The 72,089-nt window shown below is 41.5% G+C and overlaps 3 protein-coding genes across 5 annotated transcripts in view; all 3 read left to right on the top strand.

Annotated features, from left to right (window-relative positions):
- LOC138976599 (thioredoxin reductase 2, mitochondrial-like) overlaps nt 1-17,614 on the top strand; it is a 58,688-nt gene extending 41,074 nt beyond the window's left edge. Inside the window, exons 14-17 of the mRNA XM_070349461.1 lie at nt 11,556-11,648; nt 13,012-13,083; nt 13,968-14,065; nt 17,347-17,614. Coding sequence (XP_070205562.1) covers nt 11,556-11,648; nt 13,012-13,083; nt 13,968-14,065; nt 17,347-17,470 — 387 coding nt within the window. The 3' untranslated portion in view covers nt 17,471-17,614. The remainder of the gene's footprint in view (nt 1-11,555; nt 11,649-13,011; nt 13,084-13,967; nt 14,066-17,346) is intronic.
- A 17,536-nt stretch (nt 17,615-35,150) lies between these two features.
- LOC138976598 (chitinase-3-like protein 2) lies at nt 35,151-62,197 on the top strand. Of its 2 annotated transcripts, none has more exons than XM_070349459.1 (11): nt 35,151-35,612; nt 37,740-37,925; nt 40,209-40,450; nt 41,460-41,584; nt 42,983-43,106; nt 44,945-45,136; nt 48,014-48,145; nt 54,143-54,548; nt 55,706-55,894; nt 58,365-58,465; nt 59,151-62,197. In XM_070349459.1, exons 1-10 carry the CDS (start codon nt 35,561-35,563, stop codon nt 58,427-58,429), a joined length of 1,713 nt encoding a protein of 570 aa, XP_070205560.1. In that variant the 5' UTR covers nt 35,151-35,560; the 3' UTR covers nt 58,430-58,465; nt 59,151-62,197. The 2 variants fall into 2 exon arrangements, with proteins under 2 accessions (XP_070205560.1, XP_070205559.1); XM_070349458.1 differs by having other exon boundaries at nt 35,154-35,612; nt 58,365-58,469.
- Nucleotides 62,198-71,530: 9,333 nt separating this feature from the next.
- Nucleotides 71,531-72,089, top strand: part of LOC138976597 (sulfotransferase 1B1-like) — a 12,194-nt gene continuing 11,635 nt past the window's right edge. The window contains exon 1 of one of the 2 annotated variants that reach the window (XM_070349456.1): nt 71,531-72,089. This exon is cut by the window's right edge and continues 115 nt beyond it. The gene's annotated coding sequence lies outside the window, so the exon portion shown is untranslated. The other variant, XM_070349457.1, reaches the window with a different exon arrangement.

Raw genomic sequence — 72,089 nt, 5'->3', positions numbered from 1 at the left:
CCAGCCGCTTGGAAAGGGTGAAGAACTGAATTCAGAAATCAGAACGATGTTACAGCCATATCACAATGAACAGAAACAAAGCGTGACAAGTGAAGATCACGCTGCAGGTGAAGATCATTCTGTCACTAGTGATGATCAAGCTGTTAGTATTAGTGATGATCATGAATCGCAGAAGACTGCTCTAGTAATTGGTGGAGTGGGTGTCGGCTTACTTTTGCTTTATTCTCGTTAGCAGAACACCTGCAATTAAAACTATTAGAGTCCAGAGATGTTCAGCCATGAAACCAACAACTTTACCTGCAAAAGATAACAGCCAGCTAACAATTGAACCAATGATTCCTGGAAGTGCATCCAAAGCTTTTGCTGCTAGTTTCTTTAATAGTTCTGCAATGTGTTTGAGTTGTTTCTTTACCCATCCCGGATCAGATGGAGATGAAGGTGAAGGTGGAGGTGGAGGTGTGACAGTGCCACCTGTGAGTGTTAACACTAATGTGCTTATTGCAAATCCTAACGCAGTTAGTATACTAGCTATTGTGATTCCCTGCTCTCTGAAAAGCGTTCTAATTCTTTCAGCAAGAGTTGTGTCTTCGTAAAGGATTCTTTGAATTGTATTTTTTATTCTGCTGACCTGTGTTCTCAGTTGTTCTCTATTGTTACTTAGAACTTCTAACCTTATGGCTTTCTCCTCCTGCAAATCTTTTAAACGCTTAGAAATTCTTGTTCTAGGTTCAAATCATCAGCATCAGCAAGTTTTTGTTTCTCTTTGTTTATATCTTCATCCAGCTGACCTAGTTTTGACAGATTATTTGCTATTTCACCTCTGATGGTTTGTAGTGATTGATTAAGGGCTTCTATTTCTCTCATAGGTAATAGTTCATGTGGAGTCTTCAGTGAAGTTTCCTCAGAAAAAGAAGTCTCTATCTCTTGTATAAGTTGATCAGCCTCATCTGCAAGTTTATTAAGATCTTGCAATGGAACAGATTCTATTTGAGTAGCAGTTGGTAGTCCTAGTTCTGCTTGTTGAAGTAAGGAAACAACATGGGAAGATGATGACCGTGTGCTAGGCACAATATCTAATTGCCTAAGTCGATTAGCAGTAAGTTTTTGTTTTAGTGAAACTTTTGATAGAAACTTAGCAGGATTAGATTTATATGTAAGTTGGACTTTTTCTCCTTTATCGCTAGTTGTATATAAATGATTTGCTTCCATTTTGAACTGGTTTGGATCTAAAACATCAGGTTCTTCTCCTAAACTTTTGTAGAAATCTCTAACTTTACCTTCCAGAAGTTCATGTCGTGCCACCTCATAATGCAGTGAATGATGGTAGGGAACCAAAGGGATTGCTTCGCTCATGTCGTCCGCTGGCTCAAATAAATCTTCAAATCCACCTTCTGCCATTTGTAACTTATTTTTTATTTTGAAAATAAAAAAAGATGGCACAATCGTTCGGTTCTGTTCTTGATCCTTACAGAAGGCTGAAAGAACCTCTCGGGGTAAAAGGAATAAGGCAAACAGTTATAGTTACAAATAATCCTTCTACTATTGATCAGAATGAAATACTTACTGTTAGGTTTCCTAATCTAGGTAAGAACGATGTTATTGTACCAGGCACTGTAAGACTATCATTCAAATTAGAATTAGAATCTGGCTCAGATGCAAATAGGACTTTGGCTTATAATGTAGGAAGAGCAATTGTGAGGAAGATTACTGTCAAACTGGAAGGGCGGGAAGTGATGTCATTGAATAATGCAGATGTATTTTTAGTTTACGCAGATAATTGGTTGACCGACAATGAAAAGAAAAACAGAGTGTTTCAAGGGATTCAGTCAGACAATGGGATAAAAGTTAGAATAGGAGCAGGAGATAAAGCTGACAACAAAAAAGATAACGCTGTCAATGTTGCTTTTGGAAACAAATTTTGTATTCCACTTGACTTTGAACTCATAAATTCACATCCTCCCTTCTATCAAGGAGCATTGCGTGACAGGCTGTCATACGACCTGACTTTCAATAGTTATGATCGTGTTATGCTTTCAGAAGACCCGGAAGCAAAGTATAAGGTGTCTGGAATTTCTTTAGAGTTTGATGTTGTAAACCATCCTGAACTGGCTAGACTTATAGAAAATCAGTACAGTTCTAAGCTGCCTATCTATTATGAAAGAGTGTTGAATCACAGTACACTTTCAAAAAGCCAGGCCGATCCAATCTGGAACATTAACTTGAATACACCAGCTAGGTCAATGAAGGGAATACTTATGTTGTTTGAGGAACCAAAAGATTCATATGAAAGGCAAATAGAAAAGTTTTACAATCCACTAATCAATAGAGTATATTGCACAATTGAAGGGCAGCCAAACCAAATATTTGCATCTGGCATGCTGCCATACCAACACTATGATGAAGCAAGAAAGTACTTTACTGGAGGAAGATTGAAAGACCCAACATCTGATCTTGTGGCTAAAGATCTGCATTTACACGGTGTTGGCGTAGAAGATTTCTTGACAAATAAATATGCGTTATGGCTGGATCTCAGAACAACTGACGACAACAAACTGCATGGAAGTGGAAGGCGAATTGAAAACGGATCAGAAGGAATCACAATACAAATTGAAAAGGAAGTAGGGAGTAGTAGTAAATCAGTTAAGATCTACGTGTTTGTTGTGTCAGATGCGCAGTTAAACATCTCTGAAAGCAGATTACAGGATATTGTTTATTGAACGTGTTAAAATGAAGTATCTAGATTTTCTTCCAAAAGATCCACACTGTTCTTTGATTTGTGGGGCAACAGGTTGCGGCAAAACAAGATATGTTTTGGATTTATTACAGACTGTTTACATAAATCACTTTGAACACATAGTCATATTCTGTCCAACCATAAAGCATAACAGAACATACAAGGAGAGAAAATTCATATGGTCTGATCAAAATATATTTATTGTAAATCCTTCTGATCGTCTAAATGTTTGCTTGGAGCATTATTTCGATCTTTTTCAGAACACACCAACACTGTTTATTATTGATGACTGTGCAGCAGAACGTGACATTGTTAGAAAGAAAAGTGCACTAGCAAAGCTTGCATTCAGTGGACGACATGCATTAATATCAGTTTGGATATTAACACAAAAATACAATGCAGTTCTGAAAGACTTTAGAGAGCAACTCAAAACAATAACATTGTTCTATTCAAAGGACCGTGACAGTTTTGAAGAGTGCCTTCGAGAAAATGATGTCATTGAAAACAAACAGGAGAGAGAAAGAATAAAGAATAATCTGAAATCTTCTAAGCACTCGAAACTGGTTTTAAAAACTGATCAACCAGTTCAGTATGTATGTTTGTAGAAATCCTTGCTAAGTTCTTACTCAAGTTTTTACTAAGTTCTTGTCAAGTTCTTACTCAAGTTCTTACTCAAGTTTTTACTCAAGTTCTTACCAAGTTCTTACTCAAGTTCTTGTCAAGTTCTTACACAAGTTCTTGTCAAGTTCTTGTCAAGTTCTTACTCAAGTTCTTGTTAAGTTCTTGTCAAGTTCTTGTCAAGTTCTTGTTAAGTTCCTACCTAAGTTCTTACTCAAGTTCCTACCTAAGTTCTTGTTAAGTTCCTACCTAAGTTCTTACTCAAGTTTAATTTCTAGATTTTAATTTTATTCTGCATCAAAATAAAATGAACTGTGATGAATTGCTGATGCAGACTGCTACAGATATTGAAATCTGTGACAGTAGGACTATACCTGATAAAAAAGAAAGATTGTATTCACTTGCTGTTTGTGGAAAAACAAAACACTACCTTGGGCAGCAGTTAACTGTGGAAGAAGTACAACATCTTTCCTCAGAAGATATAGAAAAGTATCATGGACGGTATGAATCAGTGCTTGGTTCTAAGATGGTTAGAAGTATTGGACAGACTGTTATAGGTTTGTACACAAAGATTTTTGGACATTTTACACCTCTCGACTCGGAGGAAGACTTAACACATGATCTAACTCATGACCCTGTTGTTTCCAAGTCCCTCGAATCTCTTGCCTGTGGCCTGTATTATCGATTTGGTTCTTTATTAGTACCATTTGTTGCTGGATTAATTACTTTCAAACACATTAATTTTCAGAATAAAAAAGATGACCGATCAGTTGAAGCAGACAGTGGAGCAGACGAAAATACCAGAAGTGAACACAGTGACAAAGAAACCTGGTAGAGTAGAAGCAGGAAAAAAACTAGCCGAATGGAACAGACAAAAAAAGTTAAATCAAAAGGCAAAGCAGAACATTATGTCTGAGGTTGAGCAGACACCAAACATTCCTGAAGTGACTAAGGTCACACAAACTGATCAAGAATTAAAATCTTCATTTCTATCATACAGAAAAGTAGCTGTAGCAGCTGTTGTTGGAGGAGGTGGATACTTGCTTTACAAACTTTGGCAAGGCAAATATAAAGTGTCAGAAAGACCAAAATCAGAAACACCAAAATCAGAAACACCAAAACCAACAAACAAAGCAGTACAAACAATAACAAAGCCCACAGTAGTACCTGCAGTGGATTCATTTCATATGGAATAATTTTAATATTTTAATTTTGATAACATAAAAATGAGTTCTGAAAAGACAATAGTTAATCTAGTTTATCACGCTGCAGTGATTGGAGGCTTGAGTGTAGGTTACACAATGCTGGGTAAAAGTCTCCTCAGAATGAAACCAGCCGACTTGGGAAAGTTAGACTTCGAAGACGGTGCTAAACTAATTGGTGTTGTGACAGCTTCCTTTGCAACAAAAGACTTTTTGGTGAAGCAAGGAATTATTCCAGAAAATATAAACATGTAAGACAATAAAATGGCTAGCTTGGTTATGATGGTGGGAGGTGCGATTGTAAATGCGCTTGCATTTTCTGGCAGCAACTATTTGTTTTCTAAACTGCAAAATGGTGAAGAGAGGGAAAGGCACAACAAAGCCATGGAACAACTGGCGAAAGCACAGGATGAATACGAGAAGAAACGAATTGCGCAGTTAGACTTTATGAATGATAAACTCAGGCAGCAAGGACATGCAAACAAAACCTTTGCCAATGTTGATGCAGCCATTCAAGAATACTATCTCGTAACTGGAAAGAAAATGAAGACAAGTGCTCCTCCAAAACTGGGTGACTTTTATCAGCCTTCAGAAGAGCAGAAAATGGGCGAGATTGTTTTCATTGTTATTGGTATGGCTGTTGTTTACTTTATTGCGCGTGCTGTCAAATCTTAATATTCTGTCATTTAAAAAACCATGAGTGATGCTTTGTTATCTAAAATATATTATTCCCCAAAAGGATACTGGAAAGGAAGAACTGCTATTGACAAGCTCAGTGACGCAGCAGGTGTTTCTCAAGATATAGCAAAGAAATGGTTGTCAAAGCAGGCAGTTTGGCAGATCTATTTACCTGCACCAAGAAAAATTACACGACCACACTTTGTTAACATTAAACCGAATGACACTCATCAAATAGACCTGCTGTATTTACCGCATGACACAGTCAGAAGGAAGAAATATAAGTATGCACTGACTGTAGTTGATGTTGCAACAAGATACAAAGATGCTGAACCGTTGACAGAGAAAAGTGCTATAGCTACAGCTGTTGCCCTGCAAGAAATTTACAGACGTGGACCACTAAAGTATCCCAGAATGATTCAGTGCGATGATGGTAAGGAGTTTAAAGGAGCTGTCAACCAGCTTCTGTTAAAACATCATGTTACAGTGAAGAGAGGTATTCCAGGAAACCACAGGTCACAGGCTATTGTTGAGAGCTTTAACAAACAGTTGGCAGAAAAACTGTTTTCATATCAGTACCATCAGGAATTTTTGGACACAGAAAGTAAATTGCGTAACACTGAATGGGTCAAAAGATTACCATCAGTACTTAGAGCAATGAATCTGGAGGTATTTAAAGCTACAGGGTTAAGACCAGTTGATGCAATCAAACAGAAAACAATACCTGTTGCTCCAAAGTCAACAACACCAGTGGCATTACTACCTTTCAATCAGAAAGTCAGATATTTATATGCACCCGGTGAAGCTGAGGGTGACAGCAGGAAGCGTGCAACGGATCCAATCTGGAGTATTGACATTCATGAAATCAAGAGAGTAGTAGAGACAAATCCACCTATATATTACTTGAGAGAACCAGCACCGCAAAGAGCCTTTGTAAAAGAGGAATTACAATTAGTTCCACGTGGTACAAATGTTAAATGATTTTTTATTTCAGATTTTATAGTGTTAACAAAAATGGAAGCTCTGAGAAAGAATTCTAAGCAACTTCATTTTTTTAATTTATATTTTTATTTTGAGTTATAAAATCAAACTCACAGCGATGGAAGACTCTGTATTAGAATCTTTATCGACAGTATTTGACACCGTTGAATTACAAGTAACGGATCCTCAAAATGTGCAGTCCAGTGTGCAAGACGCCATTGAACAAATTCCAAACAATTTGTTGATTGAACCTCCAGTAAAAGTGCAGATAGTCAGTTTAATAAAATACAAAACAGTCAGTGATGAGGTGCTAGAAGTTCATGTTTCAACCAGACAACTAGCACTTAATTCTATGGCAGAATTGAATGGAAACTGGGCAGATGAAATGATGAAACGGTTTGAGCAAGCTGCAGAGGATGCAAAGATGAAAGGATCCGGATGGTCAGAAGGTGAAATTCTAAAAATAGAATTGAAGCTAAGTAAATTTGCCCCCATCAGAGGTAGAAGTTACATACCTTTACCTCCTGCTCTTGTCAAAAAACGTGCTGTGCTGAACATAAAGAATGATGATGACAAATGTTTTATGTGGTGTGTTCTGGCAAGACTGTACAGTGTAAAGAAAAATGCAGAAAGAGTGTCTAACTATCATGCATACAGAAATAAACTAAACTTTACTGGTATTGAATTTCCTGTCAGCATTACAAGCATTGACAAATTTGAACAGCAAAACAAACCCATCACCGTAAATGTTTACACGTGGGATGAGGAAGATGAACTGAAACCAGTCAGAATATCAAAGAACTCACCAACGATTGGTGATTGTGATACTAACCATGTTGACATGTTACTAATGACTGATGGTGTAAAATATCATTACACTTTGATTCGTACAATGAGTAGACTGATGGCGAGCACAAGCAATCACAATAGTAAACAAGACTTTTGTAGGCGATGTCTCTTGCGTATTCCATCAATTCATGCAGCACTTATACACAAGCAACATTGTAAGAGCGTTGATGATGCGGTTGTGAAGTTAACAACACCACCGCCAGACAGCAAAGTGTATTTTAAGAATGTATGCAAACTACAGAAAAGTCCTTATGTTGTTTATGCTGACTTTGAATCTATCATTGTGCCATATGAAGGACCTTTACCAAAAGACCTACCTAAAACAGTAACTCTAAGTAATCATCAAGTCTGTTCATATGCATTTATTGTTGTTAGTTCAGATGGTAAACATTCTAAACCGCAATTGTACAGAGGACCTAATGCAGCAAAGAACTTCTTACAGCAAATGAACCAAGTGCGAAATGACTGCTCCAAACAACTGAATCTTTCAGACATTGTTATGAAACCTGAAGACCAAGAACAGTTTAACTCTACCACACAGTGTTGGATATGCGAACAAAGTCTAACACCAAACACAGACAATCCAATAGTAAGAGATCATGATCATGTAAGTGGGCAGTTCCGAGGAGCAGCACACAGCAAATGTAATCTACAATTAAAGTTTGATCCTAAGACTTGGAAGCTTCCAATCTTCTTCCATAACTTGCGCGGTTATGATTCACATCTGATCATGCAGGCAGTAACTGATGAATACAAAGCAAGATGCATTGCGCAGTCTTCAGAAAAGTACATGGCCTTTACTCTGAATAGTTTATACTTCTACGATTCTGCTCAACATCTGATGGGAACACTTGAGTCTTTATCTTCATCACTAACTGCTTTCCCAATCACATGTAAGTACTTTGACAGTGACTTAGTTAGAAAGGGAGTCTATCCATATGAATACATGGATTCGTGGGAGAGGTTTGATGAAGATGAGTTACCACCAAAGGATGCTTACTTCTCACGGCTGAAGGGTAAAGGTATAAGTGACGAAGACTATGAACACGCTAAGACTGCATGGAATAAATTAGGATGTAATACAATGGGTGATTATCATGATCAATATTTGTTGGCTGATGTTTGTTTACTTGCAGATATATTTGAGAATTACAGAAGAACATGTATGAAGCACTACAATCTAGATCCTTCACATTACATATCTGCACCAGGCATGAGCTGGGATGCATTTCTTAGATTTACAGGAGTAAAGATTGACTTGCTATCAGATCTTCCTACACTTCAGATGATTGAAAATGGACTACGTGGAGGAATCAGTATGGCTTCACACAATTACTGCAAAGCCAACAACAAATACTTGGACGACTTTGATCCTATGAAACCTTCTAATTACATCATGTATCTAGATGCAAACAATTTGTATGGTTGGGCAATGTGTCAGACGCTTCCACTTCGGAACTTTAAGATCTATTCAGGACCATTTTCACAATGTGTTGTGCTGACAATATTAAAAGCAGGCCCAGACAGTCGAAAGGGATGGATACTAGAAGTTGACTTAGACTATCCACTATCACTTCATGATCTACATAATGATTATCCTTTAGCGGCTGAGAGGTTAAAAGTAAACCCAAGAGAACCTCCAAAGCTGGTGCCCAATCTGTTTCACAAAAAGAAGTATGTGTGTCACTACAGACTGTTACAGTTTTACATTAGACATGGATTAATTTTGAAGGCTGTTCATCGTATAATTTTATTTGATCAAGAACAGTTTATGAAACCTTACATCATGAAAAACACAGAACTGAGAACCAAAGCCGCTGATGCATCAGAGAAAGACTTTTTTAAACTGATGAACAACAGTTGCTTTGGTAAGACAATGGAAAACCCACACAAGAGAAAGGATGTTAGACTTGTTACAAGAGAAAATGAGGCCATCAAGCTGACATCCAAACCACAGTATCAAGACTTTAAATACTTTCATGAACAGCTGTATGGTATCTTAATGAAAAAACTTGTAGTCAAGCTTGACAAACCAGTATTCATAGGCTTTACTGTGCTAGAGTTGTCAAAACTGTTGATGCTTGAGTTTTTGTATGATTATTTGAAACCAAGATATCCCAAATCGAGAGTACTTTACACAGACACAGATTCATTCTTACTTGACATTCCAGCGGATGACATTTACAAAGATCTAGAAGCTGAAAGTCCTGCAGTAAAAGGAAAAGATTCTTTTTATGACACTTGCGACTACCCTAAAGAATCACCATTGCACTCAAATGTTAACAAGAAGGTTATTGGAAAGATGAAAGATGAAATGAATGGGAAGATAATTAAGGAGTATGTTGGATTGCGTGCAAAGATGTACAGTGTTGCAAGTGAGAAAGGGGTGGTTAAAAAAGCAAAGGGTGTAAGCAAACAGGTTGTAAAGTCGAGCATATCGCATGATAACTACAAGGAAGCACTGTTTCAGAAGCGAGTGTTTCACCATGACAACCCTAAGATCAGTTCCGCGCTTCATCAGATCAACACAACTATTGTAAACAAGAAATCTTTAGATGCTAATGACACAAAGCGCGTTTATTCATCACCAGAATATTCTTATGCAATTGGCCACTGGAGAACAAACGCAAATAGTCCGAGTGTGTAATAAGAATTTTTGTCAATCGGGAAAACCCGCTATGACAGCTTTGTTTTGACTGCAGCGGGGAAAAGGACGTTGCTTGTGAAAGGGGAGTGTTTGTGAAAGGGGAGTTAGTAGGCTTTGTTGAGTTTCAAAGCAGCCACCAAGTACACTTATCAAAAGCTTGAATAAAATAAACAAGTCAATTGAATAAGTTAACACTCGGCGGCCGCCCGAAGGCAGCCTTTGAAGCGAAGTGAAGCGTAGTGAAGCGTAGTGAAGCGAAGCGTTGAAACAGAGTGAAGCAAAAACAATAACACAGCTGAAGCAGGGTGTTGAAGCAGGATGATTAAGAAGACAGCCAAAGCAGGGCAGGCGCAGCAAACCGTACATGCATGATCGTTACTATATTTAGAATCACGTCATTACTATTTTTGAAACCGTACATGCATGATCGTTACTATATTTAGAATCACGTCATTACTATTTTTGAAACCGTACATGCATGATCGTTACTATATTTAGAATCACGTCATTACTATTTTTGAAACCGTACATGCATGATCGTTACTATATTTAAACACTTGTCTAACAGTGCAGGCGCAGTGTGATACTTCTGTTGTTGCGCACAAACAAGCACTGTAAGTCTAAGACTGGGACTGTTGGAGCTCTGATGTGACAGGAATATGCGGCGTTTCTGACCAGTACTCTCTGTACTCTTCGATCTGGAGCATCTCTTCGATTTGTTTAAGTTTGCCCATGATAAAACTGATTGGCAAACCAACAGTGGTAAATCGCGGAAATGCATAAAGCGATCTAGCAACGGCGCGTAGTCTACGCGCATGAACATCGGAATAGCCAGTTTTTGCTTTCAACCAGTCAGCCCACGTTTCTTTCATTCTCCCTTCTTTTCTTTGCTTCTCCTGCCATTGTTTGCACATAATCAAAAACTGTCCAAACTGAATGTAAATTAAGATTTGTTGTGCGTCCTGTCTTTTGAGATTTCTTATCCCTTTTTGCAGTCTTTCCACAATATCTTTTTCATTTTCTGCTTGAGCAAAATAAGCATTTGTGAAAGCTTCTGTGGATATAGCATGGCTAACATCTGCTTGGTTTGAAACGAGATAGTGATGTAAATCACTTGGCGTTGTTGGTTCTACTCTCTTTTTCTTTCCGTCTTTTTCTTTGAACAAATCTTCTATCTTCCTTTTTGGTTTTTTGGGCAGTCTCATTAATCCTTCTGTTTTAGCCTTAACTGCTATTAAGGCCATCTGCTCAAAATATTTTCTATTCTCTTCTAGTACATGCTGTTCTTCTTCTGTCCAAAATTCTGATGGTGTTGGCGCTGGTAGTGGGACATTACAAGCTTGTTCCATGTCAGGTAGAATTAAAGTTGTTGGCCGCCTAGAATAATCTAACAATTCTTGATGTCCTGAGCTAACCCTATAGATTCTTGAGACAGGCAAAACACTTTTCTCACAGAAAACACGTCTTCACACCACCACAGCACCAGGAAAAATGACAAACACACGCTGGCTCTTTGGAGAGCGTCTAAAAATAAAGTGGCTTAACCAGGTTGCAGGCCTGGCAAACACACGCTGGCTGTTTGGAGAGCGTCTAAAAATAAAGTGGCTTAACCAGGTTCTGGGTTACTGATTCCGACAGACCCGGCATTGGTTCAAAACAACCTTACTTTACTGTATTTTTTTTTTTGGTATGGATTTATGCAGTATTTTTCTGATTTTGTCGCATGTTTCATTTTAGTAAAAGTTTAGTCCAGAAGCCTATTTTGCGTTAATATTTAGGGTCTGTCGGAATCGGTGAGCCAGAACGTACATTCCCCCTTTCTCTGAACCGTTTTGTTTTTTTGCAGATTGCTACAACAGTGTTCACTCCACTTGAGTTTGCCAGCATAGGATTATCTGAAGATGACGCTCTGATTAAGTACGGCGAAGATATTTTGGAGGTATGTGTAAACATGCTTCCCCACTGCGTAAGATACCGTAATGGTGTAGTGGTGGTACTGGGACATGTCTACTTATCCTGAATATCCTGAATGTTCAACACAGAGTAGAAGACCACAATGATTTTGATGATTTATTTATTTGTTATTGTTGCCTTGTGTTGCCTTGTAATGATATATATATGAAAAGAATATTTTCCTTAGTTTTTTCTGTCTGTCTGTATCGCTCTTTCAATTTTTGGTTTGTTTGTTTGCTTAACGCCCAGCCGACCACGAAGGGCCATATCAGGGCGGTGCTGCTTTGACATTTAACGTGCGCCACACACAAGACAGAAGTCGCAGCACACTGGCTTCATGTCTCACCCAGTCACATTATTCTGACACCGGACCAACCAGTCCTAGCACTAACCCCATAATGCCAGACGCCAGGCGGAGCAGCCACTAGATTGCCAATTTTAAAGTCTTAGGTATGACCCGGCCGGGGTTCGAACCCACGACCTCCCGATCACGGGGCGGACGCCTTACCACTAGGCCAACCGTGCCGGTCGCTCTTTCAATATATATATATATAGTTTCAAATGGCGCCTCTGTGGATGATGGCTGAGAGTAAACAAAAGAAACCCATGCACTTTGTGTTGTGCATTCCCCCGAAAAAACAGATTGATGGTTATCTGTCGTCTTTTGTCCATGTGTCAGTAAGGTTGTCCATGTGTCAGTAAGGTTGTCCATGTGTCAGTAAGGTTGTCCATGTGTCAGTGAGGTTGTCCATGTGTCAGTGAGGTTGTCCACTTATATACCTACCTGCTTGCCTGTCTGCTTGCCTGTGTGTCTCTCTCCTGTTTTTTTCACCCTGGCTATCTGCTGTAGACTGCTAGCTGTTGTTGTTTGTTTCATGTATATTTAACGAGAATGAAAATCACTTGTTCATTTCAATGCTTGTTATTCTCTTGGGTGCCAGGATATTGGTTCAGCATATCTCACTCTGTTGCACGTGTCGTATACATTACAGCGCTTACTTCCCTTTGTTTTGCAGATCATGTACATGTATTTTTCTGTTACGAACTGTTCATATGTGACCCTCCACCACGGAATGAGTCGCATGTCACCTTTGCATGATTTTCATGTTTTTACATTTTCCTAAAGAGTTTTTTATGCTCTATCCAGTGGTGAAAACCGTTTTAGAAAAGAGCGAAAACTGTTTGAGTTATAAGCCTGTGACTAAGGTGACCCTCACACTGTTACCAGACACTCCCCGGACTTATATTAAGCCTAGCGCAGAACCGCGCGAGGTGACATGCGACTCATTTCGTGGTGGAGGGTCACATATAAGCTTCTGTGAAGTAAAGTACGACCCATTTGTTGTCAGGTTTACCATGCGTTCTACAAACCCTTAGAGTTCACAGTGCCAGGAAGGGATGTCTCTCAGTGCTACATTAAGGTAAGGCGTAGACATTATAGCCAGTAGCTAAATCAAACATCACGCTAACTGGATATTTCCAGTATTTTACTGGTAAAAATCTCAAATCTCTCGGGTTCTGGGAAAGTTAGGAATGCTGGCTTTTGAAAATATTTTGACGTGTGCAAAGGCCTATTGGAAGAAGAAAGAAGAAAATAGTTAGCGTTTTCACAATAAGTATATGACTGTTACAGTGCCTGTTTTGTTTTGAAGATCAGAGAATGGGTACAGAAATTGCAAAATTTGAAACTCTCCCAGGACAGAATGGAACAAGCACAGGAATTATGGGGACATTTCTTGTAATATAAAGACAAAAAAATACTATACTCACGTGTTTAACGAAGACGATACGAACAACAAATTGTTTTTCCTTAATTTGTTGTTTGTATCGTCTTTGTGAAACAAGTCAGAACAGTATTTTTCGGTCTTTATATTTCTCATTCTCACGCGCTGTCACCATTGTTGTGCTTTCATTTCTTGTAACGTGAACCACTGGAAAGCTCCCAAAGACTTAAGAGTTTGTACAATCCAACTCAATACTAAATTGCTCATTTTCAGGGGAAATAATTAGCTAATATTCAAACAGTCTTGATCAGTCACTATTTGCTATGGCTCTGTGTGTGTGTGTGTGTGTGTGTGTGTGTGTGTGTGTGTGTGTGTGTGTGTGTGTGTGTGAGAGAGAGAGAGAGAGAGGAGAGAGAGTGTGTGTCATAGATTGTATCAAAGTGTGTCTCAATGTGTGTGTGTGTGTGTGTGTGTGTGTGTGTGTGTGTGTTTGATTGTGCCAGTATATGTGTGTGTGAGTGTCAGCTGGCAGATTCGCATCCCTCTTTTTCAACTTTACCTCTTGTTTTGACTTGACACAGGTGGTGTGTCACAGAGAGAAACCACAGAAAATCGATGGCATTCATCTAACTGGGCCAAACGCTGGGGAAATTCTGCAGGGACTGGCTGTAGCAATGCAGTGAGTGAACGATAAGTGAATGTTGGTTTCTGGAGATTTTGTAAAGAAAAACAGTAGAACCCCCTTTTACGACCTCCAAAAAATCTGAGAAAATCAGGTCTTAAAAAAAAGGCGGGGATGTAGCTCAGTACAGTCGGTAGCGCGCTCGATTTGTATCCAGTTGGCCGCTGTCAGCGTGAGTTCGTCCCCACGTTCGGCGAGAGATTTATTTCTCAGAGTCAACTTTGTGTGCAGACTCTCCTCGGTGTCCGAACACCTCCGTGTGTACACGCAAGCACAAGACCAAGTGCGCACGAAAAAGATCCTGTAATCCATGTCAGAGTTCGGTGGGTTATAGAAACACGAAAATACCCAGCATGCTTCCTCCGAAAGCGGCGTATGGCTGCCTAAATGGCTGGGTAAAAACGGTCATACACGTACAATTCCACTCGTGCAAAACACGAGTGTATGTGGGAGTTTCAGCCCACGAACGCAGAAGAAGAAGAAGAAGGTCTTAAAAAGGAGGGGGTCTTAGCATGGAGGTAAATTTACAGAAGTTATGAACAGAAAATCTGAGAACATAAGCTCTTAAAAGGGAGGAACAGACCTGAGCACATCTACGGTTTCTCCGTAATTTCTCCGATTTTTATATGCAGAATACGGTGCTACGGATTTTTAATTAATATTCCGAAATTCCGATGTTTTACTCAAAAAGAAATTTTGTTACTTTTTTCTGTTTGATTGTGATAGAAGTGAAACATGAAAAAGAAAAAAAGAGTGCGAGATTCAGATAGTGAAGAGGAGACACCAGCTCCGTCACCAAAGAAGAAGAAAACGGCACGACAGTGCTGGAAGTCCAGTTATTCTAAAGACAACCTGGAGATCGTAAAATTCAGCAAAGGAGACCAATACAAATGATGTCTTGAACTGTCGTTACAGCTTACTACTGAAACATTTTAAAGGGGCGGGGATGTAGCTCAGTCGGTAGCACGCTCGATTTGTATCCAGTTGGCCGCTGTCAGCGTGAGTTCGTCCCCACGTTCGGCGAGAGATTTATTTCTCAGAGTCAATTTTGTGCGCAGACTCTCCTCGGTGTCCGAACAACCCCATGTGTACATGCAAGCACAAGACCAAGTGCGCACGAAAAAGATCCTGTAATCCATGTCAGAGTTCGGTGGGTTATAGAAACACGAAAATACCCAGCATGCTTCCTCCGAAAGCGGCGTATGGCTGCCTAAATGGCTGGGTAAAAACGGTCATACACGTAAAATTCCACTCGTGGAAAACACGAGTGTACGTGGGAGTTTCAGCCCACGAACGCAGAAGAAGAAAAAAACAAACATTTTAAAAACCACTGAAATTTGGTTTGTTTACTACTGATGAGCGTTTTGAGTGTGCACAGGTCTGGAGGGAGTCTTAAATTGGGGGGTCTTAAATTGGGGGGTCTTAAATTGGGGGGTCTTAAAAGGGGGGTTCCACTGTATCTTATTCTTGGCTTGAAATTAAACACTGATATTCACAACACATAGTTTGTGTGCTGAATTTTTAGGCGTTGAGAAAACGCCTAACATCACTTTTCTCGATCTCTATTTATCTGTGTGTCTGGAAATCATATGCAGTCAATATAGTAGGAATTTGTGAGCCATGCAATTGCAGAATTGTTAGAAGGGCTGAGATTGAATTTGATTGAGAGTCAATGACTCATTGAATCAGTGAAATGTTAGGATGGAATGACTTACAAGAGGGTGGTTTATGCATAAGGCCAAAAAAAAAAAGGTCTGTTTACGGTAACATAGGCCAAAAAAATAGGGTCGGTAGGTCGGGATTTTTATTTTTTTTATAATTTTTTTTTCCTCCCAAAAACCATATTTTTACGTTATTTTTTTTTTATTTATTTTTTTTCCCAAATGCCAAAAAAAAGTCTAGGGTCGCGCGAAAAAAATAGGGTCGGTCGGGTTACCGTAAACAGACTATTTTTTTTTTTGGCCTAAAAGGATAGAAGTGTATGAGTTAGTGGAGGGGTTGGTTGTTACGCACAGGATGGTGGGGGCAGCAGGAAGACAAGCACTCATCAGGGGACAGTATCCAGGGCAGTAGGAAGACAAGCACTCATCAGGGGACAGTACCCAGGGCAGTAGGAAGACAAGCACTCATCAGGGGACAGTATCCAGGGCAGTAGGAAGACAAGCACTCATCAGGGGACAGTATCCAGGGCAGTAGGAAGACGAGCACTCATCAGGGGACAGTATCCAGGGCAGTAGGAAGACAAGCACTCATCAGGGGACAGTATCCAGGGCAGTAGGAAGACAAGCACTCATCAGGGGACAGTATCCAGGGCAGTAGGAAGACAAGCACTCATCAGGGGACAGTATCCAGGGCAGCAGGAAGACAAGCACTCATCAGGGGACAGTATCCAGGGCAGTAGGAAGACAAGCACTCATCAGGGGACAGTATCCAGGGCAGTAGGAAGACAAGCACTCATCAGGGGACAGTATCCAGGGCAGTAGGAAGACAAGCACTCATCAGGGGACAGTATCCAGGGCAGCAGGAAGACAAGCACTCATCAGGGGACAGTATCCAGGGCAGTAGGAAGACAAGCACTCATCAGGGGACAGTATCCAGGGCAGTAGGAAGACAAGCACTCATCAGGGGACAGTATCCAGGGCAGTAGGAAGACAAGCACTCATCAGGGGACAGTATCCAGGGCAGTAGGAAGACAAGCACTCATCAGGGGACAGTATCCAGGGCAGTAGGAAGACAAGCACTCATCAGGGGACAGTATCCTGGGCAGCAGGAAGACAAGCACTCATCAGGGGACAGTATCCAGGGCAGTAGGAAGACAAGCACTCATCAGGGGACAGTATCCAGGGCAGTAGGAAGACAAGCACTCATCAGGGGACAGTATCCAGGGCAGACAAAGATGAATCGTAACCGCATTGTGTCCCCTCTCACTTTCAAAAGCCAATTAGTTAGTTTTAACGGTACTCTTCAGTTTCATTAACAATGTTCATGACAGTCCATGGAAGAGCCACTATCTCAATCATTATGGCTTTAAGTATACAGTGGAGCGCCTTTTTTCAGACCATTAAAAGTCTGAGAAAAAAATCGGACCTTTAAAGGGAAGGGAGTTTTAAAATGGAGGTAAAAGTTACAGAGGTTATGAACAGAAAATTTGTAAGTAAGGTCTCAAAAAGGAGGAAGTTGTTAATTGGGGGGGGGGGGGGGGGGGGGGCTTAAAACGTTTGACCGTGCATAATAGCTTAAACAAGTTTTTATAATAAAATTAATGTTGTTGTTTGCAGGTGTAATGTTTCCTTCGACCAGCTGTCCAAGACAGTGGGGATCCACCCGACGTGTGCAGAAGAGGTTGTCAAACTTCACATCTCCAAGCGATCGGGACTGGACCCCACCGTCACAGGCTGCTGAGGTTAAGCTGCACATCTCTCGTCTCTGATCAAGGATCTGACACTAGCCTGGCTGTCATCTGTGCTATTTGTTTTCTCCGTGTTATATCCTCTCACGACAGACATTTCATTTTTTCTATGAGCTCATGATAAACCTTTTTTTTCCCTTTTTTTATTTTTTTATTTTTTTGGGTGTGTGTGTGTGTTTGTTTGTGTGCGTGTGTGTGTGTGTGGGGGGGGGGGTCATCTGCATAATACATGTACAAGCAGATCAATATTTAAAGTTTTGGTGACTTTGTGACTGGTGATGACTTTAATCTGATTCCTCTGCATCTGTGATCTAGATGTGATAGAGTGGTGGTATAAGCAAGTGGTGCTTCATACTTCAAGAACTTCTTCTCCACACAAAAAAAGAATCTCAGGTGTCTGCTCAAAGTGACAGTTTCTTCTGCTTGTTGTTTTCTCTGATTGATTTTTGTTCCAGTTTTTTTTTCCCCATGTGTGGAATGTTCTTTCCTGCACTCTGTTCCTACTGGATTGACATTGTTGTGTGATCATGAAATATTCATGTGACGAGACATCATAAAAATGGTTGAACACAGACAAGAACAAGAATGGTAAATTATTAAAACATTTAATTTTTAAGATTACAAGACAAGACTATCACTGAAAGTTAAACACTTAAAGAAAATAACTTACCATTCTTGTTTTTTAAAAATATTTTGGAACGTTAGCAGTCTGTTTTTGGACTCATAATCCTACCTGAAACAATCACAATGCAATCCATATCATATCAAATTAAATCCCGCAGTGGGGCACTGCGGTTATGAAATTAAAGGCCCCTCCTGTTTTTGGAACCGCAGGAGCTTTCTTGTTTGCTGTTAGGTAGATTTTTGGTTCCTCTTTCCTGTCATGCTCTCTTTTTCTTCATGAATTCTTTTCTTTTTTCTGCCTTCTTGCTCATTCACCTGTATTTTTTCCAAAAATCTCTTCTCTTGCTGCTTGTCTCGCGATTCATGTATAGTTTAATCTGTTAGTGTTCTGATGTAAGTCCAGCAGTAGATAGGATAAGCCTATTTTAACATACTGGAAACTGGTAATCTTCCAGTAGGTATTAATTTAGTTTTACTAAAGCCTGCTGGGACACAAGTAATGGGTTAGTGCATTTGTAAACAGGAATCGCTTGACAAGTGGCCCCCTTCATCCCCCCCTTCCTCGTCCTGATATGGCTCTGCGTAGTCGGCTGGACGTTAAGCAACAAATAAACAAACAAATATCAAATTAATAGCCATGATGAAGTCCTAATTTCATGGCCATGATATAGCAAATAGTAATAACAATAATATGGGAATTTTTATGGTGAAATCCTCAAATAGTTCTAATCCTGTGAAAGTATTTACTGGGCATGATCATGATCAACATCTGTTGAGATTCACCCTCAGTGTTCAAGGCTTTAATGTAAGCTCAAATGTGACCCTCCACCACGAAATGAGTCGCATGTCACCTCGCGCGGTTCTGCGCTAGGCTTAATATAAGTCAGGGGAGTGTCTGGTAACAGTGTGAGGGTCATCTTAGTCACAGGCTTATAACTCAAACAGTTTTCGCTCTTTTCTAAAACGGTTTTCACCACTGGATAGAGCATAAAAAACTCTTTAGGAAAATGTTAAAATATGAAAATCATGCAAAGGTGACATGCGACTCATTTCGTAGTGGAGGGTCACAAATTGTCTTTCTCTTGTCTGTATATTTTGTCTTGTGAACTTGTACAGCCAGCCGGTGCTTAAAGTTGGATTCCAGAGATGAGGATGTGCGGCTTCAGCGATTGCGTTTATTTCTGCTAAGAGAGAGATTTTGTGGGGCAGCCTTCTTAACTTCGTCATCATTGATTATGAAACTTTGTGCGTGTGTGTGCGTACGTGAGTGTGTGTGTGTGTTCGTGTGACTCACATTAGCAAAACCAATATGATCTGTATGATTTATGATGTGTGCGCGTTTGTTTGTGTGTGTGTGTGCATGGGTGTGTGTGTGTGTGTAAGACGAACGGCAGATAGAGAGATGGTTGAAGAAATGTTCAGTGGAGGACTTAATTGATGCTCCATTCATTTCCTCAGCGCTTGTCTGCCGAAAAAACAGAACACCAGAAACCTCAAAATGTCTTTAGCTTTACGTACTCAGGTAAGCAGGCTGCCCCTGGGTTTGCCACTGTGATGAAGGTCTGTTCCTAAACTTCTGAAGGGGACAGACTGGAGAAAGTTGCGAATCCACTCTCTCAATTTGTTATTGTTGTCATAATTATGTGTATGCTTCAGTCTGCTGCTGAGTGCTTTTACTATTGTGAAATCTTTTGAATTTTTTTCTGAGTGAAAATGTATGTATCTTTTTCAAACGGTAGATCTTTTGCGGAATGAAAGGTTTTGCCAATTCTCTCACTCTAGAATGACTTTTCTTCCTTTCTCACACTGGAGAATTTTTGAAAACAAAATGAAAGGTTGTATGTCTGTGTTACACAGTGGAACATTTTTGCAGAATGAAAGATTATATGTCTTTGCTTTACGCCCCACAATTTTAGCAGGATGAAACGTTATATGTCTTTGCTTACGCCCCACAATTTTAGCAGGATGAAACGTTATATGTCTTTGCTTACGCCCCACAATTTTTGCAGAAAGAAACGTTATATGTTATTGCTTTCACCCCACAATTTTAGCAGATTGAATTGTTCAGCTTTTTCCCCCTATCTCACTTGTCAATCATTTGAATTAACTTAACACTATGACAGGTTTTGTTTAAACAATTATTACCTTAAAACAAAATCCCAGGAAAAGATTGTGGGCATGTTTTTGTAATAGACTAGAACATATGTACTAAATGTCTTGATAAATGTGCTCAGTTTCAGAAAAGTGTAGCTTAGTGTGCATGTCAGAGAGAGAGAGAGAGGGAGAGGGAGAGAGACAGAGAGAGAGGGAGGGAGAGAGGAGAGAGAGTATGGTTCAGTGTGTGTGTGCATGTGTGAAAAATAACGGACTTGTGCAGAAAATGATTTACTTGAAGATGATTGTAAGCTGTGCACTAATTTGAATGTAAAGACATAGATCTCCTTGTTGATTGTTATTGACTAAAGGGTTGTGAGATTGCCTCAGATCAAGCTTACTAAAATAGTCTATTCTTTGTTTCACCTATGTTTGCATTTGTCTGTGATCATCTGTGTGTGAGCCAGAGATCTACTACAAGATGTTTGATGAATTTAATAATAATTCACAAAATGCCTCAAACCAAAAGTAAAAGTTCCCAGCTTATTTTGCTTTTTAATGTGTGTGTGTGTGTGTGTGTGTGTGTGTGTGTGTGTGTGTGCTGTTTTCATTGCAGTCTTGTTTTAATCTTTCTTTGTTGTTTTATTTTGTAGAGAAGAGGGATTGAATACAAATTTGTACTGAATGTTAATTGTTAATACAAGAAAGAAGGGATGCAGTGTCTCTTTTCGGCTATTAAGTATTGTGATTGAAAGAACAGATCTAGAATACGTACTTGACTATTTGATCCGTTGATTTAGTAATTAACCAACAGGAGAATTTGTTAAATCAATTTCAAGTTTCAGGCTTTGTTTTTCAAAGACGTAAGACTGAAGAATGAGTAACGGTTTAGAGGCACCATCTCAACTTAGCCAAGCAAATATAGCCAGACAAACTGCAAGACAAGTGCATTGTTGTCACTGGCTGACAAGCATGTGCGACGGGTGCAGTGGCCTTGTGGCTAAGACATCAGCCTTCTAATCGGCAGGTCGTGAGTTCAAATCCCGGCCGCGGTCGCCTGGTGGGTCTCCAAGAGAGACCGATCTCCGATCTCCCAGGTCAACTTATGTGCAGACTTGCTAGTGCCCTTTGTGTTCGGTGGGTTATAGAAACACGAAAATACCCAGCATGCTTCCCTCAAAAGGCGGCGTATGGCTGCTTAAATAGCGGGGTTAAAACGGTCATACAATCAATCAATCAATAAGAAGCTTATATCGCGCGTATCCCGTGGGTACCGTTCTAAGCGCTTGTCGAAGAGCTGTCAACACAGGACTAACAGAAAAAAATAACATCTACAGACGGACATAAACCCTATCATACACTAGCAGACCCTCATAAACATACAACAAACAACTGTTTAACAACAATGTACACATCAATAGCTAGGTCCAAACAAAATAATATTAAGCACACACAAAACACCTCTCACAGAGTACAACACAAGGATGTCATTCGGGGCACAACACATCGCGTCGAACATGAAAGTCACAGCCAGCTACGGGAAGAACTGAGTCTTCAACCTACTCTTGAACGCGTCAAGAGAGGGGCTCTGGCGAAGCTCCAGCGGCAGGGAGTTCCAGACGGAGTTCCAGGGAGTTCCAGATGCGAAAAAACCCACTTGTGCAAAAACATGAGTGAACGTGGGAGTTTCAGCCCATGAACGAAAAAGAAGAGAAGAAGAAGACTGACTTTGTGCGCGACCATGTCCCCCACAGCCGGAAGACTTTTTTTTTTATAAATATGAAAATCTCTCATTTCCTTCAAAATGCTTTGAATTGTCTAAGCTATATATGCCAAGACTCTGGTTCCCCATAAAAGCCGGTCTCGTTGTTTTGTTCTGTTCTGAGCGCTTCTTTCTTCCGAAACACAATTTAAGAGGATTACAGTGAACACATTTTCCCTGCGTTTCTTTCTTTCTTGTTCTTTTGTGTGTGCTTTGTTTTGTTTTGTTTTTAACAATCACGCTATTCATCTTGTGTTTTTTTTTTTTTTTTTTTTTTTTTTTTTTAGATCTCAGTTGCATGCAGGCTGCTTAAACCCTTTCTTTTTTGCTTTTTTTTGTTTTTTGAGTCACTTGAGAAAAAGTGACTCTATGTAATCGGTCAGTGTTAGTCTGTCCGGCCGGCCGTCCGGCCGGCCGTCCGGCCGGCCGTCCGTAGACACCACCTTAACGTTGGACTTTTCTCGGAAACTATCAAAGCGATCGGGCTCATATTTTGTTTAGTCGTGACCTCCAATGACCTCTACACTTTAACGATGGTTTCGTTGACCTTTGACCTTTTTCAAGGTCACAGGTCAGCGTCAAAGGAAAAATTAGACATTTTATATCTTTGACAAAGTTCATCGGATGTGATTGAAACTTTGTAGGATTATTCTTTACATCAAAGTATTTACATCTGTAGCCTTTTACGAACGTTATCAGAAAAACAAGGGAGATAACTAGCCTTTTCTGTTCGGCAACACACAACTTAACGTTGGGCTTTTCTCGGAAACTATAAAAGTGACCGGGCTCAAATTTTATGTGAACGTGACTCATTGTGTTGTGAATAGCAATTTCTTCCTGTCCATCTGATGCCTCATATAATATTCAGAACTGCGAAAGTGACTCGATCGAGCGTTTGCTCTTCTTGTTTGTTTTTTGTTGTTGTTGTTGGCGGGGAGCATCCTTCTTCATTGATCTTTTTTTTTTTTTTTTTTCAAGTAATGTTTTTACAATAACATTAACATTACTATATCTAAATGTATTTTAAACAACTTTTCTATATAACAATTCCCTCTCAAAAATGCATACAATATCCAGAGGGGAGCCATATCTATAAATACCAACACACATTTTGGCTATCACAATCAAATAATTCACATAACTTATTAGTGCCTTGGAACTTTGTGAATTTTCAAATACGCCCAAAAAAACTTCCTTTACGGTAATTTTAATAATCATATTATATTTACAATTCACTTTATCCTCAACGCATTTCCAAATGGACATAATTTTCGGGCAAAAGTAAAAAAAATGTTCAATATAATCAATTTCGTTCTCACAGTGAGTACAGCAATTACTCACGGAAATGCCTATTTTATACAATAAAATATTTGTGGGGTAAATATTGTGCAATATTTTCCAATGCAACATTCGCAATCTTGTTTCAGTGGTTACTTTGTTTACCATTAACCATTGCTCTTTTCCCGGCCTGAAATCAAATTTATGTTCCCAAAATTTAACTACAACCGGCTCCACATATTTTTCCTTTATAATTAATTTGCGAAATTGGGAAGGCTTACTCAGGTTCTTTAAATCGATGAATCCACATACATTTCCATTTGCAGAGCGTAGTGTTGCTGCTTTAACTGCTGTGCAAATCACCCTATATTCAAAGAATCTTGTGGGCTTACATCCAACTTTCTGCTGCATAATATTAAAGGGCACAATCTCATTACCAACATATACATCCTTTACTCGACAAACGCCTGCTTTAATCCAGTCGCTAAAAAACAGGGTTTGGCCGCAATAGATTATATCACTGCTGTTCCATAAACACGTATCACTTAATAACATGTCTCCACCTACTGCTCTCTGAATCATGTCCTTATTTTTCAACCAACAAATTAAAACTTGTTTCCAAAATACATTTTTAATTAATCCCAATCCTTTAAAAAATTTTACCGTGGTGTTAGATTGGAAGCAACACAACCTTTCACCAAGCTTCGAAAACATATGTATCGGTATCTGTTTCCATCTTTCCTGCTTTTCGTTCAATAAATTTGCCGCCCAGGACAACAAACAAGAGGACTGCATATCAATGACATCAATCATTTTTAAACCCCCATCAGGAAACTCTTGACACATCACTTTTCTTTTAACTTTCTCAAATGCCTTAGTGTTTGAAAATCGTTTTTTCCAAATAAATCTGTAAAACATAGTATTTATCTCAGTCAATACCTTTTCGGGTATTACCAGTGCTTGCAACGGATAAATAATCTGCGATAACAAAAGAGATTTCACTATGCATATTTTCCCCATGATACTACAATTTCGTTTGAACCATTTCACAATGTTGCGTCGTATATTTTCAATACGGCTTGTCCAGTTTTCTTCAATCTCAGAGACCGATGAGGAGCTACTGAAATAAATTCCCAAAATCTTCACTTTTGTAGTCCACCTTAACCCGCACTCATTTTCATTACCATATTTATTACTGCCCAAGGCCATGATTTCAGTTTTTTGTCTATTCATTGCCAAACCAGAGAATTTGAAAAAATAGGTAACAAGGGTTAATGCGTTTTTTAACTCATCCATATCGTTCAGAAATAGGGTCACATCATCAGCATATAATAATATCTTAAAGAACATATCATAATTATCATTAGTTTCTTTCGGCAGAGGCAGACCCTTAATTGAACCATCATTTCGAATTTTCAAGGCCAACAATTCTAATGCAAGGATGAAGGCCATCGGTGAAAAAGAACAGCCCTGTCTGATACCTGCGTTCAATTCAATACATTCCGATAACCAGCCCATAAAATTGATACAACTTTCCGATTTATACAATAGAATCTCTACCCATCTTACAAAGACGGCACCAAAATTAAATCGTTTAAATGCATACACAATATACTCTTTGGAAATCGTGTCAAATGCAGCTTTATAGTCCAGTGCTACAAGGAACCCAGGTTTATTATATTCGTTTACATACGACACTAAATCGTCTATTTGCCGGATCGCTGAACTAATGGTTCGACCCTTCAAAAAACCATACTGATCTTCACCAATAATATCTAAAATAACTTTAGATAGGCGAACTGAAAGAGTCTTCGCCAATATTTTATAATCAGTGTTTAATAGTGAAATCGGTCGCCAATTATTAAGGTCGTCCCTTGGTAACTGTTTACCCTTATGAATTAATATCATTATTGCCCGTTTTTGTGTGACGGTTAATTCTCCCTTTAAAAAAGATGCATGAAAGGAATTCAATACCATGTATTTTATTTTACACCAGAAGAACTTCATAAAGGAGGTTGTAATACCATCACATCCAGGGGAGGAACCGTTTTTCATATTTTTTAAGGATGTCGACAATTCTGTTAAAGTGATCGGACTATCAATTCCAGTCTTCTGCTGTTCTGTTAATTGAGGAACTTCAACACCATCCAAAAACTGTTCAACCAAATTTTCATCAAACTCAATATTTTTTTCGTATCTCCTTCTAAAAAACTGGACTTGTTCAGTCAAAATATCATCCTGATTTGTTATCACCTGACCATCTGCTTTAGCCAGACGATCCATAATTTTCGCGTTTGAGTGTGTTTTTTCCATATTGAGAAAATACTTTGTATTTTTTTCTTCTTCTTCAATAAATTTAATTCGGGACCTAGTTTGGGCTCCCTTAGCTTCCTGTATTGAGTAAATTTCCAGTTCAGCTTTTACTTTATCTTTTTCCATCAACAATTCGTTATTATCTTGATCTAAAACAAGGGCTTTGTCAATCCTATTCAAATTTTCCAACAATTCCCCATGTCTATTAAACTTACATCTATTTTTTTCCTTACTGTACCGAATACAAAATTCTCTTATTTTAATCTTACACAAGTCCCATTTTACGTGATCCTCCATTATTTCATCTTGTATCTCAAATTCTTCCAACATCAAATTCAATTCATCAACAAAGATATGATCCTTTAACAAACTATCATTAAATTTCCAATATGATGGACCACGCTGAAATGAACATAATTTATATGTTATGTTAACCGACCTATGGTCGGATTGTGCAACGGAACATATATTACAGTCTCTAATATTATTTAGCACAGAGTCGGAAACAAAAATGTAATCCAATCTGCGAGCAATGAAAGGATTTTTTCTTGACCACGTAAATTCCCTTTCCTGTGGCCAGAATAACCTCCACATATCATTTAACTCACTATTTTCCAAGAACTTTTTAAAGCGATTAACATCCCCCACATTATGTTTTTCTCCACTAATAATGTCTTCTTCATTATCAATTACGCAGTTAAAATCTCCACACACTATGTAGTTCAACATATTCAGCGACTGAATGTGCTTTTCCAACTTTTCAAAAAAATGATATTTGTCTTTACCAATCGTTGGAGCATATACATTCGAGATACAAACGTCCTCATTCTGCAGAGAAATTCGTACCGTCAAAATCCTGCTATTTCGATAAATACACGTCACAGGATACTGAAAACTCTTTTTAATAAAAATGATTTGTCCCATGCTGTGTTTTGTACCACAACAATAAAACATTTGACCTCCCCATTCTTTTTCCCAAACTGTAATATCGGTTTCATGTACATATGATTCCTGCACACAAATAATATCGTACGATAGTTTCTTTAAATATCGAAAAAAAAGTCTTCCTCTTTGTCGTATTTCTCAGTCCATGAATATTAATACTTGTTATCTTTAAATCATCCATGATGACATATCAACATTGATTTCAATCGAGTCGTATTCAAAAATCAGAGTCCATAGAGCGTAGCCAGGTCGTTTCCTCTAAGATCCGTCCAGTTGGCGCCAGCCAGGGGCTAGGTGATCTCGGCTGCAACGTCACACTGCTCCTCGAGAGATGATGTAGTCGGGCCAAGGGGTAGGTCATCCCGTCTAGCAGCCTTGGCTGCATCGTTGTCCACAGGGGAGCTAAGCGGGCGCTTTTCTCTCGGGCAGGACTGGGACCTGTGAAAGGCAAGTTTCGACTGCTTGATTGCACGTGTGGGACGAGACGTGTTTTGTGTTTCTCCACCTAGCGTCGAATTCATTTGTCCGTTCTTGCACAATGCAACTTTCTTTCACACAACGTTGAAACATTCAATGTAGCTGCTTTTTTCTGTACAAAAAACAAATAATAGAAAGATAAAATCAATTGTTTCAGAATCACATACAAAAACCAAATCATTTGGTAATAGCAGCGGCTCTCTGCTGATGAAAAACACGATTGGACACGGACTAGCGGTTCCGGTACCAGGCCATAGTTGTGTGGGGAAAAAAAAAAGATAGACAGGAACGCTCAGGCTGATGGGGTCTATTTCGTCCACTTTTACCTGTATTGGGTGATCTTGCCCTTGGTGTTCCCGAAGCTTCTTACCTAAGACGGGCGACGCATAAGCTAGAAGTCACTGCTTTTTCATCAGTTTTTTTATTTATTTTTTAGCAGAAGCAAAAGTTGAATTCTCTCTCTCTCTCTCTCTCTCTCTCTCTCTCTCTCTCTCTCTCTCTCTCTCTCTCTCTCTCTCTCTCTCTCTCTCTCTCTCTCTCTCTCTCTCTGGGCGAGGGCCAGATGCAAAAAAGTATACCAATGCTTATTCTGTTACCCTCGTAAAATAAAGAATTGTCATTGTCATTGTCATTGTCTCTCTCTCAAGTCTCCCTCTCTCCCTCTCTCTCTCTCTCTCTCTCTCTCTCTCTTTCTCTCTTTCTCTCTCTCTCTCTCTCTTTTTCGTCCGTATATAACTTGCATTCCGTAAAATGTTTTACTTTATTTTTATTTTTATCAAAATCAATTTGATTCTGTCTCTTGAACGGAAGTCGCTTAGATGATCGTCGAAGCTACCTTTGTTCTTTTATGCAATGCTGACATTTATAACGGGATTGCCCAATGTGGGGTGATGGGGTCGAATTCGACCCAAAACTGTAACATTCTGGCTTTCTCCAGGATTTAGAAGTGCGTCATGTCATTAGATTAAACCACCGGTATTGTGTCTTTTTCAGTAACAATGACATACCATAGTGGGAATAATTTTGGAGTGAATGTTAGCATTTGAAATCAAACACTTCAATCAATCAATCAATCAATATGAGGCTTATATCGCGCGTATTCCGTGGGTACAGTTCTAAGCGCAGGGATTTATTTATTTATTTAAAAAAAAAATGTTTATGCAATTTATATCGCGCACATATTCAAGGCGCAGGGATTTATTTATGCCGTGTGAGATGGAATTTTTTTTACACAATACATCACGCATTCACATCGGCCAGCAGATCGCAGCCATTTCGGCGCATATCCTACTTTTCACGGCCTATTATTCCAAGTCACACGGGTATTTTGGTGGACATTATTATCTATGCCTATACAATTTTGCCAGGAAAGACCCTTTTGTCAATCGTGGGATCTTTAACGTGCACACCCCAATGTAGTGTACACGAAGGGACCTCGGTTTTTCGTCTCATCCGAAAGACTAGCACTTGAACCCACCACCCAGGTTATGAAAGGGGGGAGAAAATTGCTAACGCCCTGACCCAGGGTCGAACTCGAAACCTCTCGCTTCCGAGTGCAAGTGCGTTACCACTCGGCCACCCAGTCCCCACTTGTCGGGTAATCGGGCTGATCTCTTGCAGAAATGCGTTTTAAAACGAACTTCGGACGTGCTTCCTATTTTTATACCGAAACCAGTTGCACCGATTAGCATTTTACAGGGATCGAACAATGGAGAAAGAGCAACAACGGACTCAATTACAAAGCTGGAGCGAACGGTTGTTTCTTTGATGTAGTCGGATGATTATTTAGGGAAAAGAAAAGTCTTGAGGCAAGATTTGAATGCTTCTAAAGACTGTTGTTGATAGAGGGGGAGAGGTAGTGAGTTCCAGTTGATGGGGGCTTGAAAGAAGAAAGAGCGACCATGTATACAGTGTAATCAGTAACTGTACCTGTGTGATTGGGGGAGGGGGGGGGGGGTCTTTTTTGTCTCCGATTGTCTTCTTCTTCTTCTTCTTCTTCTTCTTCTTTTTCGGTCATGGGCTGAAACTCCCACGTTTACTCACGAGTGGGTATGACCGTCTCCGATTGTCCAACCACTGCTTGCGTATTATGAATCGCATTACGTCAGCATCAGTTACCACAACACCAAATGTTGCTCTTAATGTACCCGACCTGGCACAGATATAGCACGTACTTATTTATTTCAATTGATATAAAGAATAATATTCAACTAAACATCTCTCTCTGTCTCTCTCTCTGTCTCTCTCTCTCTCTGTCTCTCTCTCTCTCTGTCTCTCTCTGTCTCTCTCTGTCTGTCTGTCTCTCTCTCCCCCCCTCTCTCTCTGTCTCTCTCTCTCTCAGTCTCTCTCTCTCACTATCTCTCAGTCTCTCTCTCAGTCTCGCCCTCTCTCTCTCTCTCTCTCTCTCTCTCTCTCTCTCTCTCTCTCTCTCTCTCTCTTTCTGCCTTTTTATTTTTTTATTTTTTACTGTCATGCTTATCTTTTGTAATTGTTTTACGTATGTATATATATATATCCCATGACCTCCCTTCTTTGTCTCTGTTACTTCAGTATGGGTATATATGTTGTATTTTTATAGCTCAATAAATACATCATGGACTCCAAAAAATATATGATAGTGCAGATTCCGATTTGGGCAAAGGACTACTTTCCTCCCGACCTTTGACCTCGCTCGCGCCGAACAATGTGACACATTTGTATGAAGTTCTAAAATCGTATTGCACGGCTCAGAAAACCATATCAGTTGCACGCAAAAATGAATCTCAGAACTGATCTGATGTATGAGATGCAATAAGCAAAAGTTTCTTTCATTATGAAAGCAATGCAGGTCGAAAAAAACGAACATTCAACTTACAAGATAACCAGATGCTAGCGAACCAAAACAAAAACACGAGTACCCTCCCCTTGCATCGTTAGCAGACGACTTTTGAGAATCTGTCGGTCGTGTGTTTTGCCGGTGTGCGCCTTCAGCTATCAAACATCGGCTGTTTCACGTGTTTTGCGAGCAAGTCTACTATTTTGCCTGGCTCTGCAGTAAGTCCACATATTTTTCCGTAATCCAGTCATATTCCTTCAAAATGCAATCAATCGGCGGTGACAGACGTGTCGGTCGCGTTTTCCTCTCACCCATACCAGTTTAAGTTCATCCATGCAAACACACTCGCAAAACAGTTTATCACGTAGATACATTTCAAATAGGGAGCAAATGGTTAAATCTAAACCTACATATTTGTTCCCTAAGATTTGCTTCTCTGTCAATAAGCCTAATTACACACGTTCGAGAAAAACAACGTGGAATCAATTCTGAATCGAGTAAGCCAAATGGGTACCAAACCCGTTTCGCCCGTTCTGCCGACCTGAAACGCAAAACAAAAGAATTGTGCGCTTCAACTAAACTAATTTCTATTCGACTTCATTACTTTCTTGCAACTTATGAACCTTTACTTAAAGCTTTTAAAAGGTCTGAAAGTAGTGTTACCGCGTACTTATCGATGCACTCATTCGTTTTATTTTTTCAGCGACGGTCACTTAGTTTAAGGTTGCAAAAGGGCTAAGTCTCGCTGGCAACAGTTTTACCCTGCACAGATCGCAACAGTGCCGCTAGTAGTCTACACTTTGTGTTTGATGGTAGAATGGGATATACAGATTACAACACTCGTGGTTTTTTATATGGCTTGTATTTCAGTCAAGACCCAGCGGGAATATCAATCGAGAGACACTCGCCAGAGGCTCGTGTCTCCCGATGATATTCATCCGCTGGGTCTTGACTGAAATACAAGCCATATAAAAAACCACTCGTGTTGTAACCTATACGTATTTACGATTAGAATAGTCGAGTCCCTCTCTGGGCGAGGGCTGGTTGAAAAGAAGCTCGTTTATATTGCTTATGCCACAACCCTCGTAAAATTTGATTTGATTTGATTTGATTTGATCTCTCTCTCTCTCTCTCTCTCTCTCTCTCTCTCTCTCTCTCTCTCTCTCTCTCTCTCTCTCTCTCTCTCTCTTTCTCTCTCTCTCTCAGGCTCTCTCTCTCTCTCTCTCTCTCTCTCTCTCTCTCTCTCTCTCTCTCTCTCTCAGTCCTCACCACCAATCCCCTCTCCCTGGGATAATTTATGTTCTCACACTTTGAACAAAAGACACCCTTAGTTTAGAATTATTATTTGTCTAACACTTTAGCTCGAGTGCACACTCAGTGTAAGTTCTTGCAGCCGGAACAGGTAAGTTACCTTTGACATCTGCGTCATGTTCAGAAATTGACAAGAAATTTAGAAAAGGGGGGCGATGGAGTTGGGAGAGGAGGGGGTAGGCGAGGAACTTTTTGCTGTTAAAGAGGAAAAAAGTCTATCCACGTTTTAAGATCACACGCAAACACGAATAGCCTTGTGGGTATAAAGTTGAAGGTACTCAAAATGCGACTGTGCGTGCAATCGTTCGCAATCCACGCACGGAGACACAGACACTTACACAAACTTACACACACACACATATACACACACTCACACTCACACTCACACACACACACATACACACACGCACGCACGCACGCACACACACACTTACACAAACGCACACACTTACATACACACACACACACACACACACACATATACACATATATCTTCGTCGTCCTTTCTCCACGCCCTTTAACTCCACCCCCCCCCCCCTCCCCGGCCCCGCCCCCAAACAACCACCCTGCTACCCCTCCCCCCCCCCCCAACCCTTGCCCGTTTGATACCTCCATATCACTTGGCGCCGTGGTGTCGTATTTTGCTGCACCAAGGTCACCTACACTTGCAGTCACCTGGACGTGCCTGGAAACAATGCACAAATAATCGGCAACTTCTGCTCCCATGATCGCTATTTCGGCGCATTCAACGCCGTGCACAATCTCCACCAGCCATGTATGATTTACCCACGGGTTTTGGTCGCCTATAGAGTGTTAAAATCGTGCTCTCGGTCAAAGAGTTAAAGACTGACGTCGTCATTGTCATTGTTTCGTCAGGTTTCCGATCCGGAAAAAAAGTGTGGGTGTGAACTCCAGTATCAGGAATTATTTTTGTTGAAAACAAACAGACGACGTAAAAGGATGACGAGAGCAGAAAAAAATGAGGCTTCGATGACATTGACTTTAAGCACGAACGAATGCAGTTTCACAAACACAGAAGTCACAAAAGAACCGAAAAAGAGAAAGACTGGGAACGAATCGTATTTTGTTCTTCTTTGAGAAGACCCTGACTTGACGCACATTCGAATCAAAGGCTTGGAGACAGAGCGAACATTGTTTGTTTTCAATGCATGAGAGCCTGAGACTGATCTGGATCTCAAGCGGCGAGATATAATTAGGTTTTCACACTGTATGTAACCTCTTTTTCACGGTTAGAATACAACACATTTTGATTTGTTGATCGACGACTGATCGATCGGTCGAGTAATAGACAGATCGATTGATTGATTGATCGATTGATTGATTTATTGGTTGATCAATTGATTGATTGATTGATTGATCGATTGATTGACTTACTGACTGCGTTTTGATCAATTGATTGCTAGGTTTGTTAATTCGCTTGGTTGGTGAACTTTTCCTGTATCAACGACAAAGAAAAACTGTCGATTAATGAATGGGAGGATAACAAAGGGGTGGATGGTTTGTCATGTGAATGGGAGTACAACAAAGGGTGGATAATTTGTCATGTGAATAGGAGGATAACAAAGGGGTGGATGATTTGTCATGTGAATGGGAGGATAACAAAGGGGTGGATGATTTGTCATGTGAATGGGAGGATAACAAAGGGGTGGATGATTTGTCATGTGAATAGGAGGATAACAAAGGGGATGATTTGTCAGGTGAATGGGAGGATAACAAAGAGGTGGATGATTTGTCATGTGAATAGGAGGATAACAAAGGGGTGGATGATTTGTCATGTGAATGGGAGGATAACAAAGGGGTGGATGATTTGTCATGTGAATGGGAGGATAACAAAGGGGTGGATGATTTGTCATGTGAATGGGAGGATAACAAAGGGGTGGATGATTTGTCATGTGAATGGGAGGATAACAAAGGGGTGGATGATTTGTCATGTGAATGGGAGGATAACAAAGGGGTGGATGATTTGTCATGTGAATGGGAGGATAACAAAGGGGATGATTTGTCATGTGAATAGGAGGATAACAAAGGGGTGGATGATTTGTCATGTGAATGGGAGGATAACAAAGGGGATGATTTGTCATGTGAATAGGAGGATAACAAAGGGGATGATTTGTCAGGTGAATGGGAAGATAACAAAGGGGTGGATGATTTGCCATGTGAATAGGAGGATAACAAAGGGGTGGATGATTTGTCATGTGAATGGGAGGATAACAAAGGGTTGGATGATTTGTCATGTGAATGGGAGGATAACAAAGGGGTGGATGATTCGTCATGTGAATGGATGACTGACTATAGACACTTGAACGAGAAACGCGATTACGAATTCCGAAAATAACTCTGCCGGGTTTTGATGAGTTGTGGTTGAGTTATTGCTTTCCCATGTTTTCCCTTGCTATTCCATAGCAACACTGAGGCCAGCTACACGCTACATTGTAGGCTTGCACAAGGAGTTCTTCAGAAACAAGGAAATGCAACTCTTCCACAAACCATAAAACACTTAACTGAGTTATATCCTAACATCATCTGTTGAGGATGGATAGTTGGATGGATCGATGGCTGGCTGGATGTATGGATAGTTGGATGGATCGATGTCTGGATGGATAGTTGGATGGATCGATGGCTGGCTGGATGTATGGATAGTTGGATGGATCGATGTCTGGATGGATGAATAGATGTATGGATAGATGGATGGATCGATGGCTAGATGGATGAATGGATAGTTGGATGGTTTGATGGCTGGATGGATAAATGGATAGTTGGATAGATCGATGGATAGTTGGATGGATCGATAGCTAGATGAATAAATGGATAGTTGGATGGATCAATTGCTGGATGTATGTATGGATAGTTGGATGGATCGATGAATGGATGTATGAATAATTGGATGGATCGATGGCTGGATGGATGAATAGAGGGATGGAAAGATGAAGAGATGCGTCAATCGACGGCCGAAAGGTCAGATGGATACAGAGAGTGATTGGCAGGCGGATAGACGTACAGATAAATGGACAAACACACATACGAATGGATAGATAAGAGGATGGGTCGACCGAAGAAGGACCGAACGCTGCCCAAAACGACTATTTGATTGATACTGGGTTACATGTAGTGGGTACATGGGTCAGTCAAGAGGAATGAGTGCAAGGATGAATGTTTTGAGGTGATAGATCAATGGACGAATAAATGGATGTGTACATTCAAGATACGTTTACCCTCCTTCCCATGTAAACGACCATATGACAACAACAACAAAAGAAAAATACAAAAAACAAACCCAATGTGATGAACACATTCTTTGACTTGCAAAGATAACGACTATCAACTGCCGAGCAGCTATCTGTGCATAGTGGGTTTTTTTTTATAAGATTTAATTTTGCGGATTGACAAAGGTGCCAGTTATGAAATTATGTTAGAAAAAAATCCATATGTAATGTGAATGCGTTATATATTGTGTGTGAAAAATGTCTGTTTGTCTGTCTGTCTGTAAAAAATTCCATTTCAAACGGCAGAAATTAATATGTAAGCGCCTAGGGCTATATCTAGATTAGGCGCATAAAAATGATCACAATAATAATAATAATAATAATGTAATAATAGTAATATGATAATGACAGCTTAAATAGCGAACCACAGTAAACTGTCATGCTCTCCGCGCTTTACATCTTAATTATGAATAAAACCATACTATTTAAACATCAAATACATATACATTCTAACAATGTACACAGAAATCATTCAAGCTTTAGATGTATGAAAATGTGCAAGTAGAAGGATGCTGTTCTACCATGAAAAAACCTGCAGGGTTTATGATGATTTAAAAGATTGTCTACGAGGAGAGAAACGCACCTCAAATGGCCCTAACTATCTCCATGGAACGCAAGACAACATAATAGAGAAACAGGACAAGCATATTGCATGCACTGGAGGATTGGTCGATCATTACACGCGAAATAATGTATCGATTGGGTGTTGGCCAAAGGAAAAAAAAAGATTTAAAAAAAATAAATAAATAAAAAAGTCAGAAAGAAAGAATTAAAACAACACCAGATCGAAACAGCAGTGTTGGGTATAAAAAAAAAAATTTAAAAAAAATGTTACAGTTAAGCCACACCCTCCAGTAACAAACCAGTTCAATCCCACACAAAGCCACTCACACACGCGCGCCTATATAAAGCTAGGAAGTACCGCAGAAGGGTCCTTTAATCAAGTCCAGAACTAGAGAACACACGTGCCCCTGGCACGAACAGAGTTGGAATAGACTCATCCGCCACCAAGAATCAAGAGGAGAGAACTCCACCATTCAACTGTGTACCCGGCTCTTTAGCAGTTGAGGATAAAATAGTTATAGAGGAATTTTGCTGTCAGCTCTGATTTGGACACCGGGGCTAACTATCACGGTTCCCGAGGATTTTGGTTGTCGTCTGCGAAATCTCAGGAAAAACCATGAATATATTTCTGTCTGTACTGCTTGTAGGCACGACAGCGTTGTTTGCTGGTAAGTACTGTATTTTTTATTTTTTTTTATTCAAATTGTTGTATTTTGTACAACAAATTGTATTTGTTAGTTTTCCATGTTTTAGGGAGAGCTGATCCTTCTTCATCGAATCTCCAAATGTTTTGTTCAAGAATAAGTTCAGAGATCAAGTCTTACATGATGATTTAACAGTGATGATGAGAATATTAGATGCTGACAAGCACTATGCTTTTATTAAAAAGATTATTAATTTTTGGTTAAAGGCATACTAACGCACTCCCGTGTTTACAAAGTGTAGTTTGCCCACAATCGATGTCAAACGCACCATAAGACCATATAATGACGATATGTCACCATGCGCGGACCATAATACATGCATTACAGCTTGTTCTAGTCTCTGAAAAAGTGAGGATGTCAAGAACGACACGGAGTTCTCTCCCTTGCATCAACGTTACATGTGTTGCCAAATCTATAAATAGGACGATCCAGATCAAAATAAAAATTCAAATATCTCAACATTGAAGGGGTCCTAGACCACAATATTTTGCAGGGAACTTAATTTAGCATGTCTCCAGCTGTTGGTAAAGCAATTAGCGTGTATAGTCATCGAGTACATATGGCTTTAAACTGTTAATCTTAGTTTGTCATGTTTTTAGAGAAAGTTGAAATATTTTGATAATGATGATGATGATGATGATGATGATGATGATGATGATGATGATGATGATAATGATAGCCGCGGTGATATTTGTGGTGGTGGCACCATTCTTCTTCTTTTCAGCTATACATTGGCTGATTCACAATATAACACAGACAAAACTATCCTTCCATGGGGATTTGTTATTCAATTAGTTTGTTTAACTGACACCCATATTAATTTGTCAACTTATTTCTGCAAACACATCCACACCCACACCCGCCCGCACTAACGCACGCATGCACACACAATTACACACACACACACACGCGCGCGCGCGCGCACGCACGCACGCACACACGTACGCACGCACACACACATACACACACACACACACACACACATACACACACACACACACACACACACACACACACACACACACACACACACACACACACACACACACACACACACACACACTGACACACACAACTCGGTAAAGGAAGCAGCCAGGCTGTTTTTGTGTGTGTGGTATGTGTCCAATTAGAATAATGTGTTTAAAAGCCTGTGCAGATCTGTGACAGTTGACATAGGAAGGTAGGCATCAGTTATCTAGTAAATGCGTGCACGTTTCACCGCTGTCAAGAGCAAAATTAGGACGAAACGAACACAAAATGGTGGTGCAAGGATAATTTACAGTCTGCGAAGATTAGCCCAAAAGCGTCAGTGGTATTGGTTGCTTGGCTGTCCTTTCAACCAATTTGGCTATGCGGGGCTGATTCAAGTGTCTTTGCCTTCTCACTAAGCAAAGTGGTCTTCTGTGGTTGAAACTACATGTATTTTCCGAATAAAAAACCCAAAAAAGGTAGGTTGTTGGAACGTTTGTTATTGACAAAACAATACGTTACATTCACAAATGATCGACCTAATGATTAACAAGAACTTAGCTTGATCGAATGTTTCGGCCGCTTGTTGGGAAAGTCCCCAGCGAATGGATCTTTGTCATTGAATGAATGAAAGTTGAATATTGGCAGTCTCTTTGTTTTTGGATTTACATGTATTTTCATTTAGGAATATCGCAGTAAAATACAGAAGCGTCTCATGTCATGTCACACTTGTTACTTAACGTCTTGTTAAAAAATCTTCTTTACAAATTAACAATCTTATCCGGGGGGAGAGAAATTCAAGTTTTACGCCATCACGGCAAAGCCATTAGTGGCATGTTCCCGGGTTTTAACCCGACTTTAGATGAGATACACAAGTGTATGCGTGTTTAGGTGGTATCAGCCATCTACATACACTTATGGCAGAATGACCGAGGTCTTTTACGTGCCACTGTGGTGACACAGGGGTGGGAGATGGATACCGTCTCTGGATACTGGCCCGGCTCGGATTCGAACCAGCGACCTTTCGATCACAAGTCCAAAGCTCTACCACCTGAGCTACCCGGGCCCCCCGGGGGGACACTTTAGGTGTCTTTTAAACATTGAACCCTTTATTGCCAACAGGCGGCGCCCAAGGTGGAGACTTCGTGGTGATGTGTTACTTCACCAACTGGTCCACGTACAGAGCGGGGGTGGGCAGGTTTGTACCCGAAGACATCGAGCCCAACCTGTGTACCCACATCCTGTACGCCTTCGCCACCGTGCACCCCACCGCCCTCACTGTTGTCAACGGAGAGACCAATGAAGGAGGTTGGTTTCTTTTTTTTTTTACATTAATTTATTGGACTCTTTTCACATTCAGTCAATTTTGACTAAATGTTTTAACGTCGATCGGGAACCGAGGTGAGGGAAGTGGTGTGTGTGTGTGTGTGTGTGTGTGTGTGTGTGTGTGTGTGTGTGTGTGTGTGTGTGTGTGTGTGTGTGAGTGAGTGTGTGTGTGTGTGTGTTGTGTGCGGGGGTGTTACTGTGTGTGTTTGTGGGTGTTGTGTGTTAGTGTGTGTGTGGGGGTGTTAGTGTGTGTGTTTGTGTTTGTCTTGGTATGTGTGTGTGTGTTTGTGTGTGTTAGTGTGTGTGTGTGTGTGTGTGTGTGTTAGTGTGTGTGTGTGTGCGTGCGTGCGCGCGCGCGTGTGTGTGTGTCTGTGTGTGTGTCTGTCTGTGTGTGTGTAACACTTGGACCCAGAGCACTCAACATGATCTGAACAGGTATGTTTTCATTTGTTTTCATTTGTTTCCGTTTGTACAACTGCAAATTACACCGATGGTGCCAAATGCCACTTAGGCCCAGAGCACGCAGTGTGTGATGTGCTGAATAAGCCCATCTACAGCAAATACGGAGCATTTTTTGGCTTATGATTGCAGTTTTTTTTTAAATTACAATAAAGCGAAAGTCCCAAGGGCTGCTTAAGCCCGCTACTAACAACAGCCGAACGTTCAGCGACGTCATCAAATTCGGGGATTCCCCTATTTTTTGGGTTGCACCTGTAACGTTCGCGGTTCGCCGATACAATCCTGCAAACATTCGGCACGTCATCGGCGAACTGACTTTTCATTGGTTGAATATTTGTTTATCTTCATCCTTGAAGAGTGACACTACTGACGGCTATTACGCTGTCAACCGATTACGAGTCTTCTCACGTGATATTTCTTGATCATGTGACCGGTGTCACCGATACATTTCGCCGCTAGTTAGTTCACCGAACCAGGCACGGTGTAACATTCGCCGAACGTTCGCCGACCTAGTTCGGCTTGGTTCGGCTGTAGTTAGTAGCGGGCTTTAAGGTTAGAGTTTGCCAGAAAACTTCTCCAACATGGCGTGTGGAATAATACAGGGTGACCCCCCAAAAAAACCCCAAGGCCACCCATAAAAAGACTAATAACTTCTGCGTATGTTTAGCGAATTATTTCATAATTTTGGTGTGCATGTACTTCAGCTAATGCATAATCAGTTTAAAGTTCCACGTGTGTTTGTCAAATGGTCTGACTTTTGTGCGTTTTGGAAATGTTTTCCAAATTCGTGTATCGACAGTGTGAGGTTTGATATTAAGTGGTCACCTGACTCGCCAAAGTTTAACACTCCAGATTGTTACCTTTCAAAAAAACTAGTATATAAAAACCAACATTCGACAATCGGTGACTTGAAGACAGCCAGGATCAAATCTTTCCCAAATGAGGACTGCGTGTATGTCATTGATAAATTGTATGCGCCAATTGCAAGTATGACTCGAGCACGAAGGGGGGCATTTTTCAGTCAACTTGCGTTCAGCGAATATTTTCATAGTTGGTGTGTATGAACTTCAGTTTGTGCATGATCATTCCACACAAGTACCGGTCTGTACGTCAGATGGTCCTACTTTGTCTTCAAAATGTGTTTCAAATAACCCCTCCGGTATTGTCAATGACACGAACGGTTTTCTGAATGGGGATTGCCCTGAACATGGCTGTAATTGATGTCTCCAGGTCGCCGATGACCTGGGGTGTTTTTGTATACTGTCTTACACCTTCAGATATTTCAAAAGGTAAATGTATGGAAAGTTTAAATCGAGGGAGAGTGGGTTCTACTCAATTTCGTTCCTCCTACTGTTGAGTCGATCCTCGAAAGAGCACAACATTCAGACAAGGAATGGGAATAGCATTGCACACGAAATACGCAAACTAGCTGAGCAATACAAAGTCATCATGTTCTGGGTAGACAATTGATTTGAATTTCTTCGCGTATGTAAAAGTTGCAAAGGTTTGCCTATTGTGATTTTTCGTCGATTTTTCATTGGTCCCTTTCGTTTTTGTTTAGTCGAGTTTGATGGCATCCTTATTTGAGCGGCGGTCACGTGATCCATGTAAAATAAATCTCTAATCCGAAAGGTGATCCAGATGGTCAAATGAACGGCCTTAACTGGCATAGAAAGTTGTGAATGAAATGACACGGGAACTAATACTACAATGTTACAATAATACCATTTGATGCATCGCTTTTAGGAGTGTAGCGTGTCTTTAGCCACATTTACAATTCTGCCTTTTATGTTACCTTGCATACAGATATCATAGGCAGAGTCAACAGCCACAAGAGTGTCAACCCCGACCTGAAAGTGCTCGTGGCGTTGGGAGGGGCAGGCGGGAGTAACGAGGGCTTCGACAAAGCGTCGAGCAGTGACGAGAACAGACGACTGTTTGCTGTGAACGTGGTGGCCTATCTTCGCCAGTTCGACTTCGACGGCGTGGACATGGACTGGGAAAAACCATTGCCTGCCCAGAGAGTGGACTTTACCTTGACCCTGGCTGTGAGTGGTTTTACATTTCAGGGCTCCCCACGGACGTGTGTGTGTGTGTGTTTGTGTGTGTGTCGTGTGTGTGTGTGTGTGTGTGTGTGTATAGACTTAACTGACAACAACAGTCTGAAAGGGTACGCACGATAAGGTTAATTTAGTGCGTCCCGGGACCCCTCAATACATTTCTAGTATACGTGTTTTCGGCTTCGTGTGCGTATGGGACGCAGGGACGCGCAGCTTGGGGAGCCCGGCATTTAGATACATATACTTTAAGATAGTACACTGAAGGCGCCATTTTGGAAAGTTTTCTGACGATTTGGACCTTAAAAAGGTCAAGGGACATTCGCTGTACTGTAATTGAGAAACACCTGCAATGATTTGCTCAAAACTGCTCCGAAACTCCTGAGAAAGATATCCCCAGACACAACAAGTAATTTCGCTTCATACGACTTGTTACTTTGTTGTTTGTGTGACTGTATATTATCTCAAACGTAGTCACGCTGTCCTTTTTTGGTGATTTTGCTTCGTTTTGTAATGTTTGCCCGTTGTGTCAATTCTCACTTTGAGTGAGTGAAGTAATTGTCCTTTGATGGTGACAATGTTTTTGATGTTGATGATGATGACGACAACGAAGACGACGACGACGACGATGATGACGATGATGATGATGACGATGATGATGACGATGATTACGACGATGATTACGATGTCGATGATGATGATGATGATGATGATGATGATGATGATGATGATGATGATGATGATGATGATGATGATGATGATGATGATGATGATGATGATGATGATGATGACGGCCTTGATGACCATAGCAACGACTGTGACAACGACAAAATCATTATGGTGACAAGGATGATGGAAAGAACGACGATGATGATGAAAAAAGTAATTGCATCGACAATAACTATCATGATGATTATGATGACGACTGCAATAGCTAACCGACGTGGAAGACGATGGATGATGAGGGTTAATATCTGTGTGAGTATCTAACATTTTACAGGCGTTGCGAAAAGCATTTGACGAGGAGGCAGCCAGCACGGGTAAACCAAGGCTGCTTCTGACCGGAGCGCTCTGGCAGTACAAACCCGTTTTTGAGGAGATATATGAAGTCGACAAAATACACGAGCAAGTGCACTTGTTTTTTTGTGTATCTCTTTACTTTACTTCCCATATACTTACCATTAAATTTGACCTGATTTGTGGTCGACTTGGAATAAACTTCGCTTTGCCTTGCCTTGCAGTTCTTTCTGTTCGATTTTGTTTTCGAATTTTGGCAGTTGAGGTTGAACAGAACAATTCTGTTTTTTCCTTGTTGTTGTTGTTGTTGTTGTTGGTTGAATTGGTCTACTTGTTTGACGCTGGTTTTTCTCCTTGTGAAAGGCCATTCCCCCTCCCCCCCTTTATGTGCAATGCCTGCTGATATCTATATAAATGAGATATCTTTTTAAAATCAAAATAACTTGGAGGCTTGGTTTCGGCGTCTGACTTGTTCATCTGCTACCAACGATTTCTTGTTCAATAACAATCCCTCCACAATGTTTTATTCCGTTTGTGTTTTGCATGTTCTACCAACGATTTCTTGTTCATAACAATCACTCCATAATGTTTTATTCCGTGAGTGTTTTGCATATGCTACCAACGATTTCTTGTTCAATTATAATCCCGACACTTTAAGATGTTTGGTGGCTTGTTGACAGACAAGCTTTATTGTTGGTCAGAGGGGACATATCGTCTTCGGTTTCATCTTTATCGACTAAGGCCGAAGGCCGAGGTTGATAAATATGAAAACCGAAGGCTATATGCTCCCCGAGGACCAAAAAAAAATGCTAGTCTGACAACAAGCCATCAACTACCGTTTTTGTCATCAGATGAGCAAAAGTACGCACAATAACAGACGGGATCCCTATTCTGAAGGTACTTTTTAGAATGCAATTCCGGGCCTCTAAACGTGTCACGGTAATTCGAGATAACACGTCATATTTGTCTGTGACGTCGAAGGTAACTTCTTCTTCGCTTTTCTTCCAGTTTAAAAATAAGCAGAGCTGCCATCATGTTTGCGAGTTCCGTACGTTTTTGGCATATTCCTTTTCTCTTTAGTGTTTTATGACTTTTTGTTGTGCATTTTGCGATTACAGAGATAAGTTGCAAATTGACCATGAGTCGCCGCGGTAATTATCAACATTGATTGGGTCTTTGAGAGTGAATGCCTACAACGTGGTACTCGGAAACACCGACGAGTCCAAAGCCGCGATGGTTCCACACATCAAACAATCAGCCTGGTTTGCATTTACTTTGACAATCCACGTTTCGCCTGGAAGCTCAACCCCATCATTCACCATCTCCATTTGTTACATGGGGAACAGTGTTATTTATTTCCCAGCTGGTTATGGATGAAAGCTCAACCCCATCATTCACCATCTCCATTTGTTACATGGGGAACAGTGTTATTTATTTCCCAGCTGGTTATGGATGAAAACTCGTGACAATGATGACAACATGTTTTATTCCGTGTGTGTTGTGCAGGTACCTTGACCTGGTCGCGGTCATGGCCTATGACTACCATGGCACCTGGGGCGCGCAACTCGGGCATAACTCACCTCTCTATGATCCTGAGTATGAAAGGGGAGGGACTGGTTTCCTGTCTCAGGTATGATACATTTTACAAGATGTTTGGTAGCTTGTTGTCAGACCGGGTGGGTTTTTTTTTGTCAGTCCGAGGGGAGCATAACGTCTTCTGTTTCATCCGTATCGACCGAGGCCGTACATAATGACATATTGTCCTTATATCTCACTCCCCTTGTTCACATCGCATTAGTCTAATACCCCCATTACACACATCCGTTCTAGCTTCCGTTCCCAGCCGTCCTGAGACGCTGCGCAAACGGCCGGTTTTGGCATTTTTCAGCAACGTCTGCCCGTAGTGGCAGCTAGCTGTCTTCAGGACGGCTGGGATCGGAAGCTAGAACGGATGTGTGGAATGACAACTCGGTGTGTGAGAGCGCTAGCGTTGCGTTGCGTCGAGGGCTGGATGTAAAAAAGCACATGTTTGATTATGCCATTACCCTCGTAAATAAAGAATTTGTCATTGTCATTGTCATTACCATTGCGTTAAGTTCCATTAACGATCCATGAGTTCCGTTGCCGACGTGTTAAGGTTCCATTACCGTTCATTTGGAACGGGCGGGGAATGGCTACAATGTTGAACATGCAGCCCGAACTCACCCGTCCCAACCGTTCCTACCGTTCAAAGGAGTTCCGTTAACGTCCATTGGCGTTCCATTAAGGTCCCCTCCCGATCCCTCCCATTCCCGTGCCGTTCCTTGGTCGATACGGGAACGGGACCTAGAACGGATGTGTGGAATGGGGGTATTACATCTGACTCCCCATGTTTACATCGCATTAGTCTAAGTCTCTTTCCCTGTTGGCTTCTGCCTCCGATATGTCGACTTCTCCATTTTGCGAGATAAAATGGTTACAGCAATCGGGAAAATCCGGTATAAGTCGCACAGAAAAAATGTAAGATTTTAGTTTAGAATCGTCGGCAGTTGAATTTTAACCTCGTGGTACTGTACTGCGTTTTTTTCTGTTCAAAATAGTTCATGCTAATGTTTTAGCGTATATATACACCAACAACCTCCCCCCCCCTCCCACACACACACATGTTCAAAGTAATAAAAACAACCACTCGTGCAAAAGTATGAGTGAACGTGGGAGTTTCAGCCCATGAACGAAGAAGAAGAAGAAGACTTCACAAAGTTTACTGTGCCCTAATTATACCAGGCTTTCCGGGACCCTGTGTACAAAACGGGACCAAAGCTTCGTACAGCAGACTTTGTGAAGTAGACTTCATAACTATTGTTTACAGCAGTCCTTAATTGTGCCCATAGTTGACTTCACAAAGACTTCACAAAGACTTCACAAAGACTTCGCAATGTCAGTTTCATCGAAAATTCAGTTCCAAAGCTTCGTACGGCGAACTTCGCGACGTACACTTCGCCCAATTAATACTAGGCTTTACGGAACCCTATGTGCAGAACGGGACCCTCTGCTAGACTTCGAAAAGTCGACTTTTCCCCTAATAATATCAGGGTAAACGGGACCTTATTAGCAGAACGGGACCCTCTACTTGACTTCACAAAGTCGACTTGCCCCTGATAATACCAGGCTTTGCTGAACCCTATGTGCAGAGCGGGTCCATATTCTGGTGGGAGAGGCTGGGTTGCCCCCGAAAGAAGCTTGTGATGGGGACATGTACAGAACGGGACTCTTCGCTAGATTTCACAAAGTCGACTTGCCCCTGATAATACCAGGCTTTGCTGAACCCTATGTGCGGAACGGGACTCTTCGCTAGACTTGACGAAGTCGACTTGCCCCTAATAATACCAGGCTTTGCTGAACCCTATGTACAGAACGGGACTCTTCGCTAGATTTCACGAAGTCGACTTGCCCCTGATAATACCAGGCTTTGCTGAACCCTATGTGCAGAACGGGTCCATGTTCTGGTGGGAGAAGCTGGGTTGCCCCCGAGAGAAGCTGGTGATGGGTCTAGCAACGTACGGCAGGACGTTCAAGATGACGTCATCGGACCTCAACAAGCCGGGCGACCTGTACGAACAGGGGGAGACAGGGGATGGTGGTCCGCACACACAGACCCCTGGCCAGCTGGCGTACTACGAGGTAAATACAGAGGAACCCCCCTTTTAAGACCACCCAATTTAAGACCCCCTCCCTTTTAAGACCGTCTTTTCTCAGAATTTCTGTTCAGAACCTCTGTAAATTTACTCCCATTTTAAGACCCCCTCCTTTCTAAGACCTGATTTTTTCAGATTTTTGAAGGTCTTAAAAGGGAGGTTCCACTGTCCACACACACAGAATGGTCAGTATGGGTCCAAGAGACTGCAGGTGAAAAGAGAAAGAACAAGATAACAATCTTTTCTTTCTTTCTTTATTTGGTGTTTAACGTCGTTTTCAACCACGGGGGTTATATCGCGACGAGGAAAAGGGGGGAGATAGGATAGGGGAAAGGGGGGAGATGGGATAGAGCCACTTGTTAAGTGTTTCTTGTTCACAAAAGCACTAATCAAAAAATTGCTCCAGGGGCTTGCAACGTAGTACAATATATGACCTTACTGGGAGAATGCAAGTTTCCAGTACAAAGGACTAAACATTTCTTACATACTGCTTGACTAAAATCTTTACAAACATTGACTATATTCTATACAAGAACCACTTAACAAGGGTTAAAGGAGAAACAGAATCCGTTAGTCGCCTCATACGACATGCGGGGTGCAGAGAAATAAGGATGTGGAAAAGAAGACTTTTGGTAAGTGAAATAAAGGTGATGGATCCAGTCAGGTAGAAATAAGACAACAAGAAAAGAATTGGAAAACTGCAGGGAATAGTAGGGAGAGTTTTCTTGGAAGGAAATATAGGTGAAAGGACTGGTAAGGCAGAAATAAGACAAAAGAAGAGAAGAAACAGAACCGTTAGTCGCCTCTTACGACATGCTGGTTAGCATCGGGTAAATTCTTTCTAGTCCCAACCAATATGGGACTCCCCCTAACCCGCGGGGGGTAGATAACAATCAAAATGTACTCACCAAACACGAACTATAAAAACACGAATACGTGGAAACCGGTCTAATGCTGCCTCGCTCACAAGAAATAACGGTTTTCGGTGTGACGATAAAAAGAAAAGGGCTTGAGTACGGTGATAAATACAAGACCTATTTTACAACCATTTGAAAAATACATCCCCCGCCCTTTGCTTTGTGCACATCACGTGGCCACCCAAACACCCGCACAACGCAACATTTTCACGAGAAAAACACGTTTATTTGTTTGCTTTGTCTGTATTACACATTTCTATTTACATTTACCACTGACACACCAAATTGTATACTTTAGTTTGCAAGTGAATCGTTATCATACAAAATAACGTTATCACGAGACGAACAGAGATCTCAGAGATCGTCTGCTTCTCAACTGTTTTGCCCAAATCGTGTAATATCTATTTGTGCGGAAACCTCCCGAAAAAATGCAATCTCAGCGGCTTCCACCTGCAACATAGTCGTGCTTATGTGGAATGTGACGTCCTGTTCTTCGTCAGTCACACCATAGATCAAATAGCCTGGACCGCCAACTCGTCACGTGACCCTTCGAGGTACGACGCTCGACTTTCAGGGGCGCTTAGCGTCCGGTTTGAAAGGTCAGCGATTCGAAGACAGTGAAAAGAAAGCACGCTCCAGTTATTTGTGACAATGGGAGGTGACAATGAACTGGATTTTCCAAGACTCCAAACTAAACTTAACAAAACTCATCGAAAAAACATGTTCCATATATGCACTTTAGCTAACTTTATTTTAGCATTTTCAGAACTTATCTCGGCAACTTCGTCCATGTTTACAATCGACACCGGATATGACATCCCCCTGATTTCTGAAAGGCCATGTAAGCGTAGGTTCCTAAATGCGAGAGGCCGCTACCTGGTAATAGCGAGAAAGAGCGGAGAGAGAGCTAGTTGGCGGTCCAGAATAAATGGTCTATGGTCACACCTATCTCGAAAACTAAGCGTCGCACAGAACCAGCGCCCTTCCATTAGTCCCGGTATTCGTGTTTGGTGAGTACATTTTCATTGTGCTGTTCCAGAACGGCTAGTTATTGGAACCTGTAATTTGTTTTTAAAAAAAAGCACATTCACAAGTACGTTGACCCAGTGGTTTTTATAGTGGACAGACAAACACACGACTGACGTGAGATGATTAAAACTTAGTTTTTGGATTACGACGAGGTGAGTTTTGTTCACGTTGATGAAAAAGAAACTCTTGTGATATTCATTACAACCGACAAAATTAATGAAGGTAATAATTGAACTTGAAGTAAAGGACTGTAGCACCATTTTCAGGGAGGCCGAATGACATCTGATCGGCTGTTTATTATTTGTAGAGTAAACTTAAACAAAGTACAATGAAACACTTTTTTTTTTAAAAGCTTCGATTAGCACCAGCAGGCAGGTCCTCTAGTTGTTACGCATATTATACACGCATGCCATCTATGACTGGATGTTGCTGACACTGAACAATATTTTACAGGATTTTTTTTTTACAGAAAATGTAGTGCCAAAGCTTCGTGCAGCGATTTTTGTGAAGTCGACTTCGCCCGGCTTTAGGCCAAACAAAATAATAGGTGTGGTTATGGTAACATAGCCCAAAAAAATAGGGTAGGAAGGTAGGCAATCACTTTTTTTTTTTAAATATTTTTTTCTAATGTGTACAAATTAAACCTACTTGACAGGGAAATAAGTGTGCGACTCGGGCGCTTTCGCTTTCATTGCGTTTTCTGCACTCGTTTTTTTATTTATTTTTTTTAACAAATGTAATAAAAAGTTATAGGGTCGGCCCCTAAAAATAGGGTAGGTCGGGTTACTGTAACCACACCTTTTTTTTTTTAGGCCTTAGAGTCAGGGTTAATGTTTGTTACGTCACACCAATTTCGTTCAGGTGTCGTAAGGACCAGCGCATACCATGATCAACAGCTCTCCCTGTGTGAATATCAGGTGTGCCAGCTGCTGAATGCAGGCTTCAAGAGCGTCTTCACGGAAGACAGCAAGGTTCCATACGCGTACGGTGAGCGAGGGGGACACTGGGAGTGGATCAGCTACGACAACGTACAGAGCATGCATGTCAAGGTTCGTTCACGCTATTGGACACTCTCTGTTGCTATATTCTCTGTTGCTATATTCTCTGTTGCTATATTCTCTGTTGCTATATTCTCTGTTGTTCTATTCTCTGTTGCTATATTCTCTGTGTGGCAAATTTCTCTGTGGCTGTATTCTCTGTGGCTGTATTGTCTGTGGCTATATTATCTGTGTGGCTATATTCTCTGTGTGGCTATATTCTCTGTGGCTGTTTTCTCTGTGGCTATATTCTCTGTGGCTATATTCTCTACGTGGCTCTATTCTCTGTGTGGCTATAATCTCTGTGGCTGTATTCTTTGTGGCTATATTCTATGTGTGGCTATACTCTCTGTGGCTGTATTCTCTGTGGCTATATTCTGTGTGGCTATACTTTCTCTGTGGCTATATTCTCTGTGAATGTGTTCTCTGTGGCTATACCATCTCTGTGGCTATACTATCTCTATCGCTATATTCTCTATGGCTATTTTCTCTGAATGTGTTCTCTGTATAGGTTACAACACGAGTGGTTTTTTATATGGCTTGTATTTCAGTCAAGACCCAGCGGATGAATATCATCGGGAGACACGAGCCTCTGGCGAGTGGCTCTCGATTGATATTCCCGCTGGGTCTTGACTGAAATACAAGCCATATAAAAAACCACGAGTGTTGTAATCTGTATATCCCATTCTACCATCAAACACAAAGTGTAGACTACTAGCGGCACTGTTGCGATCTGTGCAGGGTAAAACTTAGCCCTTTTGCAACCTTAAACTATGTGACCGTCGCTGAAAAAATAAAACGAATGAGTGCATCGATAAGTACGCGGTAACACTACTTTCAGACCATTTAAAAGCTTTAAGTAAAGGTTCATAAGTTGCAAGAAAGTAATGAAGTCGAATAGAAATTAATTTAGTTGAAGCGCACAATTCTTTTGTTTTGCGTTTCAGGTCGGCAGAACGGGCGAAACGGGTTTGGGACCCATTTGGCTTACTCGATTCAGAATTGATTCCACGTTGTTTTTCTCGAACGTGTGTAATTAGGCTTATTGACAGAGAAGCAAATCTTAGGGAACAAATATGTAGGTTTAGATTTAACCATTTGCTCCCTATTTGAAATGTATCTACGTGATAAACTGTTTTGCGAGTGTGTTTGCATGGATGAACTTAAACTGGTATGGGTGAGAGGAAAACGCGACCGACACGTCTGTCACCGCCGATTGATTGCATTTTGAAGGAATATGACTGGATTACGGAAAAATATGTGGACTTACTGCAGAGCCAGGCAAAAGAGTAGACTTGCTCGCAAAACACGTGAAACAGCCGATGTTTGATAGCTGAAGGCGCACACCAAAACACACTACCGACAGATTCTCAAAAGTCGTCTGCTAACGATGCAAGGGGAGGGTACTCGTGTTTTTGTTTTGGTTCGCTAGCATCTGGTTATCTTGTAAGTTGAATGTTCGTTTTTTTCGACCTGCATTGCTTTCATAATGAAAGAAACTTTTGCTTATTGCATCTCATACATCAGATCAGTTCTGAGATTCATTTTTGCGTGCAACTGATATGGTTTTCTGAGCCGTGCAATACGATTTTAGAACTTCATACAAATGTGTCACATTGTTCGGCGCGAGGTCAAACGGGTCGGGAGGAAAGTAGTCCTTTGCCCAAATCGGAATCTGCACTATCATATATTTTTTGGAGTCCATGATGTATTTATTGAGCTATAAAAATACAACATATATACCCATACTGAAGTAACAGAGACAAAGAAGGGAGGTCATGGGATATGTGGCTATACTATCTCTGTGGCTATACTATCCCTGTCGCTTTATTCTCTGTGGCTTTATTCTCTGTGGCTATATTCCTTGTGGCTCGTGAGAGACACTGAGTATAATTATTTCACTTCAAACAACGTTCAGATCATGCTTATCAAGATTGGCTAAGGCTGTGGTACACTCTCTGTTACTAAACCATACGAGATTGTGTGGAATCTTAGCATTTGAAAGGGGTATTTGGGTTATTTTGGGTCTTTGGGTTATTTTGGGATAAGGAAGGTGCAATTGGCGGGTAAGGGGAAGAAGGGGGGGGGGGGGCTTCCACAATCCAAGAACCCCCTTACCCCCTCCTCCGATTCAGCCCCGTCAACTACTACAACGTTCACAGCATGCATATCAAGATTCTTTTAGGCTGTGTATGACTATATCATGCACATTTGGTGAGATGGGTTCAAAATTTGAGGCAACAAACAAATACGAGAGACAGTGAAAATTGATTCAGGGCGTACATATCAAAGACGGAAACGTAGGTCGTTTTATGCTTCTTTGCCAACAGCGGTTCACGTATGCAGTACACCTGGTAAAAAGAGTATTTTATGTGAAGTGGACAAGATGTGAACGCGGTATAATGTAGAGTGTGTGTGTGTGTGTGTGTGTGTGTGTGTGTGTGTGTGTGTGTGTGTGTGTGTGTGTGTGTCTGTGTGTCTGTGTGTCTGTGTCTGTGTGTAAGTGAGTGTGTGTGTGTATGCAGTTCTGTTAGCACTCTGTTTGGTTGTTGTGTTTGAATGTACTATGTATTGAATGAACTGAAACCAAGATATATTCCTGTGCAACGCACGTGGTTGAAATAAACTCTTATATCTTATATTTTGTCTTAAAACGAGTTCGCTGTCCTTCGTGTTGGTGTCATCGCCGAGCCGAGGCTGATGTATTGTTAACTCTATGTAAACATTCCCGTGGGTACTCTGGTTTTTCTTCTGAAGATGTTCATTATTTGTGTTTCACCGTGGCGGACCATTGGTCCGACTGCATGATTCAAGCAATGACTGTCATTAATAGAAAACATTCGTTTAAAAACAACTGGGTTGGCTAGCAGTTTTGATGTCAAGGGAGGGACACGGAAGACTGCTTTGGATGTGTTTTAGCTAGAAGAACTAGACCACTGACCCACATTCAAACGATATATGCACAGCCGCACGTGCACAGGATGTATGTCCTTTTACCAGGAGGGTGATAGGGGTGGGTGTCGTTGTGTTAGGGTAATAGGACCGTCACCACAGTTATTTCGAGGTTCTTCAGCCAAAACGATTGATCTTTCTTCTGATTTGAACACAGAAGATAAATTGTTTTGGCAGGCTAACTTCGGATGTTATCTTCTTGCATAGCCCGTTCTTGCAATAAATCCTGCAAAAGTACTGGCATTGTTACTGTCGAATGGTATGGCAAGGCAAGTTTACTATCCAAAAATACGATCTGGGTATATTGAATCCAAGCCACGAAAATGGTCTGACTGCTTTTTGTACAGGGATTGCATTAATTGTAAATGACACTGGTGTTAATCCATAACATTAACTCACCAACACTCACATCGGGACCGGCACGGTTGGCCTAGTGGTAAGGCGTCCGCCCCGTGATCGGGAGGTCGTGGGTTCGAACCCCGGCCGGGTCATACTTTAAAATTGGCAATCTAGTGGCTGCTCCGCCTGGCGTCTGGCATTATGGGGTTAGTGCTAGGACTGGTTGGTCCGGTGTCAGAATAATGTGACTGGGTGAGACATGAAGCCTGTGCTGCGACTTCTGTCTTGTGTGTGGCGCACGTTATATGTCAAAGCAGCACCGCCCTGATATGTGACCCTCCACCACGAAATGAGTCGCATGTCACCTCGCACGGTTCTGCGCTAGGCTTAATATAAGTCCGGGGAGTGTCTGGTAACAGTGTGAGGGTCACCTTAGTCACAGGCTTATAACTCAAACAGTTTTCGCTCTTTTCTAAAACGATTTTCACCACTGGATAGAGCATAAAAAACTCTTGAGGAAAATGTACAAATATGAAAATCATGCAAAGGTGACATGCGACTCATTCCGTGATGGAGGGTCACATATGGCCCTTCGTGGTCGGCTGCGAGCAAACAAACAAACTCACATCAGGATCGCTGTAGAAATTTGATACGTGTCTTGTGTAAAGGCGATCTTAACCAAGACAGACGTGTGGATACGTTGTAGCTGTAGGTTAAGGACTCTATCTTTCCAAAACAAACATGAATGTAAAGGTATAACCTTTAAATGTAAGCTAATAATGCTTGTATTTTATTTCTTACGAGGAAACTTGTTATATGTAAAATGTTGAATTTTAATGTACAATTTTGTAAAGCGCCATGAGACTGTTATCTGGTGTTGAACAGCGCTATAGAAGAATGTTGTATTATTATTATCATTATTATTATTATTATTAACCTCTCGATACCGACCACTCCAAAAGATTCCTGGCGAATTATTTTCTATAAAACTCACCTTTCCATAGCGAATACCTGTCTAAAACGAACACTTTTGGTCGGTCTCTTGAGTGTATGTATGTGTGTGTGTGTGTGTGTGTGTGTGTGTGTGTGTGTGTGTGTGTTTGTGTGTGTGTGTGTGTGTGTGTGTGTGTGTGTGTGTGTGTGTGTGTCTGTGTGTCTGTGTGTTTCTTGCAACGGACGGTATATTAGGAGAGAAAGTATTAGAGTGGGTTTGCTGTTCATTTCAATGTATGTATTTTAATTGATATCGTTGTTTCATTGGATAGATTCGTGCGTTGGATGTGCTTGGCTTGAGTTAATGTTTCTTAACCGCAATAACAAGGCTAAATATCCAACCTTGGGCACATCGTATCAACAATATTCTGCATTCTATATTCGGATCGTAAAACACTGGTTGGACTGAACAACCTGAGCTTCTTTGTATCAAAGCGCCGGTCGTTTGAAGTATCCTACTCCTTTATCCTTACTTTATCTTCGTTTCATTTGTTTGTTGTAAGGACTAGCTGTAAGAAAGGACCATATGGTCCTTATACTATTATCCTCCTGTTATAAAGTTGTCGAGTTCGAGTTGGAGTTGGAGTTGGAGTAACTGTAGTGAATAGGACATCAGCCTCCTAATCGGAAAGTCGTGAGTTCAACTCCCGGCCGCGGCCTACACACAGACACCCATAGAAACACACACAGACACCCATAGAAACACACACAGACACCCATAGAAACACACACAGACACCCATAGAAACAACTGGTAGCAGGGCCGGACTAGGCGAAGAGAAGGGGGGGGGGGGGTTGCCAGTGGTGGCCCAGGGGGATGTCCCGCCTGGCGGCAGGGGCGGATCAGTTCATTTTATGACTGGTTTTTTTCAAAAGTATATTGTGAAGATATGGGTGTGAAAGCGCGAAGCGCCGAGCCGACGGCGCGAAGCGCCTAGCTTGCTAGGGGGGTCCGGGGGCATGCCCCCCCGGAAAATTTTGAAAAAAAAGATGCAAAATGGTGCAATCTGGTGCATTCTGAGGATGATCATTACCAGTTTCAGGCAGCAGATTTTGTCACTGATTAATACCCCAAAAATTTAAACTCAATGTAAAATAAAGTAATGCATACCTCATTCAATATTTTTATTTTTTGGCTGGGGGGGGGGGGGGTCCGGAAACCCTAGAACCCCCCCCCCCTCGTTGTGGGGGTCAGGAGGCGAAGCCCCCTGAAGCTGACGGGTAGGTCATATTCTGAGATAGGAAAATGGTCGCTCCTTGCATGAAACGGCATAAAATAAGCAATAATAAAAAAAAAATTAAATAAGTAAGGTACATGTTTAGGCTAGGGGGGGGGGGGGGGGTTGCGCAACCCCCATAACCCCCCCGGTAGTCCGGCCCTGGGTGGGTTAAGGGTGGAGATTTTTCCGATCCCCCAGGTCAACGTATTTGCAGACCTGCTAGTGACTTAACCCCCTTCGTGTGTACACGCAAGCACAAGACCAAGTGCGCACGGAAAAGATCCTGTAATCCATGTTAGAATTCGGTGAGTTATAGAAACAGCATGCCTCACCCGAAAGCGGCGTATGGCTGCCTGAATGGCGGGGTAAAAACGGTCATACACGTAAAACCCGCTCATGCAAAAACATGAGTGAACGTGGGAGTTTCAGCCCTTGAACGAAGAAGAAGAAGAAGAAGAAGAAGAGTTGCTCTAGTATCACCACAATTATTCTGTTCCTGTGTCCAGTCCAACTACATCGTCAACACGGGTCTGGGAGGCGCCATGTTCTGGAACCTGGACTACGACGACTTCAGGCACACCATCTGTGGCCAGGGTCGCTACCCCCTCATCACCACCGTCAGCAACATCCTCCTCACCGCCACCAGGACCACCACCACCACAACCACACCATCCACCACCACAACCACACCATCCACCACCACCTCCACCACCACAACAACAACCACACCAACTCCGACGACGACGATTCTCATTCCTAGTTCTACTCCTCTACCGGCGATTACTACGACCACTGCTACAACAACACCACCAAGCACGACAAGAACTCCTACCGCGACCAGTTTGCCCGCAACTACAACAACTAGGCGAACGGTGACGACGACTTTGTCGACGACGAATGCTCCAGAAAAGGGTGAGATGAATACTTATACAATCTTAAATATATATGCCGATAGCTAAATTGCGTGTCCATTCTAAGATATGTATGCAGTGTGACTTATTATATGAAGTCTTATATTGCGCGCGTATCTCCAGACTCGGACTCAAGGCGCAGGGATCTATTTATGCCATGTGAGATGGATTTTTTTTACACAATACATCACGCATTCACATCGACCAGCAGATCGCAGCCATTTCGGCGCATATCCTACTTTTCACGGCCTATTATTCCAAGTCACACGGGTATTTTGGTGGACATTTTTTATCTATGCCTACACAATTTTGCCAGGAAAGACCCTTTTGTCAATCGTGGGATCTTTAACGTGCACACCCCAATGTAGTGTACACGAAGGGACCTCGGTTTTTCGTCTCATCCGAAAGACTACCACTTGAACCCACCACCTAGGTTAGGAAAGGGGGGAGAAAATTGCTAACGCCCTGACCCAGGGTCGAACTCGCAACCTCTCGCTTCCGAGCGCAAGTGCGTTACCACTCGGCCACCCAGTCCTTGTGTGGTGTTTTACACATTGTGTGACAGTGAATAAAGAAAATGAACGAACGAACAAACGAACGAACAAACAAACAAACAAACAAACAAACAAACATCGTACCACTAGATACCGGTACAACTGATTTATCCTCCCCCCCGCCCCCAACCGAATAGGACTGCAGACAAAAAACAGATATATATATATATACCCACACGAACATGGTAACGTGTGTATGTGTGTGTGTGTGTGTGTGTGTGTGTGTGTGTGTGTGTGTGTGTGTGTAGGTGTGTGTGTGTGTGTGTGTGTGTGTGTGTGTGTGTGTGAGACAGAGAGAGAGAGAGACAGAGAGAGAGAGAGAGACAGAGAGAGACAGAGAGAGAGAGAGAGAGAGAGCGCGCTAATGCAAGCAATTCGGCCTCTTCATCTTGCAACCGCAGTGTTGCGAAACACTATGTTGTGTGTTCCAGAATTCTAGAATTTATTTTTTTTACATTTAGTCAAGTTTTGGCCGCGGGGTACCAAGCTATAATGTTTTGGTGAGAGAAAAAAAACCATGCAATCTGTTAATTTCATTCTGTGAGTTCGAGAGGTTGACTAAATGTTGTAATTTCGCTTCATGCAAATTGCTTTAAACTTTCAGACAGTGGAGACAGTCAGACTGAACAAGGATCATCTTCCCAGCAAGGGGGAGGAGAGGGAGGGAAGGACCAACCAACGGCCAAGCCTGCAGACGCTGGCAGTGTTCCGGTCAATCAGCAGACCAACCCAGCCGTGAAACCTGTGCCACGCGTGCAGTCCAGAAAGAACCCCTTGGACAGTGGCTCTGCTGGTGAGAATCAATCAAAGAAACAGAGAGACAGACGGGTTGACAGAGAGACGAAGGAACGTCCGGACGGACGGATATACAAAGAGACAGACAGACATACAAACAGACGGCTTGACAGACAGACAGAAACACAGACAGACAGACAGCCAGACTGACAGATTATCCAAGAAACAAAGAAAGTAAAGTTCGTTGCTCGCTGAAATCCAAATCGCTGAAATTAGATTGTACCTTTACTTTTATCTTTTTTCAAAATTATTTATCATTATTCTTGAATTTATTTATTATTTTACAATTAAAGTTGAAAAAAACATAGGGGAAAAAAGTTGAGCAAAAATAGTTTTGGCAAGTTTCAGTGACCGACTCTAGTCTAGTCTGGCTCGTCAACTGCGCACGACACTCAGGTCACTTTGCTGTAAATGGCACCGTCTATAATTGATCCTGCAAGTAAAATATCGCTCGACAAAACCGACTCGCAGCATCGTAAATCCTGACACAAACGCGAAGAGAACTAGTGACTAGGGACGCCGCTGAAACTCGCTCAAGGACAACACAATACAAGGCAAAACTTAGCAGAGAATGCGATCGAAACAGAACGTGAATCCATGCGCGTTGCCAGGCAACGAGTGGCGCTCTTCTTACCTGATTTCTACTGCAGGGAGGTTTTTGTGTTTTTAATTTGTTGTGTTGTTGCAGCGTTTTCGTGTTTTTAATTTGCTGGGCTAACCAAATCGTGTGTCTACCCTCTTAAACATCCATCTTTATATTTCACACGGTTAACCTGGTCGTAAGAGTTCAGGCAGGAATAATCAATGGAGCCGAATGGTTTAAAACATGTGTAACTTTGAGTGCTTTGGCTATATATTCGTGTGTGTGTGTGTGTCGTTTGTGTGTCTATTGTATTGGTGTTGGGCATATCTCTGTCTACCTCTCCATCTGTCTTGTTGTTGGTGTCAGTCTGACTGTCTGTATCTAAGGGTCTGTCGGATAATATTTGTGTCTATCTCACTGTCTGTCTGTCAGTCTGTAGGCCTATTTGTGTAGCCTGTGACTGTTTGAACCATTCCCCAAGGGGAACGAGAGCGTTCCAATCCACGCAAGGAGAGTCCACAAACGGCTTCAGGGAAAGCTGAAGCGGTCGTTTGTGAACTCTCCCCAATGGAACCAACAGACCCATGGACTCCATGTGCAGGGATGAAAATTGCCTTGTTAAAAAAAAACTGAAATCGGCATTCAGAAAAAGTGATAATTAAGGAAAAAGAAGGTGGGGGTCTGGGGGCAAAGCCCCCAGAAGCTGAAGGTTTTTAGTGTTTTAGACACACAAAAATGGCCCTGAAATGCATATTTGAGCTTAATCATAGCCCCCCCCCCCTTTTCTCTTCCTTCCCATGTTTCTCAAATTAATTTTACACTAAGACTCAAAATAAGGAGGAGAAAGAGAGAGAGAGAGAGAGAGAGAGAGAGAGAGAGAGAGAGAGAGAGAGAGAGAGAGAGAGAGAGAGAGAGAGAGAGAGAGGCGGGGTGTGACGGTGTGGTTTCAATGTTCTTACCTTGTCGGTGCCAAACGACCCCAGTGACTGGTTAACCGACTGGGTTTTCAGGATAGTCAGGTGCTTGTTGCTTTTCAAGTGTCTTTTGAGGGCAGTCTTTCCATTGGAGCCGTAGTTGATAACATCGTTGCACAAAGTGCACTGAGCTTTTCCCGGCAAGTTGATTTTAGCAAAAGCATCGCCAACTTTCAGTTTCACGTCTTGTGTCTTCTGGCCTTTCTCGTCTTTCCAGCTCAATGATACAACTTCATCGAGCCAGTCGAATCTCCAGAGATTTTTCTTGTACTTCTGCTGGTCAATTTCCCGGGCTAGAACGGTTTCGTCTCGCTTTAGCTTCCTCATCATTTTGGCAGGTGGCTCGAAGCGATGTAAAAATGGCGCCGAATCATTCTCATACGGTATGCTTATACTGAATCCCCGATAGCTACGTTGAAACGGTGACTGTAGGAGACAAAGAGCGCGTTCCCATACGGATCGACCAGCAACAGTCTGACCGTTTTAGGAACCAACCGTTCAAGAATAGTATGGAATGGAGCGTCGCGATCAGCGGACCGGCCGAAAAACTTGGGTCTATACCTACATATACCCCAACATTTTCTCAGCGGATTTGCACGAATCTCAAGAATGATCCCTGGAGCCTAAAAATTTACGGAATTCCGTAAATTTACGGAAGAATCCCATCGTGAGCCAAAAAACGGAATCGCACAAATAAATCGGATGGCCCATTGAAAATAATCGGAAAAGTCGGAAAAAACGGAGAATTTTCATCCCTGATGTGCCCCAGGATGGAGGCCAGAGTCCGTAGGGAAGCCCGCAGGTTAAACGTTATAGACAAAATCAGCAACATCAAATGTTTTCTGTGTTTGCAAAAACAACATAGGAACTCACTTCACATTTTATTTACACTGTTTAATTATTTTTTTCAGCAAATCAAGTTCCCTGTGTACTGATTGTGGCAGCTGTGACGATCGGCGTACTTTTCCATCTTTGACGTCACTGCATTTGCTGTCATACGATGACGTCAATAGTTGGTAGGTTTCACGTTTAATCGTTATTGTACCATCGCTGATTTCGTTCATGCACCCACCCAGTTATGAAGACTATGTATTCATGAATCCATGGAATCGTCTGGCTGGCTGTTTGGACGGTGGTTTGGTTTGTTTTTGATTGACTGATTGATTGATTGATTGATTGACTGTCTGATACATGCCTGTTGATCGATCGATTGATCAAATGATAGAATAGATTGTGGGCGTACAATTTATTTTTACATGTGGATGACATGTTTCATTCTTGAGTTGTAAAACTTTATATTTATTTTTTTTAATTTTTTTTTAAAGATATACGATACCGATGCATACACAGCCTTGTGGTTACCTTATGATTACTTTTCTACTGCGGATATGTTGAAGTCACCGAAGAAAACTTCTTTCTCTACAATTTTTGTCACTTACTCGGGCGCGGGAGACATACAGAAGAAGTGACAGAACTTTTACGTGACGCCATGTATCACGTTATGACGTCTTTTCGAAGTTGTTTGGCTTCTGACGTCAGGGATTTCACTTTGAAAGAGAGGGTCAAAAGAGACGTCTTTGTTTGTTCAGTCGGTGTTGTTTGTCATTAAACGTTTGTTGTAAGCGCTGCTCCTCTCACTTTAAATCGATCTTGTATCAAAATTCTATCATCTCTTGCATGTTTTCTTTTTCTTTCAGAGTGATATCTGAGGCCCGATTCCACCCGTGATTTGAAACCGTCCATTTCCTCGCCTGCTTCTGTGATATGACCTGTGATATGACCTTCTGTGATATGACGTTCTGTGACAAGCGCGGAGAGCATAGTTTACTGTGGTTCGCGCTATATAAGCTGTCATTATTATTATTATTATTATATGATTTTCTGTGATATATCCTTTTGTGATTGTTGACCTCTGTGATATGACCTTTTGTGATTTGAACTTCTGTGATAAAACTTTTTTTGCTATGACCTGTGATATGACCTTAGATTGTTGTTAATAGTTTGCTTTGAAACAAGATCACAAAATGATTGAACTGATCTAGCCGTCCTACATTGTCGTTAAATCTTGCGTCAAGTTTTTTTTTCTGTTGAACGGGTTAACTGATTTTAAAGTTGATTTTACAGTGTGTTAAACACATACACAAATTTGATTCTTTTACAGAAAATGAAATCTGCTGAGTGACTGACTGTGTGTTTGTGTCACAAAATTGACGTCTGCCATCTTGTGTGTTGAATCATCTTTTGATGTGTGCATTTGTCAAGGAGTGTCTTTATATCTTAGGACAAGAAAAGTCTTCGAAATTTGACGACACTTTCAAGCTTACTAAAGCGTCGCCAAATTTCCCTTCATTTTTAATCTGACAGAATTAGCCTTTGTTTCAAGTATGTGTAAATAACGAAAAAATAAACCTCTTTACCCATGGAATATGTGAAAAATGTCCATCTAAAGAAAACAACAACTACGCTTGCACTTAGACCAAGGAAAAGGATGGGAGCTAGATTTAAGTTTCAAAATCTCTGGTTTTAAGCAACGCAAAATACCGGTTACAGCAAATTGCACTGCGAGAAACTCTCTCTTTGTCGCAAACCTTTTCATGTTCTCATCGAGGATGTCTGAAAACCCTGAGTTAACTTTTGTAAAGGCATGCAACAGGAGTACGGTTTACCTAGGTGCAACGCCCTCCTTGAAAACTGCATTCACCGACCGAAGAGAATTAAAGGCACAGTGCAGCTCAGAGCCTTCGTTTTGCGTTTTTGTTGCAGCTGAGTGCATTTACAGTTCAAAAATCCTCCCATGGTAGTAAATCAAACCCAAAACTACCCAACGACGACATCTGTGAAGCTCGACAGTTTCTTGTTCACGCGAGTGCATAAATTAACCTAGTTATTACGTGGTGTTTGGTCGGAGTTCGATTCAACTGAGTGATTCCGGCCTCCATTTTGTTTTACACAAACTCATGATGACGTCTGACATAGTTTGCTAGTGACGTGTCTTTTCAGTTGTGCATGATGTGCATGTGGTGATCTACCTGATCTAAATTTAGATCCAAAAATAGGCCAAGACCAGCCGGGTCCGAGTACGAAATTAATTCGTTAAAAAATCGCAGTTCTTGACTCTTTGGGTGCAAGTCAATGAAACTTGGTAGTTCTTCTAACGGATAGCTGCCTGAGGTATGACTAAAAGCCCCAGGGGCTCCGTGCACCTGGATTTGACAAGTTCAGTACCTTTAAAGGATACAACCTTTGCCAGCAGACGGGTAATTTCCCCCGGACAAAGAAGAAGAAGGGAGTGAAGTAAAGAGTTCAGAACGAAATGAAAGAAGCATGACAGAGGTTGAGAGTTTGCACGATGTCAAAACAGAAACCTGAGCACATGAACTAGACATAACAACAGGAATTTAAGAAGGGATTACGAAATCTCCCCTGGAAACGCAGCTTGCGGAAAATGCTATTCAGACGTAGCTTGTTGATGCGAAGAATATTAGTAAAAAAAATATTGCTTCAGTTGAATCAAGGGGCAAACACCTGCGTAGCTCGAATTTTTTAATTTTTACATTTTGTGAAGTTTGGACTAAATATTTTCAGATATACCGAGAACCGAGACGAAGGTGGCGGTGTATGTGTGTGTGTGCGTGTGTGTGTGTGTGTGTGTATGTGTGTGTAGAACGATTCCGAGAAATCAACCGGGCAGATCCTCATGAAAAGTAACATAAAAGTTCTTCCAAATGATATCACAAGAAGGGTTTTTTTCTCTCCATTTTTTCGATAACTATCTTTGATGACGTGGTATCCGGCTTTTTTGTGTTCAAAAGCTGCGGCGGCACTGTGAGGACCTCCTGTTTACAATAAACTGAAAGATATTGTGGTCAAACTATCTTTGAATTAGTCCGGACTATGGGATTGCAGGGGAAGCTACACAGATAAGGAATGAATTGGTTCATTAAAATTCTCAACATTCTCTTTATCATTAAACATTTAGTAATTGATCAAAAATCGACAGTATTCTATTCTTTATCATTTCCTAAACCCAAAATCATACAGATATGCCATGTTTACTCAGAAAATGTACTCACAATGAAAGAAAATAGGGTAATTAGGAAACACGGACGCAAGCTTTGCGGTTTGTAGTGCAGCTCTTTTAGTTTCAGGTTCGCAGATTGACTGCATGTTGTAATATCGCTTCACGTGGAGAAAGGAAAACTAAGGCGAAAATCTCATCCAGCGTGTTAACATATACTGAATGATTTGCTAATTACAAGATACAAGATACAAGATATTTATTCACCAATTTTGCAAAAGGATTTCATCTTGGCACGGCACGGTAAAAAAATCGACAGTATTCTATTCATGATTTGCTAATTCTTGATACAATAAGGAAATATATGAAGCAAACGCGTATTTACGCTGATCTCATTCATGATTTTGTACATCCCAAATAGCTAGCATTTGCACAACACTTTTGAATTGTAAAACGTTCATTAAAAAATGCTATGTGTTTTCAAAGTCACTTCTTTCTTTTGGTTCAATCTCAAAATTTACATTTTTGTCGTAATTCGACACCCAAATCCATTGTCCAATCACGAATCAATTTGCAATTAGTGAACCAAGTCCGTCCTCTCAATGGTTTGTGGTCTCTGTCTTAAGAGCTTAAATCTGATCAGATGAGCTGTGATAGAATAAGCTTAGCTGAGCTGTGATATCAGTTATGTTGCATATAGGGGTGAATAAAACTTACTCCGCAAATGCTACCGTGTGATTTTTTTAAATCTGCGCACGACGTGTGTGTGTGTGTGTGTGTGTGTGTGTGTGTGTGTGTGTGTGTGTGTGTGTGTGTGTGTGTGTGTGCGTGTGTGTGTGCTTGTGTGTGTTTGCGTGCGTGCGTGTGTGTGTGTGTGTGTGCGTGCTTGTGTGTGTGTGCGTGCGCGTGTGTGTGTGTACGTGCGTGTGTGTGTGTGTGTGTTTCATGGTCGCATTGCCCTGTCCAGAAGATCCAGCATACGACAAAATATGGTTCTACTTTTTTCACTTTTGTAATGTATCTTGTCAAAAATAGGGATACTAAAAGAAGAAGAAATAGGAGAAGCAGAGTCTCGCCCATAAAAATGGTCTTTTGTGTGAGTGTCCCCTGACTGAACTCAATTGTTGTGCTTGAAGAGAAATGCTCGGAAGCCAGCCAGAGATACGTTTGATATTTCCCCAATGGCACGCAGAGAGTTTACACTCGCTATATATGTGTGTGTGACATCTTTGTAGTTTATCTTTTTTTTAAATTCTCTTTTTGTGGATTTTGTTTATACATGTGTAGGCTTTGCATTACAGGACATAGACGAGGACAAGGGGGAAAATTCACAAAAAAGAACACACGTGGACAATTACAACACACAGGGGGGGTGGGGGGGGGGGGGCAGAAGGGGTGGTGGTCGTGGCTTGGTTGTCGCAGTATCAAGAATATGTAAAGGAAAAAGAACCTAAGGGTTACATCAAACATGTATATAAACAATAAATTCCTCCGAGGTAGGAAAAACACCCCCGTCCTTACCATTCTCACTGCCACCAACTGAGAAGGTTATTTCCCTTTGACCATGAATATGTTTCTCTATAAGTCCTTGTAGAATCTTAATCCACCAATAACTCCCTAACCGTGTGTTTGACTGGTCCCAATGTTTGTAAGGACCGTCTCAGGAATGTATAGAACCTGTTCACCAAGTTTGGTGACGATCGGTCCGTTCATTCTTGAGATCTATATGCGAACACAAACACACAAACACACAAACACACAAACAAACACATCGAGCGAAACCTATACACACCCCTATACCGGGGGTGTAAAGAACACACGTGGACAATTACAACACACAGGGGGGGGGGGGGTGGGGGGGGATGGGGGCTGAAGGGGTGGTGGTCGTGGCTTGGTTGTCGCAGTATCAAGAACATGTAAAGGAAAAAGAACCTGAGGGTTACATCAAACATGTACATAAAATATATACATACTAGCGCCAATCCTTGTACAATGTCTCGGTGAGGCCGTTTATGTGAAAACCAGTTATAGGACTATAAATACCATTTGTTCTCCAACAATATTCAGCAAACGGATTGATTTCACTGAAAGTAGTGTCTATACAGTGGAACCGACAACACCGACGCCCCCGGAAATTAAATTCACAAAAGCAAGTTTCGCCTCGTTAAAATCGACGTAAAATCAGAGCAGCTGAACAAGCATTGCATGTCAATAAAAGAACAATCTTTTTATATCCGTAACATTCAGTTTTGTTCACCTATATTGTCTAAAAATTACGCTAGAGCATGCCAAAATATCGTCCTTGTCCGATTGAAACCTCGTAACTCGATTTTTAGCGTTTCGAGAAAAACACAAAAAACGTCATCAAAAAATAACTTTTAATCAAAAAAATCCAAATTTTTTTGCACATGATTTAGAAACATAAACAAAGTTCTGTATATAATCAAATAGAATTGCAAGCATGTAAAACGCACATTATTCAACAAAATTGCAAGATACGAGTTTTTCGTTTTAAAACACGACCATTTTTTAAGACTTACAAGGTTTTGTAATGTAGCCATATCATAAAGAATGTTAAAAGTTCACATACATAAAATGGAAAACAATGGCCCCAGAACGTAGTACAAACAAATGTATTCTTTCCTCATTATCGTTGATTGTGTGTTGATGATACGAACCAATTTATCTTCGTTCTTAAGTTAAAGGATCCTTACAGTCTTCTGGTAATCGTTGTTCTTAATCAACAAAAACTAAGTGTGAACTGAAGCTGATAAATTAATAAACTTCTTTGTTTGCATAAATGTGTAAAAGTCAAAATAATAACCATTTTCTTAAAGGCTTAGTAAACAGGATAATTATTGAAAACATCATATATCTTAGTGCAAAGAGACATCGAAAGTTCCTTGAACACCTAGTGGTAATGCAGTACCACAACTCATGTGCCGTCTTGAAGAGTTTAGCGACCATGAGGTAGGCCGTCGTAATAGTGGTGGTAGTCAGCTGGAAGAACCTCCTTGAGTTGCTGAAGGTGCTGCCACTTTAATTGTGTCTTTGATTGGCAGCCGTGCTCTGTAGAGCTGGTTGATGACACCGGGATCACCATGTGCCCTCCTTCTTCTTTGTGGCAAAGGCTGCCACTCATCAGAATAGTGGAGCTTGTAGTGAAGGGTACCGTCAGGCAGGTACTTGAGGCAGCGGATATCAACCACTTGTGGATCCCCAGACGCTGTCCCTGGCCGAATGCTTTGGTAGTATCTGAGATCAGAAAAGTCCTTGAAGAATGGACAACTTTGTAAGGTTGACTTTCTCTTGCAGACGTGATGACTTCAACGTATTCGGCTGGCCAAAATATTTGCCTTCTCCTCAGTTTGTTTTCGATAGCTGAGTGGACAGTGTCGACCTCCATCCATGTATGACCTTTCTCAAGAAACTTTTGGATGACGACCTTTCCCTGGCGAAGTGAAGAAGTGCGTTTCCCAAGGTCACATTGCGGTTTTGGTACCCACAGCCGTCACTGTAGATTATGATTGTGTTGGTTGTCTCATCAACTGTGGACTCAAGGTAGTCCACAATGCAAGATGTGAAGTTGTTGCTTTTGACTTCTCCCTCAGACTCATTCCAAAAGTAGCATGCAACCTCCTTGTCACTCAAATTGTACAAAGTGAAGTTGTGGCAGCACAGTTTGGTCTTGAAGTAGTTGGCATTTGCATAGATACGTGGAGCCAACAGGACGACCTGCAGATCCATGGTGAGAACTTGGACATCACCATTCTCTTCAGCAATCCTCTTGTCCATTTTTTTCTCTTTGCGAGCTTCATCTTTACGTTGAATGTTCACCTGGTACTCATGCTCTGGGATGTTTCCGTACTTGTATGCAGAGCACACGTTGCATTCATCTTTTTTTTGGTTTGTGAATTGCGATGTTCATATCTTTCATTTTCCTTATCAGCACTTGTCTTGACACGCGCTGTTTTCCGTTGTCATCACAATACTGCTGAAACAGTGCGTTCAGTTTGGTTCTTGACTCAATCACAGTTTCAAGATACATCTTCTGTGACTGCTTCTGGCAATAATGTGAAGGCAGTTTGACCAAGGATTCAAGAAAGTTCCTCGCTGTTTAAACCTTGTCTTCTTTGGCTGCAGCATTATTGGGGTGCTGTGTCCTTGTTGAAGGGCTCTTGAGCATTCCATGCACTTCGTGAGATGTTGTTACCCAGTTTCTCACTGACCACTCTCCTATGTCCAGTGTATTTTGGAACATGGCTTTGCAAACTTGAATGTTGTCTCCTCGAATACGTAGGTGGTATGTGAGTGTGCCTCTCTGTCTCGTTCCTGGTTTCCCTTGCTGTTTTGTTGGTACAAAATCAACCAAAGATGCCACATACGTCTTCCTTTGCCCCCAGTCCAAGTTTGACCAGAACTGCTGAAAGAGAGCTGTTCTATCCTCTTGTATGATTTCCTGGCAATGTCTGTATTTTGATTTGAGACAGAAAGATGAAGTACAAGGTGGTCCTTGCTCACGGCAGCGTTTCTCCTCTGCTTGGTTCTTTCTTGTCACTACATTGGTTTTCGACCCAGTGTAGGCTTTCCCTTCCATTCTTAGTTTCTTTTTTTTCACAGCCTCCCAACTTTTCTTTTTCGAAGTTTTGTTCCTTGGACGTTTAGAACGGTTGCGTTCACAAGCGGGTTCCGGGCTAACATTAGCTGGACATATCGTTGAAGCCTCTGACTCGTTGTCTTCAGAGTGTTCTGTTGAGCTGTCCGAGTCCGACTCGTCAGATGATGGCTTGTATGATGAGTCACTATCATTCTCAATATCATCGATGGCATCTGGGTAGACACTCAGCGGAGTACAATTACCGGTGCCTGATGGACCTGGGACTGGGCTTTCAACGGCGGCAGTATCTTCAAGCATAGGTGACAGACCAAACTGTATCATGTCGTCCTCTTCAGCCAATAGACGACACAGCAACTCTGCTGCAAGTGAATCCTCAAGTATGGGCATATTATCAGTCTCATCTTGACTAACTGACTGTGCAGCGTATAACGGTTGTTGATCTGAGACATCCTCAAAATGAGTGTGTGAGACGTATGGCTCCACGTGCAGCTGGCTTCAAGACATATTCAAATATATATATAAAAAAAATCAGAATTGAAGATAATTATAAAGTAGATTTGTCAGAAAACTAAAGTAATGACTCCTTCTTTGCTGTTCGAATTCCATACACAGTAAGAGAAACATTAATAACTACAACAAAAAATCCATTTCAGCAGTAACCATTGTGGTGATATGTCATTTCAGTACGAAGGGCTTACGTTAATTTGCGTGTTTCTAGCGTTATTAATGACGTGTAAAATGAATTTTATCTAATCTCAAAGTGCAGGGACATCTTACCGAAACCTCGTATCTCGCGGAAATGGTTCGGTTGTCGCCGTCTTTTGATATGAGAAAACTCGTAAGTCGACATACGAGGTTTTCATCGGCCAAAACTGAAAAACACGCGACCAAAAAAAACCTCGTAACTCAAGTTACGTGTTATTTTGGTTCGCGGTTTTGACGAATTGATATACGAGGTATTTTTGCACCCATATTTTACTGACTTCCAACGAACTCAGGCTTTCAGCAGAATAACCAAAAAATCGAGAAAAAATCGCTGATTATTTTGATGTAAAAAAGTCGATTTCGCAAAAAATCGAGTTACGAGGTTTTAATCGGACAAGGACGTTATGTTTGTATCATTCTTCTGAGAAGCCGCAAAAGGCCGGTATTTAGTGACGATTTTTGTGAGTAATGCAATGAAAATCACCACATCTAAATCTATTGATGTCTTCCACCCAGTTTGCAGCGATCACGGTTTACTACGGGCGATATTTAAAACTAACGTAAATGTAAGTAAACTACCTCCTTTAAAAGAACCATGTTTAATGACGATACATTGGACATACAAGATTGTTGTAATGCCGTATTCTTACAGTTGGCTTGGTCAGTAATGGTAACGATGGCACAGCATTCACAGACTCACGCACGCACGCACGGACGCAGACACACCCACACACAGACACACACACAGACACATTCACATACACGCGCATGCGCACTTACGCACACACACACGCACACCTGCGCGCACACACACACAGACACACACATAGACACATACGCACACACACACACAGACACACACACACAGACTCACACACACATACGCACACACACACACAGTCACACACACACATACGCACACACACACTCTCTCTTTATTCCCTCTTTCTTGCGTCAGACCTTTAAGTGTTTTTCAAGAATGCCTTCTATAGTCAGCATGAGAGAAATACAAAAACGGGCTTCCTTTAGAAATAACAGTCTAACAGGGGTATTCAATTCTATCCTATTTTCAAAACTACACTGTTTGCAAAGATCTTAGACACAGATAACAGGCAAGCAACGCATGCGCACCATATAATAAGACGTTTCAATCAACTCAGTTCAACTGTAGCGTCCCCTAAGATTATACACACACTCGAAGTTTCAAAGTCTCGCAACCAAACCTGTTGTAACCACAGTGAAATGAATACAGCAGCCCCGCGCACCTCCCTTCTTAGTGTATTGAGCGACATACTTTAAAACCGTCTATATAGACTTGGTATTTTTTCCCCACGGGCAGTAAGGACTTAGTGGCCATTTCAAGGCAATACGTAGAGCCCTGATGCTGCTGTCCGAGAGTAAACGAGGGTCATTGAGGGTATCGGCAAAAACACTCGCGCCGACATGTTTGAACGGTATTTCTACGGAATGTTACGGAATGTCGCAGCTAAGGAAGGATCCTTCGAGAAAATGGCGTGGTTGAAATTACCTTTGAGCCGTGCGCAAATATGAGATTCTAAGGACTTCCAGAACAGCCCTCGTATGCCTTCCGAAAGCATGACTATGAACCTCTTGGTATTCGGACTCTCCTCTCTTGCTTGTTGAAACATGGGACGCAGAAGATGGACCCTCTAAAGTTCCATGGAGGGGATCCTCGGATCCCTTATACTCTCGCACCTTCAAGGTGGGGTCAGTGTCTGTGGGGATCCTTGGGCTGAGATGCGCGAACCGAAAATGGGTGCCACCCAAACGGGAGAGAACAAGAAAGTGGGTGCCACCCAACCGGGAGAGAACAAGAAAGTGGGTGCCACCCAACCGGGAGAGAACAAGAAAGTGGGTGCCACCCAACCGGGAGAGAACAAGAAAGTGGGTGCCACCCAACCGGGAGAGAACAAGAAAGTGGGTGCCACCCAACCGGGAGAGAACAAGAAAGTGGGTGCCACCCAACCGGAAGAGAACAAGAAAGTGGGTGCCACCTAAACGGGAAACAAAAAACCGCGGGGTCTGATTTGTTAAAATCACAACCAATCTCAATTTCAACCAGTCCAACACCGCGGGGTCTGATCCGTTAAAATCACAACCAATCTCAATTTCAACCAGTCCAACACCGCGGGGTCTGATCCGTTAAAATCACAACCAATCTCAATTTCAACCAGTCCAACACCGCGGGGTCTGATCCGTTAAAATCACAACCAATCTCAATTTCAACCAGTCCAACACCGCGGGGTCTGATCCGTTAAAATCACAACCAATCTCAATTTCAACCAGTCCAACACCGCGGGGTCTGATCCGTTAAAATCACAACCAATCTCAATTTCAACCAGTCCAACACCGCGGGGTCTGATCCGTTAAAATCACAACCAATCTCAATTTCAACCAGTCCAACACCGCGGGGTCTGATCCGTTAAAATCACAACCAATCTCAATTTCAACCAGTCCAACACCGCGGGGTCTGATCCGTTAAAATCACAACCAATCTCAATTTCAACCAGTCCAACACCGCGGGGTCTGATCCGTTAAAATCACAACCAATCTCAATTTCAACCAGTCCAACACCGCGGGGTCTGATCCGTTAAAATCACAACCAATCTCAATTTCAACCAGTCCAACACCGCGGGGTCTGATCCGTTAAAATCACAACCAATCTCAATTTCAACCAGTCCAACACCGCGGGGTCTGATCCGTTAAAATCACAACCAATCTCAATTTCAACCAGTCCAACACCGCGGGGTCTGATCCGTTAAAATCACAACCAATCTCAATTTCAACCAGTCCAACACCGCGGGGTCTGATCCGTTAAAATCACAACCAATCTCAATTTCAACCAGTCCAACACCGCGGGGTCTGATCCGTTAAAATCACAACCAATCTCAATTTCAACCAGTCCAACACCGCGGGGTCTGATCCGTTAAAATCACAACCAATCTCAATTTCAACCAGTCCAACACCGCGGGGTCTGATCCGTTAAAATCACAACCAATCTCAATTTCAACCAGTCCAACACCGCGGGGTCTGATCCGTTAAAATCACAACCAATCTCAATTTCAACCAGTCCAACACCGCGGGGTCTGATCCGTTAAAATCACAACCAATCTCAATTTCAACCAGTCCAACACCGCGGGGTCTGATCCGTTAAAATCACAACCAATCTCAATTTCAACCAGTCCAACACCGCGGGGTCTGATCCGTTAAAATCACAACCAATCTCAATTTCAACCAGTCCAACACCGCGGGGTCTGATCCGTTAAAATCACAACCAATCTCAATTTCAACCAGTCCAACACCGCGGGGTCTGATTCGTTAAAATCACAACAAATCTCAATTTCAACCAGTCCAACACCGCGACTGGCTCCCACCGGGTTGGTAACTTTCTCGTGCACCTCGGCCCTGGTGTCCTGTATTGTGAGATAATCAGTCCCCAAAGAGGAGACTCACATTGCATGTATCTTCGTTGAAAATTGGTGGCTTAATTGTCTGGTTCCTGGAGGGCTATACGTTGTATTATAAAGATACAATGCAATACTCTGATAATTTGTTTTTCTCAGAACAAAAGCTAGTCACTCTCTCTGTAAATTACTTCAAAACACTTGAATTAGTCCGCACTAACGTAACAGTTGCAAATCATGACAGAAATCAGTATTCGCCTGGTTACGATCGCCTTAATAATGTGTTTGCCAATTTGGGCCGGGTGCTTTCAAGCACAGCCGCCGGCTAGCAAATACCGTAAAATCCCTAGCATAAGCCCACCCCCCCTGTGCACAGATTTAGGGCAAAATTGGGGGGTGGGCGTTTGCTAGTGATAGACCCCTTTGCACAAAGTAAGTTTTGTGCTCAACCGTGTAATTGAGTGAATACAAACCCAGAAAGCATGTAAGTTAGGTCGTGTGAGTAGAAGTGAAGGAAAAAAGAAAAAAAAGGACTTTGAGGCAAAGAAGGCCAACCATGAGAGAGAGAGAGAGAGAGAGAGAGAGAGAGAGAGAGAGAGAGAGAGAGAGAGAGAGAGAGAGAGAGAGAGAGAGAGAGAGAGAGAGAGAGAGAGAGAGAGAGAGAGAGAGAGAGAGAGAAAAGGACTGGCTCTTCTGAAAACAACACGAGCATAGTCATTCATATAAATTTATGAGTAAAAAGAAAATCGCCAGACCTTTGCAAGGACAAACAATAACAACACAATTCCGGGAAAAAGAAACTTGATGAAATGTCGAAATGTCAACACCAATGAAGCCCTTTCTTTCTGTACAGGGAAGAAATTACACGATCGTCTTTGGAAATGAAACGTTAACTGAACTTGGATTTTGTCTTCAAAAGGCCCAATCTTTCTGAGAAAGAAAAACCCACAAACTTAGGAAAAAAAAGAGAAGAGAAACTCGAAAAAACATGAACGATGGGTGGGAGTGAGGAGAGGGGACAAAGAATAAGAAAAAAAGGAAAGAAACACGAAAAGGTAAAGAAGGGGAAAAAGATGACTTTTAGAACAGTCTGCACAAATCCTGGTGAAAGTGAGCCTATAGTCTCTTTGAAAAAACCAGGGTGGGCGTTGGCTAGGTAGTTACCCCTGTGCACAGCTTTTGGCGTTTGCTAAATGGTGGGCTTATGCTAGGGATTTTACGGTACTCGTACATACTGAAATATACCTTGTAGCCTTCACACACAGCGGCACAGAAAAGCAGGTTAGCTCGCCGTGAGCCTTGTCGGCACTGTAAGCCGTTGAGTAGACTGACAATAACAACTCTACTCTAGCCTGTCGGTTTTCGCACGGCTTCATATGAGAAAGGAAACAAACTTGCAACGGTCACAGGTAGCCATATATAGGTTGTAGGAACGGTATCAACACAATAACCAACCAACCAACCAACCAACCAACAAACGGTTTCAGTAGTTGACGATCTTGTTACAATATCCAGTTAATTTCAATCGTTGAAAGGGAAAGAGTATGAAGCTGTGTTGAACAAAAGCGGCGTGTGTGTCTCTGTGACGGACATTAGCGGTTCGCATCACTGACTGGCGTGTAGGTCCTATACCTGTGTGTGGCAGGCTGTGTGTGTGCTTGGGTTCACGGGTCAATAATACAGGTGCGCGTCTCTGTCAGCCATTATTCGTGACATCTCAGGGTACAGCCTCATCTTCAATCTCAAATTCGTCTACTGAGTTTAAACTTCAAGTTCAATTCATTTGAAATCATTGAATTAATCTCATCCAAGTAATAGACTTGAGTGGTGCTTTAATTCTTCGGATCTGTGATGTTGTGTTGTGGAAATC

Source organism: Littorina saxatilis, linkage group LG9 (assembly GCF_037325665.1).
Source record: "Littorina saxatilis isolate snail1 linkage group LG9, US_GU_Lsax_2.0, whole genome shotgun sequence".
Taxonomy (NCBI): Eukaryota; Metazoa; Mollusca; class Gastropoda; order Littorinimorpha; family Littorinidae; genus Littorina; species Littorina saxatilis.
Note: the sequence above shows the minus strand (reverse complement) of the source record. Positions and strands in the feature narration are given on the sequence as shown.

Bases quoted from the DNA above. Each gene is read 5' to 3' on its own strand.
- LOC138976598 (XM_070349459.1), top strand. From the start codon at position 35,561: ATGAATATATTTCTGTCTGTACTGCTTGTAGGCACGACAGCGTTGTTT. The intron at 43,107-44,944 runs GTATGATACATT...CCCTATGTGCAG, and splicing joins GGACTGGTTTCCTGTCTCAG to AACGGGTCCATGTTCTGGTG. The intron at 54,549-55,705 runs GTGAGATGAATA...TTAAACTTTCAG, and splicing joins GACGAATGCTCCAGAAAAGG to ACAGTGGAGACAGTCAGACT.